This window comes from Lactuca serriola, chromosome 7 (assembly GCF_051521515.1).
Source record: "Lactuca serriola cultivar US96UC23 chromosome 7, Lser_US96UC23_V15, whole genome shotgun sequence".
Taxonomy (NCBI): domain Eukaryota; kingdom Viridiplantae; phylum Streptophyta; class Magnoliopsida; order Asterales; family Asteraceae; genus Lactuca; species Lactuca serriola.
The window spans coordinates 184,851,916-184,924,004 of NC_136414.1; the positions used below are offsets into that span (position 1 = coordinate 184,851,916).

A 72,089-nucleotide genomic window follows, 5' to 3' on the forward strand; every position below is an offset into this window, starting at 1 on the left:
GTTGCAGTCGTTTGGTCCACCTCTTCTGCCGCAAAGGTTTGTAGATGTGGTCTGCAGACTTCGCGTTTTTGCTTCGAAAAAACAAACAACACCTTAGGCACGAAACTAGAAAAATAAATTGCAATTACTCAATAACACATACGACAATAATATTTGAAGTAAATCTAGGCAAAATAAACAAAAATTACATTAATCTTACCGGAGCAGTTGACACAAATCGATGGATGAAGTTGAAACCGCACATAGAGACGATCCCACAATTTCAGTTACATAATGGCGATGCTAGGTTGAACTGATTCTAGATTTATGAAATCTGATTTTAGGAAAAAAAACTTGATGAATCTCCAATGACGTCGACTCATTAATTCAGAAGTTGACTCATTAATTCCAGACAATGATGCTTGATTTTGGGGAAACCATCAACGGTGTTGAATTTTGGAGAACAATATTTGACTAAAAGAGAGATAGTCCGCTGTTGACTAATCGTACCTTCTTCACGATGATTCGCTTCAATGAAGCCTTGATCGTTCGAATATTAGGAAGCGGATCGTCAGAGATGGGATGGGAGAGAGAGAGAGAGAGAGAGAGAGAGAGAGAGAGAGATATGTGATGATGGGTATGACAGATTGAATTGAATTTGATATTTTGATTTAGGGCTATAAATTATGTTATCCCAAAATGACCCTGGTTCATTTTAATTTGATACCCCGTGTCATCTTTTTTCTAAGTATTTATAAAATTGTCATAAATCATCTTGACATTCTCTTATTTTGATCTAATGGCTCGTATTTGGTTCTTGGGTTTTCGGGAAACTATGAGTTCTCAAATAATCCTTCCTCTCTTTCTTTCTCTCTCTCTCTCTCTCTCTCTCTCTCTCTCTCTATATATATATATATATATATATATATATATATATATATATATATATATATAGGAAGGATCATTTGAGAACTCATAGTTTCCTGAGAACCCGAGAACTAAATTTGGAACATTAGATCAAAAAAAAAAAAGGATCGAAATGTAAGGTGGCGTTTTTGTAAATAAATAGAAAGAAATAAATAAGTAGAAAGAAAAGAAAGGATGGATATCTTAATTAATTTGACGAGGGTATTATAGGAAACACAATTTTAATTAAATTCTATCTCTTAAACTCACGATCTGTCCTCATCCTCACAATCACATTCTTCTTCGATGATTCCCCTCATCAGTTTCTTCTCCAACACCGGATCATCTACTGTTTCGATTATCTCAACCTCCATCGCCAATGATTCGCTCATCAAGCTTGTCTGTTTCCCCTAAAATCAGCGCCACATCATCCAAATCTGGAGTTATTGTTCCTCGTCGATCTCTCATCTCCGACCGATTTTAAAGGCACCGACTCCGATCCTATACAATTCCATCGAGATATAGAATTAATCATCTTACTTGAGCCACTGCTGGCCATTCAGAAGTTTAGATTTGTATCAATCCGCACTCATGAAGTTTAGATCTCCTAGGGTTCCGTTTACCTCAGTCGGAGAAAAAGCAATGCTATAAGGACTCCATGGAGGAATCTCTGTCTAATTCGTCAGAGGAGGAGTAGGTCAATGACCGGGAGGAAGAAGATGAGGAGGAACTGGAAGCCGTTGCATGACTTGTTGATTCTGATGAAGATGAAAACGCCACACCTGCGGTTGACGCCACTGGTGAGGAGCAAGACGATGAGGAAGAAGACGAGGTTTGTTTTTTTTTTTTTTTTTTTTTTTATTTTTATATATTGTGCTTTTAGACTGATTTTTTGCCGCTTTGGTTACGTTTGATTATGCATGTTTGGGATATGAAGCATTTCGTGGTGTTTCATGATACATTTTGGTGCGATTTGTCTGCCTTAGGGTTTTGTGCTACGGGATTTGTTTGCTTTTAGTATGATCCTCTGGTGTGTTAGGGAGTGTAGTTTTTAGGGGTTTGGTTCGTTTTTTTATGTTAGCTGCAGCTTATTCATGCATTTCCTTCGAAAAAGAGAGCATACTGATTCGTCTTCCAGATGCCGTATTCCAATAATGTTTTCAGTATGCTTAGCCTCTCTCATCGTATATGTTGATTTTTTTTTTGTTATTAGCGTTTTTGTTTAAAATGATGTTTTTTTTTTATATGTGGAGCTTGACATTTGTTGATAACTACTTGCCATTTGAATGCTGGTGACATTGAACTGAAAAACAGCAGGCTGGACTGGAAGATGATTGGAAATAAAAATTGCAACTTGCAAGAGAATGCAACTTGAAATATATAAAAAACTATATTAATATCCACAACAACTATAAAGATTAATTTGCAGGGGATACAATGAATCATAAAGTCTCAACTTTGGCTAAATCACAATAAACAAACTTAAGCATTATAAACTTTTTAGGAAGCTGTACTAGCGATTTGGTTTGATTCTATTCCTTTAATATGTTTGGTGGAATCAAGTTATACATAATGGTAGCCAGGATTTGTATGTAGAATTCATCCAGCCTTACCGTATTCATGCAATTGTTATGATTCTAAGTAGTGCTTTTCAAAGGATGTATGGAACTGAAGGTTTAATGTGATGAATCAGTGTTGTTTCTTTGAGTCATCTTCGAAATTTAGTTTTAATTTTTTGATGTTTTAGAATTGAATCAGGTTATTAGGGAACTTGGCGTGGGCTCACTTGCAGCAATAGAAGTATAAATTAGTTGAAGAGATATATAGGTATGAAAGAAGAAAAAATCCATATGCAATCGTTCAAAAAACATCTAATTTTGTTGAAAAGTTCAGATTTGGATTTGAATGTTGCAAAAAACAACCATCATATTGCAAAGGCTTATATTTTTACATGAAGAAAAAAAAGACTATGTTACTACAACTTATGACATGTTTTCAAAATATTCGACAACAAAATTTGCCACAGTTACCTCTCATTATTATTGCAATACATGTAAATAATAAGTGAATCACATATGAATTACATGTGATTCACATGCGAATTACAAATAAATTACATGTGAATTACATGTGATTCACATGTAAATCACAAGTGAAACACATATGAATTACATGTGAATTACATGTGAATTACATGTGATGCATATGCAAATCACATAATGAATTACATGTGATTCACATGTAAATCATATATGAATTACATGCGATTCACATGTAAATCACATATAATTCACATATGAATTACATATAATTCACATATGAATTACATGTGATTCACATGTAAATCACATGTAATTCATATGTGATTTACATGTAATTCATATGTGAATTACATGTGATTTACATGTGAAACGCATGTAATTCATATATGATTTATATGTGAATCACATGTAATTCATATGTGATTTACATGTGAATTACATGTGATTCACCTTTAAATTTAAATCACATATGTAATTTATATGTGAATTACATGTAATTCATATGTGAATTACATGTGATTCACCTTTAAATCACATGTAAATCACATATAATTCACATGTAATTCATATATGAATTACATGAGATTCACATGTAATTCAAATATGAATTAAATGAGATTCACATTAAATCACGTATAATTCACATATACATCATATGTAATTCATACGTGAATTGCATGTGATTCATATCTTAATCACATAAGTATTTTCGTAAGTGTTTTTGTATCAATCAATTTTTTTTTTTTAATTTTCTTGTAGATTTGGAAGAAATTGTGGTGAATATTGAAGATGTGAAGATGATAAGTTGATGAAAAATATGGAAATATTGACACAAAAACATAAAAACGCTTTTTTTTTGTATCGAATAAAATACTTATTCTATTGTGTTTATAGATTAATAAACAAAATGAGTTTTTTATAATGTACTTACGAATATTATAGTATAAAAAATATGAATATATGCATTTGAAAAAATATGCATATATGCACCTAAATTTTTTTTTTTTAAATTGCAGTTTTTTTATATGCAGTTTTTTTTTTGAAAAAACATAACTTTATTTAAAAAACTTGCAGTTTTTTTTATTAAAAAAATGCAGTTTTTCTTAAAAAAAATTGCAGTTTTTTTTTTAAATGCAGTTCTTTAAAAAAATTGCAGTATTTTTGAAAAAAAAAATGCAGTTTTTTTAATAAATTGCAATTTTTTTAAAAAAAATATTGTTTTCAATTTTTTTTTCAAAAATACATGTTTTATATAAAAAAATTAAAAAATCTGCATTTAAAAAAAAAAGAAAATTACTACTTTAAAAAAAATCTGAAATTTGATTTATGATGTAAATTTTTAGACATTTATATTAATATATTGAATAACACAAAAAAATTAAACATTAAATGAGATTGGTAAGATGACGATCATGTCCTTAACGAATTGCTTTTGATCAAACGCTCCACTTTTAGTTCTCGGATTCTCGGAAAACTTTAAGTTCTCAACCGATCTCAACCATATATATATATATATATATATATATATATATATATATATATATATATATATATATATATATTAGGTGTAAAACCCGTGGGACCCACGGTTGATTGATTTAAATAGAATCATAATTTTGATTACATAATATACGAAGATACCATAGTTAAGAAAAAAAAAAGATAAATACATAATAATAGTATATTTATTTTATTAAGATTGGCATTTGTAAGTATTTAAAATTTATAAATTTTAAGCAATAATGAATTTTTAATTATAAAAATTTATTTAAAGTAATGTAATTAACATGCATAAAGGAAAAACAATGAAATATTATAAGTTACTTAACATGAATAAATCAAATAGAATATATTAATATAATTTTATCAAGTTATATAATTTAATTAATTAATACTAAAAATAAATAAAAGATGATACAAAATAATTGATTATAAATTACCAAAAACTTCTTTATAAACAACATTGGAAGTTTTATTGGTTAGGTTACCATCCTTATCTAAAATTAACAATTTTAATCCTACTCTGCTTTGAACTCTAGATAAGTCAACATATAATTATCCATGTGAAAAAACAGGATCTTTGAGGTACAAGCCAACCTTGGATAACGATTGTCCTTGACTCTTATTAATAGTCATAGCAAAACATACAGCCAATGGAAACTGTCTTCTTTTGAATTTGAATGGATTTTTTTTTTCTGATGGCGTTAAAGACATTCTTGGAATAAAAGTCCGATTTCCAATATTAGTTCCAGATAAGATACGTGCCTCGATAACACGTTTGCCCAATTATATCACTTGGAGTCTTGTTCCATTACATAAGCCATTTTTTAATCAATATTTCTTAGTAACATAACCGGAACACCGATTTTTAAAACTAACTTATGATTTGGTAGACCCGAAACTTTGAGACCATTTAAAACATCAGGTGAGTATAAATCTGCATCAAACTGATCATGGACAAATTCAGATTGGCATATACTATCTGAACTTAAATATTCAACCTCATCTCCTGGAAACTTCAATAGCAAACGATCATTTATCTCCTGAACCACTTCATTCTTTGGAGCTAGTATTGCTCTTTCTTGAAAATAACTTGTATTGTTGTAATTATCCAAAATCGAAGGATATACAAACTCAATTAACGAACCTATAGGATCCTTTGGATCACTAATGAGAATATCATCTGGAATATCAATAACCGTTTCGCCGTCATTCTGACCACCAAGTTTTCCTTCTCCTATATCCAATAGCCATTCTGCAAAATCTTTTATTTTTTCTACAGCAGACTGATCCCTTCCAACCGTTAGCCTCATGTTTTTTGTTAACTTATGGATTTTGCAATGTTGCCATAAATATGAAGAACTTAAAGAAGCGTTAACAATGTTTTGTCTGCTACCACCCGGAATAACAGGCAAAATTTGTCTGAAATCTCCTCCAAAAACAATAACTTTCCCTCCAAATGGAATATTCAACTCGGTAGAATTTTCAGACCTCAATACATCTTCTAAACTTCGATCTAAAGCTTTAAATGCATGCTTATGGACCATAGGTGCTTCATCCCAAATTATCAAAGATGTTTTTCTCAATAAGCTAGCGAGCTCACTACTTCGATTTATTTTACATACAGAATCCTCAGTAAGTTCAAATGGAATTATAAATCGAGAGTGAGATGTTCTACCTCCAGGCAATAATAACGAAGCAATTCCACTTGAAGCAACATTTAAAACGATATGACCATCACATCTAATTGCTGCAGATATTGTCTTCCATAAAAAAGTTTTACCTGTTCCACCATAACCATAAACAAAGAAGACACCTCCTTTATTTTTTTTAACTGCACCCATGATATCAAGGAAAATGTCACGTTGATCATTTGTTAATGCAAGAAACATATGGTCAAACTCAGTCTTTACAATGGAAATGTCATAATCTAGCTCCTCGGTGATAAGTCGATTGTTTGAAGAAGAAACAGAATCAACATCCGGGTAAGGCATGTTTTTATAATTTTTGAGAGTGTTGTTGTTACGAAGTAAAATCTGTTCTATCTCGTACAGAGTTAAGTTCATAAGCCGATCTTCACTAAGAGTTAAGCCTGGAGGACAAAATATCAAATTAATTACATATATTATTACCAATATTTACTTATAATTAAAAATTTATCAAATGTATGTTAGAAAATAAATATTTTAATTTTTAAATAAATAATAATAATAAAATTTTAATACCTGATAACTTTAATCTCTGTCGTTGATTATAAAGAATTCCATCCGCCAAATATTCCCATGTATTTTCCCAAACAACTTCTGGTTTAGACATACTGTTACACATCAACAATGTGGCAAATAAGAATAGTAGATAAAAACCAGTTCCAGAATGACTTGCTTTTTTAATTGCATCGATGTATTCTTTGTCATCATCCAAAAGCCCAAGAGCATAACAAGCATCTCTAAAAGACAAATATTCTTCACCATTTACTGTGCGAATCTCTTCAAATGATCTCGGACCTTTCACCTTATTTAAAAGAATCCTTAAGAAATAAGCTTCCTCTAGATTAGGTGAAACCGAATGAATTCTACCAATGCACTTTCCTACTTCCCTAGGCTTCCAAAACCTATTCTTACGATTCCAAACAAACTTTGTAGGAAACTCAACATACGTAAGTTTTCGTGCATCACTTGAAATTACATTACACTCCATCCAAGCTGTGAACATTGAAGCAACAACAGAAGGTTTGTCCAAAACATCATCAATATCATCGTCTTCCCCATATACAATCTGCTGTTGACCAGGAAGATGAAAAGGTAGTCTAACCACAGAAGGATATCTGTAATGAACATCATATGTAAAAATTCTCCATGATGCTTCACATGCAGATAAATATCTACAATCGTAATATTCATTTATTTCATCGACAGCATCATGATTATCACAATCATTGTTGCTTCGTACAACGACAATTGTAGCTCTATCTGGTCCTTTGTTTATGTATTTGAATAAATACTTTATAGATGATCCCTGATTGCACCATTCAACATTAATATGTGTCTGATATCTTTTCAATAGATATTTGTTGTAGGGGACAACATTTCTATTATCCAACTTGACACCTGATTTTTCAACAAAATGACCATTGTTTCTTCTCCTATATAAGGGAAAACCATCCTGATCAACAGATGTATGATTGCAGAATTGCTTTGGAAAGTTTTTAGAGCACTTTTTGTCCACCATGCATGGGCAATTGATATTTTTGATGGGTTTTGGTCATAAGACATCCTATGTGCTCATACAAACCCTAATGCTTGGATCTAGGTTTCTCTATTGTACATGCTTTGAATCCAAGACTATAAACCCTAATTCTAGCATACAAGTAATCATATTAGATATTAGAATAAGTTTATAATGTTACCTTGATTGTTATGTAGCAATAACAATCCCAATTCCTCCTTGAATTGACTTTGGAAGGCTTAGAGTCACAAGTGTCACTCCTCTAATGGTTCACAAACACCATAAGTAAGAGGATGAAGAGGAGAGAGGATGGAGGCTGCCCAAAATGTGTGAAAACCCTAGAAGGTTGCTAGTCCACGTTTTTGAGCCTTAAGGGTTCTATATATAGTGAGGCAATTAGGGTTATCTAACAAGGAAACCCTAATTTGGATGCTTAAGCCCCAAGCAACCCATAGACTCCTTTAATTAAGGCCTTGGACGATTTTCTTATGGGCTTCCCCATAGAATTCGTCCACTCCTTAATTTAAGACAATCCATAGCCCACATTGCAATTATCTTATAATTACAATTTCAGTCCCTTAAGTTTAATTAATCTCTTTTAGTCACAAAACTAATTACCAATTAATTCTTGACTAATATTAATTAAACAATATGATTTCTCCTTTAATATATTATTCCCATAATATATTAATAAATCATATTTAATCCTTTCTCTCCATAATTCATCCTATCAAGTTGCTTTGGTGAAGGCAACCCAAAAGGACCATGCACCATCAGGTCAAGTACATACCAAAATAGTTATGGACTTAGACATTAATCCAACAGTCTCCCACTTGGATAAGTCTAATAACTATTATGCGTATGACTTCAGATCCTGATCTGCAATCGTAGCTTTCCAAAGCCGCTGTCAACTCTGATCCTATCAGATACACGTGTCCTTAGATAAGGGATCATATATTCCTCCATTCTAGATATCATATGAGATATGATTTCAAATCATTCTCTTTGTACTACTTCTCGATTTCTGATTTATGACGACAGACTAATTGAACAAATCAAATTAGCCCTAGCTCGGCCGAGCATTTACGTTTGTCATCACTAAACCATCGAGGGGCCCAAAGATATCGCTTTTATTCTACTTTGAATAAAAGGAACAGATAAACTTTGATACAATGCTTGCTTGCACTCACCCACCGAATTACACACAACAATATGTTTTATAACACCAAGTTACTGGTGCGTTTACATATTATCAATGTGCAACCGATTTGCAAGATACAACTCACACATCTCGGTTTCAAGAATATAGGATGTTATCGTCTCACTAATCACTCGTGATACAATGTCATGGAGTGATCCAAGTGAGCGTGGGTTTAATCCAATGCTCAAATCATATTCATAAGCACTCATGAACGTTGCAGCAAACATTTGCTTATGTCTAACGCTCTTTAGACAATCCACACACCAATTCACGACAGTCTTCATTCATATCTACTTCCAACATATGAACGACTGCGGCCTGTTCGAATAATTCGATTATTCTTAATAAACTCAATTATTCTGGAAGTCAAAACATGCAAAGTGAAACACAAGAATAATACTAATCCCATATGGCCTCAAACCTTTGAGTATAAATAAAACACCTTTAATTTATCACCATATCGATTACTCATTATTTGTCGTTTCGGTTAATCAACTTCTTACTTGAATTCCAACACTTGTTCCATGCTCCTAGCATGCACACAATGTTTACCTATGGTTCTTACTTTGTGAAATAGATCACATTGAACACATTTCCAATCCTTCTCATTTAATATCAAATTCTTGCTACTTATAGAATATGCTAGATTCTAACATTCTATGCAACTATCCTTTCGTAATGTCACTGCACCAAAGTCACAAAGACTATTGCCAATGATATTACAAAGTCCTCTATCGGAGATTGTTACAAGACAATTCCATAGACGTGATGTCTCTCACTCAAAGTACATTCTTTGAACATCCTTTTGCATAGAAGTTTCTAATCTAGTCATAGATTTCTCAATATTCAATTCCCAATATGGACACACTTCCATATGTTCCATATGACAAATCATTCTTAATAGAATCTTATCTATTCGTAATGATGTCGATACGGTCCATCCAATATGGAAACATTTCCATATTTTCCAATACTATACTTCCAACTACTCACAAGCGACCAATCCTCGTCGAACTTTGGGTTGTCCTTTGATAGTTGTTTAATTGTTTTAGTCAAAACCAATTCTAGTCCCTTTTCCCTCTAAATGCGCTCGACATTTGGAAAATTTTAAAATGGTCAAACATTAAAGCATTTGCAATCGATCCTATACCCGAAGCGTATGGGACACGACGTATAATGTTTTATTTTCTATGTTCTCAAAATTCGAATTGTGAAGAGGGATGCCTTAATCATAATCGAAATTTTAAGAACACACTATGTACCTTTGACTAAATTTATTAACATTTCTCAACCTAATCCTTTAGATTTGAAATGAAGCATAATATTCTCTCCCTTAATTATAGCAAAACAACCTTTCAACTCTTACAACTTTGCAAAGTATGACTTTTGTTTTCTATAATTAATATTGCTAACCTTGCAATACTTTCCTTAATAATCATACAATCATAACATTTATGCTCCCACTATCATGATGATTATTATAAAACATAACACTTATGCTCCCACTAGCTTCAACATGTATTCATAAACATCTTAACTTTCAGAAAACAATACTTATTGAATTTCTTAAGTTCATGTTTCTAATACTTAGTGCTTTGATAATCCTTTATCAATGCTTCTTGAACTTATACACCTTTGCCTTCGATAGTTCATATGTGTGTCTAAACAATTAAGACTAATTGTCAAACCTCACAATTCAAATTATGGAAAGGGATGTCGTAACCATGATTGAATTTGAGAATGCAATTTTACAATCACTATCTTCTTAAAATCTCTCTTAGTGAAAGCATTTCTTCACAATCATTTTCATGAAGGAGGAAATCTTATGACACTTAGATTTGAGCGGTGTATGTGTTCTTATCCATGTGAATTTGTTAAAACTAAAGTTTATGACAAATTCAAACTCATATGGACCGAACTTTCTTAGTCTTGATTTCTTGCCTTTATGGTAGCACAGTTGCCCACCATGTCTTCCAAGTAGTTAAGCATCTCACCCTTTCCTATCAATGTACCTTTCATTGATTAAGGTGCTTTGCCTTTTATGCGTTCAAAATGAGAACTCATAGAACTCACATGCATAATTAACTTAATTGGAACAGCACATAATCAAAATATTGTCAACACGATAGGTTGTAAACCTTAACTCGTGTGCTAGTGATGATCGATAAGGTTTATTTGATTTGTTCTTGAGACCTTTCAAGACCATTAAGACTCCCACTGACTCCTTGACATATAAGGTTCTCTTGTCAATAACCATTTCTTGACAAACAAATATTCAAGAGTTAGTGTAGTTTTTATCAAAACTCCTCATAAATTGGTCCTAGTTGATCTTTGTCTTATCTAAGACATCACAACTTACCACATTTAATGAATGTTTTAAACCTTCTTAATACTTTTCACTCATTGTCACAATCTTAACTCTAAGACTTGTTTTGGAACGAAGTATGATTGACTTCTTGATTTGACCATTTCTTCAATCTTTGATTCCTCTTCTTGGACATACAATTGTACCAAGACTCACTTAGAGGATCAATTGAGATATGGTTCTTAATCATTAAGACCTATCATAAAGCATAAAAGGTACTCTCCCTTCTTCTTAGAATGGAGAAACTTTTATCTCTTTGCCTACTTGATTCTTGTTATTCGTTCTACTATTGATTTAAACCTTTTCAATCAATTCATAATTACACTTAATCTTATAAGTATAATCATATTTACTAAACCTTTAGTAAATCATAACGAATATCTCGTTACTCTTATGGTGGACTTTGATCACACAACTTTGTGTATTCGATCTCCTAGTCCTTCACTTGACACTTTGTCAATGAATTAGTCTAATTTCCAAATACGAAATTTCTCATTCATCGTGCATCCACGTTGCATGATTCCAAGTTTCTGTCCGATTGAAACTTGGGCGATGAGAAACTCTCCCTATTTGGTAAATTCTCGACTTTCCATAAATAACATAATAAGAACCAAATCCATTATTGCTAATAATAGAACCATTTTAACATCAATTTTTCATACACGCCATTGTAAGGATAAATAAATAAAATTTAAAATCAAAATTTATTTTATTGCGGAAAAAATTTGTCCTTACAATGCAACTCATTTGAAAAACTATGCTAGTACATATTTCTTAGCAATCTAATTCTAACTCTAAGTAGTAGCTCAAGAATCTAATCTTCAAGTAATGCGATCGAAATCCATTCCTTCTCGGTTAGATTCTGCTCACTTCTTCCCTTAAGCGTCCTTTTCTTTTCGTCGATCCTACAAAACATCAATTGTAATCTTATCACATTATGTATTAAGAATCTAGAATAGAAGCTCAAAAGAGTTAGTCAATGGATGTTACCTATATTAGAGCCATACGTTTCGACTCTCCCATCTCTTAGATCTCTTAGGTAAATGGGGCAGCTTCGTCTCCAATGCCCCTTCTCTTGGCAATAAAAGCAAATCGACTCTTTTGGAACAGGACATGGAACTACTTCAGATATCGCCTTTCTCTTATGATCAAACTTTCCGATCATAGCATGTCTTTCGTTGCCATTGTCTATATCCATAGAGGTCTCGAAGGCAGATTCACCAATCAACTTTGCTTTTCTATTGCGCCAAATCATTACAGATTCAGCAGCAATAAGCATATAGGTGAGATCTATAAGGGTCACGTCGTAGTTCATCATATAGTACTCTCTTACGAACTCACTATATGAGTTGGGAAGTGACTGAAGAACGCAATCAACAGCCATTTCCTCACAGACAACGGATCCCAACATTCTTAACTTATCAATGTGTGACTTCATCCCTAGGACGTGTGCACACACAGACTTTCCTTCTTTATGTTTACTTGCCAAAAGGGCTTGAGTGATCTTGAACTTTTCAAGCCTTTGAACTTGTGGGTTAGGGAGAATAATTGGAGGAGGAGGAGGAAGTGAAGCATGATCTCTTGTTCCTCGATCGAATCGTGGAATATCATCTTCATGTGGAATGCTTGTTCCACGGGATTTGAGAAGACCATAGTTGTCGAACTTTGACATCTACAAAACGGGAGAAAAATGAATTCAAGTTAGTAGATAGATTGAGTCCTTGGTAGATCACCCAAATGAAATTCCAAGGCTAGGACCCAACACAATACGCTACAACCTAGAAAAGGGATGCCGTAATCTAGTTGCAGAATATTTGAAGGTAAGTGAATGACGATTCACTAATTTCCACCATGAAAAACGAAAAAGAAATTTAAGTTTTAAATTTATGAAAACTCCTAGATCCTTTGAGATTCATTGAACTTTCAATGGCATGTTTAAATCTCGATATGCCCCTCTTGTTTGTGACTGGGATGTCGAGGATCACAAAGCGGGTGTGAATAACCATGCAAACTTACATGGTGCCCTCACATGTTACAGTCACCTATTCGATGTGCCGGTAAACCACACACGCTCCACCGAACTATGACAAACATTGAGTCACCTTTTGCTACCTTTGCTTAGACCATTTAGTGTGCCGGTAAACCACACACGCTCCACTAACGTCTTTGCAAGGGCACAAAGTGTAATTTCATGGAATTGCATCAATTCACTTTTGCCTAAGTAACTAAGATTGGGAATTTTATGAAAACATTTAGTTACTTTAATAATTCATTATACTTATAATGGAAGGTTTCGTCCTATCCTACCCTTTCGGCTAACGACCCTCCACTAGTCAAGAGTGCGGTGGGTAAGAGTGGATACCCATTCAATCGCCATTTTATAGGCAATTTCCTTAAACACCCCTTATAGACTAGCTTCGTGAATGAGGCCTACTAACGGTAAGACTGACTTTTACTCATACATATATAATGTTAGACTTTTAATGTTATATATATAGTATAGGGTGTATTTTACACTTTTAAAATACTAGGTGGTTTAATTTAACAATTATACTTTTAATTCAATTAAATTGTTAACCTAAACTTTTATGGATTTATTAAACCTCTTTTAATTATACATCTTAATTAATTAATAAAACCATAAGGGAGTGATTTGAACTTTTCAAAACATTACTAGGGTTTTAGAATTTAACATTCCTAATTAAACTTTTAATCAACTTTTAAATTCCAAAACTTGAGGGCAAGTTTTGAAACATTTCAAAACATTAGGGTTTAGAATTTAAATATACATCAAAATTAAACTATTAATTCAAAATTTAAATTCCAAAACTTGAGGGCAAGTCTTGAAACCTTTTTCAAAACATTAGGGTTTTAACTATTTAAATTTCAAAACAACAAAACTTTTGGGTTCAAATTTAAAATATAAAACCTAAAGGGATTAATTTGAAACTATTCCAAACTTTGTCAAGAATATTCTAGATCACATAATTCAAATAAGGCAATTAACTATAATTGGTGGTTATCTAATTAGATCCAGTTCAAATTCTTGCAAGATAATGATCAAATAATTTCCATAACTTAATATATATCAAATAAGGTAAGAATTATCTAATTAGATGACCAAAATCTTTTATTTTGACAAGGATAATCATAAGGGATTAACAAAATTCGAATTTTATTAAGTTTAAAAAATTATGGCAATTATCCTAAGTCATAATAGGTAAAAATCCCGAAAATCCGCCTATCTGACGAGTTGACTCGTCGAGTCTGCATGGACTCGGCGAGTTCAGCCATGGACTTGGCGAGTCCAGCCTCTAGAATCCAAAAAATCGAATTTTCCAATTATATCAAGCATCAATACAATAGAAACCAATCTAGTCTCTGATACCACTGATGGGTTTTGGTCATAAGACATCCTATGTGCTCATACAAACCCTAATGCTTGGATCTAGGTTTCTCTATTGTACATGCTTTGAATCCAAGACCATAAACCCTAATTCTAGCATACAAGTAATCATATTAGATATTAGAATAAGTTTATAATGTTACCTTGATTGTTATGTAGCAATAACAATCCCAATTCCTCCTTGAATTGACTTTGGAAGGCTTAGAGTCACAAGTGTCACTCCTCTAATGGTTCACAAACACCATAAGCAAGAGGATGAAGAAGAGAGAGGATGGAGGCTGCCCAAAACGTGTGAAAACCCTAGAAGGTTGCTAGTCCACGTTTTTGAGCCTTAAGGGTTCTATATATAGTGAGGCAATTAGGGTTATCTAACAAGGAAACCCTAATTTGGATGCTTAAGCCCCAAGCAACCCATAGACTCCTTTAATTAAGGCCTTGGACGATTTCCTTATGGGCTTCCCCATAGAATTCGTCCACTCCTTAATTTTAGACAATCCATAGCCCAAATTGCAATTATCTTATAATTACAATTTCAGTCCCTTAAGTTTAATTAATCTCTTTTAGTCACAAAACTAATTACCAATTAATTCTTGACTAATATTAATTAAACAATATGATTTCTCCTTTAATATATTATTCCCATAATATATTAATAAATCATATTTAATCTTTTCTCTCCATAATTCATCCTATCAAGTTGCTTTGGTGAAGGCAACCGAAAAGGACCATGCACCATCGGGTCAAGTACATACTAAAATAGTTATGGACTTAGACACTAATCCAACAATTTTCAGCTCCACATGGACCATGAATCATGAACTCATTCACAAGTGAATACAATTCAGGATCTTCATCTTTGTTTGGTATTTCGGCGGATATTATGGGATCGATTAATTCAACAGTGGGTAGCTTGTAGTCAGAATGCATGAATAGACATATATGACTATGTGGCAAACCTCTTTTTTGAAATTCAATTGTATAAACAACTGCAAAATATTTTGCACAAAAAAATATGGTTAGACCATAAGCAAAATGTTAAAAATATGAAATAAAAAGCTTTTAATCTCATGAATTATGAAATAAGTTAATTTTAAATACCTGCTTGAACTATGCCGAAGATATGATTCTTCCTTAAGTCTTTAATAAATGCATCAAGCTTGATCTTGAACAACCTACATAGTATATCAGGTCTGTCTTCTGGTTGAAGTGAAGTATCCTTAAGAAACCTTTTCACCTCTGGCCATTTGGGATTACACGTAAAGGTTATGAAGAAATCAGGATATCCATACCATTTACATAACGACATGGCATCCAAATAGTTTTGAAGCATATAGCGTGCACCACCAGTAAATGATGAAGGTAATATCACACGTTGTCCGACGTTGGAGATACTTGTAGCTCCTTGAGCTTTTTGCTTACGTAAATTCTCATAAGACTCGTATCTAAGAACATGTTGTTGTCTGCGTATGTAATGCAATCTCTCACTTTCAATCATAGTTTACGCATCTACCAGAAATTGTTGAAACAACCTTTTTGAATTAAGAATCAGTGAGAACGAATGATCCCTGTCTTGAATTCTAAAAGCAAAAAATTCTCTCATTGTACATGTCGCCCGCTTGCTGTTGGTTGTATCTGTAATTCCTCTATGAAGAATGTCAACACTATAACCATCATCCCCATATGGAAATAGTAGTGGATATTGGAGAGGAAGGTAAGAAGGATGCAATTCACTGATACGTTGTAGAAAACCCGATTTTGTTTGAACAACGATATCTCTATTTTCAATCGAATCTGAAATGTCACCTACCATTAAATCTACAACCTCAGAAGCAGTTGGTAGGTTATATGTTCTTCCATCACGATTCCTTTTCCCGATAATTCTTAACTTCATATCAACGTGAGGATTTTTCTGAAAAGCATCTCTTACCATTCTATAAGAGCTAACCAAGACATTATTTGAATCTAGCATGACCTTCAATTCTTCAATAATTTCATTATCAAATGATGTAGATTGTTGGTTTTCCCCACTATATGAAAGGAAAATATAAATAACATCAGCAATATATATATATATATATATATTAAAATAGAGTATGAATAAGAAAAATGAAAATTTACCGAAAACATCTCTGCCTATTTGAATTTTCATTATCAGTATCATAAATGTATAACTGAGAGAATTTTGGTTGCGATCCTTTTGCTGGTAAAAGACTTCCAATACGATGATAATTTTGGCCACCAAGTCTGAAAATGTATGGAGCATTTCCTTTATTGATTGAAGAATCAATCTTACCACCCATCGATGTAAAAGAAAACATTGAATTGTAACGTCGTATATTTTTCCTGAAGTTTTTGCTTTTACAATCGTTTGATTGAAACATTCTTTCATAAGTTGGTGGTGCCTTTTTTAAATCTGGTAATTGAACCTTGCCATAACCACAACATAACAAAAAATTTGTGCTCTTTTTTTGTTTGCCTCTAATGGATTCATTTGTCCATAACTTTGCACGACATGTTTGGCATACAACAATCTGATCACCATGATCCAAATATTCTGTAAAAAAATTAAGTGTTATTAATATAATACTAACTTTATAAATATATACCATATAGGAATTGATTTGTAAAAAATAATAAAAATGGATATATTTTTGTTTACCTTTGGAAATACCAACGATTAAGTTTTCAGATACGATCTCATGTATATTTTCTACATCTGCTGTCAGGTCAATTAATGGAATAGGAGATAAATGTTTCGATTTCTTTTTTAATTTATGACATCCTGGATTTAACATGATCGATGATGAAGATTGACATATTGTAGATGCAGTTCTGGATGTCATATCTTTTGAAAGCACAGAGTAGTTACTTTTATTTGCTAACGTTGAAGTTGGGTAGTTATTGAAACCAATGTTAGCTGAAACAAATAATAGTATATTAAAAAAAAAGATTATAAATTTATTAGAGAATGCATCATAGTAAATTTAAAAAGAAAATTATTACCATGTGTAATGTTAGATAACGGAGTTCTAACATTTATGTATGAAGGAGAAAATTGTAAGGGCGTATTTTCATTTCCTCGAGATCTATATGAATGAACATTTTCATTTTGAAGACCAACGCTCTTAAATTGATCTGCAAAAAAATATATTATAAAAAATTGAAGACATGACGTAAAAAACAAAATAAGAAGGTAAAATTATATAAGATTATAGGTAAGAAGGTAAAATTATATAAGATTATAGGGTAATAACATAAAAAGATGAGAATTTATGTATTGTATTTTTCAGTTAAAAGAAGTGTAAAACGTGGTTGATTTTAATAAGAAAATTACAGCTATCCATGTTTTTTAAGACATGTGGAGTTGATGGATTTAGAATGCTGAATCTTATATTTGTTGTCTTCAATCGCTTATTATCCAAATATAATTTTCTCCGTCTTCTATTCTCTTTTGCTTGCAAGTAGTAGATATGGTTGTTTTTTTTCTGCATAAGAAATATAAGCATATGATATAAAGTTAACAATAGGTAGATAATTGTATTGATATAGAATATTAATAATAGTGAAGAAATAAATGTACCTTTGTAACCTTTGTTAAAAAATATTCCAGATGATGAAGATTCAACGTACAACGAAGCAGATAACATATTTGTTTTTTCTTGTCATGTTAATACGGGTTGGTGTTATAATAGTACATATTTTTATGTTATTAAAAAATATACAAAGAACTTAAAAAATATGTAAAAATAAAATTAAAAAATGGTAAATGATAAACATACCGTTGTTAATTGAAGAAAGAACATTAGTAGCGGTTGAAGATTGTTGGATTGATGTAGCAGACAAATTAACGTGTTGTCTATTTTCTAAGTAAAAAGTATTCAATTTTCTAGTCTTTTTAGAATTAACCGACTTCATGATTTGCTTGCGTTCTGAACAATTAACACAATTCAGTTAAAAAAATAAATGCTATGCACATAATTAATAAAACAACACAACCGAATTTATTATTTAAAATTAGACGAAAGTCATTGAAAAAATAAATAAAGTAAATATAATATAAGTGGGACCATAGTTGTAATGTAGTTACAATCTAATATTTTTATGTCAATAAAACCTAAATATAAAATAATGACAATACCACTAAATCATTTGTCTTAAAAATGATTTGTACATCAATATTATATACATCAATACCACTATTTTTTTTTTTAAATTATAAATTGTAATATAGAATTGCAGTTTAGTATTGTCATTATAGTCATAGATTTATTATAGGTTAATAATTTTTTTACTTTATACACTTTGAAATGTATAATTTATCATTAATATCCCCTATTTTCAAAAATTGGCAGCCACGTATGCAACATCCCTAACCTCCCAAACCTAACATACGAATCTACATTTCTCCATTTCTAGGTATTCGAAAAAGAAAGAAATGACGAATGGATGGGTACAATTAAACGTAGCCCTAAACATATCTATCCAATTGACTACAAATCTCGTTTGTGGCGTACAAAAAATGAAATGGAGCTATCATTCAGAATGTGTATGTAGGTCAGAACCTTGACGATTAAACAACATAGAACGATTTGTGTCGATATTCTCGAAAATCAGGAAATGAGAAGGATGCGATTAGTTACATATTATCGGGTGTTTTGAAATGGAATGTGGAACGATTCGGAAGAGGATATCATCATAGAGACTTACATCAATTAATAGTCGATGAAGGAAGTGACGAAGGTAAGAGATGTGGAAGAGAAACTTACAACCAAAGTCGATGTCGAACTTAGAGACTTACATCAATAAATAGTCGATGTCGAACTCAGAGATTGAAGAAACGAAAAATTGGGGGTTGAAGACAGCAAGATTGAAGGTAAGAGATGGTCAATTGTTTGTGAATCTTAGGTTTTATTAACAGAACATACATTATTGGGAAGAAATTTACCTGGTTTTGTTTTTGCAGAACTCTTGTTTATAAAGATATTAGCGAAAACTGAAGAACTTCAAAAGAATACCTCAAAATCGATTAAGAATGGAAACACAATCAGGTATTTTTCAATTTGCTAAAAGTTTTGAATTTCATATTGTGTGAGTATTATTTTAAAATTTTGAAATTTGAATTTGCTAAACATTAGGCTTAATTTTGTGCAAAATTATTCACTGATTTATATTAATACGAGTAAATAAAAAAAATACCTTGAAGTTTCATTTTTTGTGATATTTGTTAATATTATTTAATTTAGATTGTATTTTAAAATTTTATTTGTACAAAAATAATTTCATATTAAAAAAAACCACCGTGTGTTGAAAACAATATATATTTAGTATTATGCATAATTCTTGTATTTGGAAACTAAAACTTATTAATTTGTTTATTGTACCTTACATTTTTCTTATTTAGTCAAAACAAAAGAAACTAAAAAACTATTTATTATGTTATCATATTTGATTAAAAAGTAGATACAGATATCTGAAAAGTAATTATATGATTGATAAAGATTACAAACCATTGACCTGGTGTTTCTCTTAGATGGATTGTTTTGCCCTTTTGGTTTTGCTATAAGTTGGAATGTTTTTCCCTTTTGTGTTGGGTGGCTTCATTTATGTTGTTTACTATTTCAATTTTTTGTCTTTTTCTTGCTAGACCCTGGTATACTTGGTTTGGGATGTCTGCTGATTCTTGCTTCCTTCATATGAGGTTTATTGGCCTTTTTTCCCTTGTTGATGCTCCTGGTATGTTTTATGTCGCTTTATAGTTGATTGCCTTTTTTTGGTTCATTCCTATTAGTCCGTTGCCCTTTATGTGGCTTTATATGAGAAGTAGGCCGCTATATTATGAAATAAGTTATTTGGTAAAACGGTCCATATATAAGGGCAGAATTGTCGTTTTCTATTAAAAATAAATAATGATAGTTTTTTAGTATACGACATAAACAGAAAAACAAACAATGATAGGAACAGGGCAAGATTAATAGGAAAGGGTATAATTACACTTTTCTATTAAATACAAAGAATAACAGATTATTATTTTTATTTTTATATTTTATACGAATTTGAAGTTTTTGCCATTTGGCTAAAAAACTGCAATAATGAAAAGTAAATAGCTATGGAATAGGAAAATTGTTTTAATCATGAATTTTTCCAAATTATGATCAAATACCAGAAAGGGAGATCCAAAACTCTTAGCAAGTTCCTTCTTTCTGGACATGGTCACCTGATGCAAATTGCAATAAATAACAATGTTCTTACAAAAATATAATTACCATTTTAAGTCATTTTCCCATATTTAAAATATTTATTTACCTCAAAAAATATTTGTATTCATATAATAGTTTTGTTAGTTTGTCATATAATATTTTCTTTAAAAAACACTTGATAAAAGAAAAAAAATGTTAAGCGCTTATTTTAGAAAAAATGACAAGTTTTTGTTTGTTTGATATATCTTCAAGCTGCATACCCAATAAATGGATGGACCGGAGTTGCTGCATTATCTCATGTACAGTGTGAGGTACTAATACACCTTCCAAAGCTGCTTAACTTGAAGAACCTTGCCAAAACTATGTTATAGCTACCAATATAAACCCTACCCTTCATGAAGTAAGAAAAAATTGAATGTGAGTATAATTAAGTTTATCTTCTTAACATATGCTAATTTTATTTTGTCTAACTATAGGCTTATTATAACTGGGATATGACCATATGTTATACAACAAAACTATATGGTGGCACAAAGGAAGTTGAGGAAATATAGAAATTAGCAACATATAATGCTTTTTTCTTCAAAAAAGTTTCACACATTTTGGTTTTGCTTGTGTAAAATACTATCTTATTGTTACGTCTATTTTCTTTTTTATTTTTTCTTAATTAAGCATTATACTACTATTGCTATCGGTAGTCTATCCAAATTTTTAGAAGTCTTTGATTAGTGATTACAATATTTAATTATCAATATCTTATTCTTACCCGTGGTTTCCACAAATAATAACAAATTTTTATTTTTATTTTTATATTGTATACGAATTTGAAGTTTTTGCCATTTGGCTAAAAAACTGCAATAATGATGTTTCTGTTAGATGGACTGTTTTGCCCTTTTGGTTCATTCCTATAAGTTGGAATGTTTTTCCCTTTTGTGTTGGATGGCTTCATTTATGTTGTTTACTACTTGATTTTGTTGTCTTTTTCTTGCTAGAACCTGGTATACTTGGTTTCGGATGAATCTTGCTTCCTTCATATGAGGTTTATTGGCCTTTTTGCCCTTGTTGATGCTCCTGGTATGTTTTATGTCGCCTTATAGTTGATTGCCTTTTTTTTGGTTCATTCCTATTAGTCCATTGCCCTTTATGTCGCTTTTTATGAAAAGTAGGGCGCTATATTATGAAATAAGTTATTTGGTAAAACGGTCCATATATAAGGGCAAAATTGTCCTTTTCTATTAAAAAGAAATAATGATAGTTTTTTTAGTATACCACATAAACAGAAAAACAAACAATTGCAATGTAAAAACTATTCGTTATGCCCTTGTACACAAGTACATTGCTTGTTGTGAATTTAAATTTAACTGTTTTTAAACATATTATTTTCCAAGATTAATTTTAGTGTAATTGTGATACAAACAAATTTTAAAGTGAAAGTGTCAAATAAGTAAAAATATACTGTTAAACCACTTCAAATAAACAAAACAAACGTATAAAAACAAACGAAAGTCCCCAAAATACTTGAACGAAACAACGAAATAGTCTTTAAAACAAAACCAAACTTAATAATTGTTTTTAAAAATCATAATCAACTCAGTTCTCCACTTTTGGCACCCAAACTGGAGTATCTTCACCAAAAGATTCTGTATTTGATTTTATAGAATTTGCATCACCATCATCTTCTAGATCATAAACGTCATCACCATAACAACTCACTTTTCCACTTTTGGAACTAAAAGTGGGTTTACCTCTCCCATTGATTTTCTTTTAGATTTTATTGAACTCAAATCACCTCCACCATCAACATCATAAATGTCATGGAGGTTGCGCTTCAAATCACCTGATATTTTCAATGGACTTGTTGCGGATGATTTATCAATTGTTGAGGGAGTAAAATTCTCATCCGTTTGTGATATGACATCCTAAATTAAAAAAACATAAGTTGACAAGCGATCTAATTAAATATAAATAAAAGTTAATATGAGAATATAACATACCTTTTGAACATTTTGAACGACCTCATCTGATTCCAGGGGTACTTCATTTAAGGACACTGATTGAACACTCTAGAAAATAATATGGAAATATGTAAAACGTTATGTATGTAAATAAAAAATAAATATAAATATTGAACATTAAAACATTATTTACCATAAGTTCTAGTTTACTTTCCAATTCTAAAACAACGGACTCATCTTCTGTAAGTTTGACAACGGTGTAGATATTGTTATAGTTGGTGACATTGTAGGATGTAACATCTACAAGAAACGCAAATTTGCGGTTTTTCAAGACGTTCATATGATTTGGATATAGTTCCAAACTGTCACCAGCCTGTAAGAAGATTGTTTAATATATTAAAACAAATAAAATGTTATTTGATAGAAAAATATGAATAAAAAACTATACCTCTTCATGTATTTTTTTCAACTTGAATGCACTTATATCCAACAATCTTTTTGCTTCCCTATAAAAAAGAGTGAATCCGACGGTGCCAGTATGATCTTGTACGTTGATTGGAATTATATACCTAAAAAATATTAGATTAGTTTATTATTTTTGTTGAATGATTGAAATGATCAATATAAATGGAGGTATGTGTATACTTTATAACAGTATGAAAATTCGAATCGTTGCAAGCTGCATTTTTACACTTAATTACAACACTATCTTCCATCTTGCCGGGGACGGTTGTCACACCCTGAAAACCGAAGGCGGAAACATTTTCGGGGTTGACTCCATGTTGAGTATCAAATCCAATGCACAAAGTAAGTAAAGTAGAACAACCATTACATTACATATAGAAAAGTTTTACAATTGTTTCAAAAGTAAAGTGTACAGTTGTGATACATAGTATATATATATATATATATATATATATATATATATATATATATATGAACAAAATGAAACGGGTCTTCTGAGCACTGCGTCTTCGAGCAAAAAGGATCTTTGGTACCTATTCTAACGTTGACCTGAGAACACAAGCGGTTTGAAAATCAGCATAACGCTGGTGAGTTCATAAGCGGTTTTTGTTTTGTGAAAATGTTCGTAATCCTTTCTGTTTCTGAAAATGTTACGCACACCAAGAAAATCCCATATTTTCTTAAAATAGTTGATTGTTGTTTCATAATATGTAAAGTAAAGTTGTACACTGAAAACATGTTTACCCTTGTGAAAATGTACATTTATGTTATCTGTTTTCTTATACTGTTCTGGTTATGTACCAATGGATTCCCAGGAAAGTCCCATACTTTCCTGTTTGTAAATTACCAATTGTAAAAGATGTAAGGTTAACCCGTTTGTTACACTTTTCTAGTTATGTATATGTTCCCCAGGAAAGCCCCATGCTTTCCTGAATGTTGGTTACCATTGTAAAAGATGTATACTGAAATCTGGTTATCTTGTGAAGTGTATAAAGCTGTTCATTATTACTATAAGTAAATCTCTATTATCCTAATTGCGAGTTCCATAACCATACGATAGACTAAACCTGTGGCAATAAGTAGTCCACATCCTTATGACTTTCGTCACCCTTGAACCATTTCGGTTCGGCTGTAGCTAGCAGCCAGGTGTGGGGTAGTCAGCCCCGTATAGATCTATACACTCAAGTCACGCTCTCTAAATCCTAGAGATTCTGGTTACGGGTGTAGTCCTCCACTCGCGTATCTCTGTGGAGTGTTCGCCGAGGACGTGTCTCCAATCATACAGGAATAACAAATTTACTAGTAATAATATTATAATCCTCCACTCGCGTATCTGTGTGGAGTGTTACCGAGGATAAGACAGTGTACAAGTTTTATATTCATATGTTCTAATGTCATGCTTTTAACTGATAAAATGTGGAAAACCATTTGTGAAATATATCAAACGTAATAGTTTATAAACCCATTTCACAAATAATATGTTTACGTGAGCTGCATGTTCAAACGGTTATCAGTTGTACCAATCAGTGTTAAAAGCATATAATATGTACAACACACATATGAAAACGGGTTTTGGAGTACAAGTAATCGCTTGTAATTTGCTTGTGTTCCCCCCTGAAAACAGTGAAAAAGGGTAGGGGTATGAACTCACCAGACTCGGGAATGCGACGGTTTCGGACACTAGACGTTGGTTCGGGGCATGATTACTCGCGATGTCCCTATGTAAAATGTAATAATGTCCATATATAACTAATTAGATTTACAATCACTAATCTTATGGAACATTACACTCCAACGAGGTTAAACACCTCAAAACGAGTGTTTGGAGTGACCCGGGTGACATCTACGGACGTGTATTAGTACTAGGGACTTAGGATTTGAGTTTACTCCCCAAGAGTAAACATTTAAGGGATTTTACAGCCACAAAACACACACATACATGAGTTTACGGCCGTAAACTCATGTTGGTGTGTTTTAGAGTGTTTAATGGTTTATTTGGACATGGGGATTGTTGGAATGGATTTCTAAAATGCCTTGGAATTGATTAAATGAACTTATACCATTTAAAAGGGAGTTTACGACCCTAAACTTGGATTTTACAGCCATAAACTCTACTATGGTCAAGAATAATTCATTTGAGGTACAAAGAACAATCACATGTGATTCTAGTTAATTTTCCAAGCCTTGTTATGAATTTAGGGCACTATTCAACATATTTTTAGGAGTTTACGGCCCATAAGTGTTCTATAGCCGTAAACTCTCATATGTAGGGTATTTGATGTGTTTAAGGTCCCCAAACTATTTTTAGATGGTCCTAGGATTTACCACAAGGCTATTGGTTAAGTTTCAAGGCATTCTAACATGTAAAAATGAGTTTATCCCCCATGTTTGAGGAGTTTACGGCCCAAGCACATGTCTTGGCCGTAAACTCTTGTTTGTCCCTCAAAATGTATGTTTAGGGTGTTCCAAGTCCAGGTTTGTAAGCCTCAAAGTCATATCTAAGTCCCAACAATGATTTGGAAGGGTTAAATGGCTCAAAAACCCCATGATTGTGTGTTTACGGCCCAAGCTTATTCCTTGGCCATAAACACATGTTCCAGGTCCTAATTCTCATTTTAATTCCGGATTTGAAGGCCTAAGAGGTTGAATAACAAGCTAGGAAGGTTACCTCTATGATTTGGAGCCTTAAATCTTTGATTTTGGACCTTAATTTAGAGTGAGGAGAGAGGTTAGAGAGAGAGTAGTGAGATGAAGCCAAAAGCTTCAAATGAAGGCTTAGAACACATTATATAGTGTCTAAGTTTTGGACACGGAGGAATTCTACCCGATACCGGCATTAGGCGAGGCTTTTGGTCGTACCCGATTGAGTTGCCGTAACCCGATGTGATTGATTCTAGAAGTATTCCGATTACTAATATGGGGTGTTGAAATGATTCTTAATTGTATTAAGACACCCATTAAGTCATTTTAGATACGTACAAGTTAATGACTTAATTAAATAAGAAAATCGGAATCGAATTTGAAAACGACGATTGGTTGCTTGAATTGAACTACGAAAGAGTTACAAGAAGTGGTACGGAAATTTCAGGTTGTTACATTATCCCCCCGTTAGGGGGAATTTCGTCCCGAAATTCAAGACAAGATACAAGCCAAATACAAATCATGGATCTAGAAAGAGTTGTGGATACTTCTGTCTCATCGAATCTTCCCTCTCCCAAGTGAACTCCAGTCCCCGCTTGGCATTCCAGCGAACCTTCACTAACAGGATGCGACTTTGTTTTGTATGTTTAACTTCTCGATCCATGATTTCAATCGGTTCCTCCACAAAGTTGAGCTTTTCATCGATCTCGATCTCGTCTAACGGAATCACTAGGGTTTCATCGGATAGGCACTTCTTGAGATTTGAAACATGGAAGACGGGATGGATGTTACTGAGCTCGTGAGGTAAACGAAGTTTATAGGCTACCGGACCAATCCTGGCGAGGATCTCGAAAGGTCTAATGTACCTCGGATTAAGTTTCCCATGCTTACCAAAGCGTACAGTGCCTTTCCAGGGCGAGACCTTCAACAGGACATGGTCTCCAACCTGGAATTCCAGTGGTTTCCGACGGTTATCAGCGTAACTCTTCTAGCGATCGCGTGAGGCTTTCAGTCGTTCCCGGATTTGGATGATCTTCTTGGTGGTTTCACGGATGATCTCAGGACCAGTGAGAGCACTGTCGGGGACTCGAATCTTGGCTAGCTGTGTATCCCCCACCTCGGCCCAGCACAGAGGGGATCTGCACTTGCGACCGTATAGGGCTTCAAACGGGGCATCCCTAATGCTGGTGTGATAACTGTTGTTGTACGAGAATTCGATCAAGGATAGATGTGCGTCCCACGACTTTCCAAAGTCAATGAAACATGCCCTAAGTTTGTCCTCCAGAGTTTGGATTGTTCTCTCACTTTGTCCATCTGTCTGAGGATGATATGCCGTGCTCATATCTAGTTTGGTTCCAAGAGCTTTCTGAAGAGATTGCCAAAATCGGGAGGTAAACCTGCTATCTCGATAAGAGATAATGGATGCAGGTACACCGTGCAGTCGGACTACCTCTTGGATATAAATCCGCGCGAGTCTTTCCATCTTGTATGTTTCTTGGATTGGAACGAAGTGAGCTGACTTTGTCAAACGATCGACAATCACCCAAATAGTATCGTACCCACTCGAGCACTTGGGTAGTTTGGTGATGAAATCCATGGTAATCATCTCCCATTTCCATTCGGGTATCTCGAGTTGCTGGAGCAGACCCGAGGGTTTCTGGTGTTCAACTTTTACCTTGGCACAAGTCAGACATTTGCCCACAAACGTAGCTATTTCAGCCTTCATGTTTGGCCACCAATATTGTTTCTTGAGATCTAAGTACATCTTGTCAGAGCCCGGGTGAACAGAGTATCTGGTTCTGTGCGCTTCCTCCATAACTATCTCTTTGAATCCTCCGAACTTGGGAATCCAGATTCGATCCATGAAACAGTGGACTCCGTCACCTCTGATCTCAAGTTTCTTTTCTATTCCTCTTAAGGCTTCAATTGACATGTTCTCGGGTTTGAGGGCTTCTAGCTGGGCTTCTCGGATTTGTATGGGTAGTTTGGAATGAATGGTCGTCGTCTGGTTCTTCACTTTACGGCCTGCATTCTCCTTTCGGCTAAGGGCATCTGCTACTACATTGGCCTTGCCAGGATGGTAACGGATTTCACACTCATAATCACTAAGTAGTTCTACCCATCGCTGTTGTCTCATGTTCAAGTCTTTCTGATCAAAGATGTGTTGCAGGCTCTTGTGATCAGTGAAGATCGTGCACTTGGTTCCGTAGAGGTAGTGTCTCCAAATCTTCAATGCAAAGACTACGGCTCTTAGTTCCAAGTTGTGTGTGGTATAGTTGACCTCGTGTGCTTTCAACTATCTAGAAGCATAAGCAATTACTTTACCCCTTTGCATAAGCACACAACCTAAGCCTTGATTAGACGCATCGCAGTAGACAACGAGGTCCTCTGTCCCTTCGGGTAGGGACAGAACAGGCGCGCTGCACAAGGCTTTCTTCAGCGTCTGGAATGCAGTTTCTTGTTTATCACTCCAACAAAAGGGTACACCTTTCTGTGTTAGAGTGGTTAAAGGTTTGGCGATTCTGGAAAAGTTCTGGATGAATCTTCGATAATAGCCAGCGAGACCCAAGAATTGTCGGATTTCTGTGGGTGTCTTCGGTGCTGACCAATTCTCTATTGCCTTTATCTTGGAAGGATCTACATGAATACCTTCCTCGCTTACCACGTGACCGAGGAAAGTTACCTTCCGAATCCAGAACTCGCATTTGGAAAATTTTGCGTACAACTTCTCGGATCGAAGGGTTTCCAACACTAGTCTCAAGTATTGTTTGTGATCTTCTTCGCTTCTGGAGTAGACAAGTATGTCGTCAATGAACACAATGACGAACTTGTCCAGATAAGGACGACACACCCGGTTCATCAGGTCCATGAACACCGTCGGTGCGTTGGTTAGGCCAAAGGGCATCACTACGAACTCGTAGTGTCCATATCGAGTCCTGAAAGCTATTTTGGATACATCACTTTCATGAACTCGTAACTGATGGTACCCTGACCGAAGGTCTATCTTGGAGAAATAACTGGCTCCTTGAAGTTGATCAAAGAGGTCATCTATTCGCGGAAGAGGATATCGGTTTTTGACAGTCAACTTGTTCAGCTCGCGATAATCGATACACATTCGAAAGGATCCATCTTTCTTCTTGACAAACAGAATCGGAGCTCCCCAGGGCGAGAAACCCGGTCTAATGAATCCTTTACTGAGCAACTCATTGAGTTGACTGGATAACTCCTGCATCTCTGCTGGAGCTAAGCGATACGGAAACTTCGCTACGGGAGTAGCTCCAGGAATTAGGTGAATACGGAACTCGACCTGACGCTCGGGAGGGATTCCTGGAAGCTCTTCGGGAAACCCATCAGGAAAGTTACAGACTTCAGGGATGCTCGTGAGGTCTTTAACTTCCTGTTTCTCGTTGATTACATGGGCCAAGAATGCAATGCACTCCTTTCGCAGGAGTTTCTGAGCTTTGATGCAGGAAATGATATGAAGGTTGGAACTAAGTTTGTCGCCATAGATTACAAGAGTTTGACTCGAAGGAAGGTTGAGACGGATGGCTTTTTCAAAACAAAGGATATCCGCATGATTGGGACTCAACCAATCCATGCCAATGATGACATCAAAGCTCTTTATGGATACCGGCATGAGATCGATAAGAAACGAATGGTCGTTAAGGGTAAGAGTACAACCTACGAACACCTCGTTAGCGCTTTCCTTCTCACCGTTAGCCATCTCGATGGTAAACGTTTCAGTTAAAGGTTGGGAATTATGTTTTAGGTTATGTTTGAATGCATGAATAATAAAGCTCCTCTCAGCACCCGAATCGAAAAGAATATGAGCATATGAGTTGTCGAGAAGGAACGTACCCAAGACAACAGTGGGATCGGCGACCGCTTCCTCCCGTCCCATGGCGAGGACCCTTCCGGTGTTCTCAGCAGTAGACTTTTTGGGGCAGTTCCTTTTAAAGTGCCCAGCTTCACCACAGTTGTAGCAGGCTTGACCAATGCCCGCTCCCGAAGATTGATTGGCCGATTGAGTTGGAGCCTTACAAAATCGGACCGTGTGCCCCTTCTTACCACAATTGGTAAAAGAAAGTTCTCGACAGGGGCCAGGGTTGTGGTGATACTTGCACTTATCACAGAGGGGAAGATTACCAGCATACCGGCTGGTAGGAGTTGGAGTTGTGGATCCTGCGACAGAAGCAGCAGCAACGGGGGTAGTAGCAGCATGGACTGATACTGTTTGTTTTCTTTTGGAGGAGCCTTGGGAAGATTAACCCTTCTTCTTCTTCCAAAATTTTCTTTTCTCACCACTGCTTTTAGTCGACTCAGGAGTAGTGGTGGTTTCCTCGACATCATTACTGTGGTCAATTATGGCTTGGGCTAAAGTCTTAGCACTATCATATGTATCCGGGCGAGCAGCTAAGACATGACCCTTTGTTGGATTGGTTAGCCCCCATATAAACCTCTCGATATTTTTGCTTTCAGGAGTGACCAAACCAGGACAAAGAAGGGCAAGATCATCGAATCGGGAAGTGTATGCAGCAATGTCGGAACCTTTCATCTTCAGGTTCCAAAGCTCATGCTCTAGCTTCTGGATTTCATCACGGGGACAGTATTCGGCAAGGAGGATTTCTTTCATGGCGTCCCAGCCCATGGCATTGGCTACAGGGAGGGTCAAAGATTTGACTCGGCCATTCCACCAAGTCAAGTCTTTATCACTGAAGGTACAGGCTGCAAATTTGACCTTATCGGACTCAGCATAGGCACAGATTTCGAAGATGGATTCGATTTTCTCGAACCATCGGGATAGGGAAATGACACCTCCAGTGCCATAAAAGGATGTTGGTTTTGCATTCCTGAAATCCTTATAGGAACCCTCCTTTCGGTGTCCTTAATTGTTTTCTTGATCTTGAGTACCACCTCCTGAACCACCGTAACCACCGGTGTTCAATTGAGACATAGCAGTTGCCACCGCGGCGGTAACAGCTGCCTGAAATACCACGGGGTCAATTTCAGGAGGAGGTGGTGGCGGAGGGTTGTTGGTTTTTGAGCTGCGTCTCTTTCTGGGAGGCATCTTGATCTAATAAGATCAAGAATAAGAGGATGATAAGTCCTCTGAATTGAATCGAGAGATATGACAAATATATATTCCGAATAAGCGATAAGGCAGGAAAAGTTATTAAAGCAGGTAAACTATCGCTAACAGAATGATCGAGGATCTATACATGAACGAGAATTTCTACAAAGGATTGGTTCGAGAAATACTCCCATAGTATTTCATGATTCGCTACTACACTGGCTCGATGTTTGTGGTATTAGGGTAAGTTTTAGGCATGTCACATACCACAGTTACTCCCAAACACATGTTGGCCATGTCTCGAATGAATATAGTTGGCCAGGCTATATTGATCCTAGACACGATTACATAACTGCCAAGGTTTAACCGCAGTACACAACACCCATTTACTTATGTTTTGTTCTACTTGAAGTTACGAATTTCGACGGTTCGGTATACTTGTATACTTTTGAAAATACTTATAGTTTGAAAATACTTTTATTTCAGAGCACTTAGGCCCTTTAGTGTTTATTGTTTTATACCATGTAAGGTTTGGCATATTTTATTCACTACAAAAAAGGGCTCTGATACCAACCTGTCACACCCCGAAAACCGAAGGCGGAAACATTTCCGGGGTTGACTCCACGTTGAGTATCAAATCCAATGCACATAGTAACTAAAGTAGAACAACCATTACATTACATATAGAAAAGTTTTACAATTGTTTCAAAAGTAAAGTGTATAGTTGTGATACATAGTATATATATATATGAACAAAATGAAACGGGTCTTCTGAGCACTCCGTCTTCGAGCAGAAAGGATCTTCGGTACCTGTTCTAACGTTGACCTGAGAACACAAGCGGTTTGAAAATCAGCATAACGCTGGTGAGTTCATAAGCGGGTTTTGTTTTGTGAAAATATTCGTAATCCTTTCTGTTTCTGAAAATGTTACGCACACCAAGAAAATCCCATATTTTCTTAAAATAGTTGATTGTTGTTTCATAATATGTAAAGTAAAGTTGTACACTGAAAACATGTTTACCCTTGTGAAAATGTACATTTATGTTATCTGTTTTCTTATACTGTTCTGGTTATGTACCAATGGATTCCCAGGAAAGTCCCATACTTTCCTGTATGTAAATTACCAATTGTAAAAGATGTAAGGTTAACCCGTTTGTTACACTTTTCTAGTTATGTATATGTTCCCCAGGAAAGCCCCATGCTTTCCTGAATGTTGGTTACCATTGTAAAAGATGTATACTGAATTCTGGTTATCTTGTGAAGTGTATAAAGCTGTTCATTATTACTATAAGTAAATCTCTATTATCCTAATTGCGAGTTCCATAACCATACGATAGACTAAACCTGTGGCAATAAGTAGTCCACATCCTTATGACTTTCGTCACCCTTGAACCATTTCGGTTCGGCTGTAGCTAGCAGCCAGGTGTGGGGTAGTCAGCCCCGTATAGATCTATACACTCAAGTCACGCTCTCTAAATCCCAGAGATTCTGGTTACGGGTGTAGTCCTCCACTCGCGTATCTCTGTGGAGTGTTCGCCGAGGACGTGTCTCCAATCATACAGGAATAACAAATTTACTAGTAATAATATTATAATCCTCCACTCGCATATCTGTGTGGAGTGTTACCGAGGATAAGACAGTGTACAAGTTTTATATTCATATGTTCTAATGTCATGCTTTTAACTAATAAAATGTGGAAAACCATTTGTGAAATATATCAAACATAATAGTTTATAAACCCATTTCACAAATAATATGTTTACGTGAGCTGCATGTTCAAACGGTTATCAATTGTACCAATCAGTGTTAAAAGCATATAATATGTACAACACACATATGAAAACGAGTTTTGGAGTACAAGTAATCGCTTGTAATTTGCTTGTGTTCCCCCTAAAAACAGTGAAAAAGGGTAGGGGTATGAACTCACCAGACTCGGGAATGCGACGGTTTCGGACACTAGACGTTGGTTCGGGGCATGATTACTCGCGATGTCCCTATGTAAAATGTAATAATGTCCATATATAACTAATTAGATTTACAATCACTAATCTTATGGAACATTACACTCCAACGAGGTTAAACACCTCAAAACGAGTGTGTGGAGTGACCCGGGTGACATGTACGGACGTGTATTGGTACTAGGGACTTAGGATTTGAGTTTACTCCCCAAGAGTAAACATTTAAGGGAGTTTACAGCCACAAAACACACACATACATGAGTTTACGGCCGTAAACTCATGTTGGTGTGATTTTGAGTGTTTAATGGTTTATTTGGACATGGGGATTGTTGGAATGGATTTCTAAAATGCCTTGGAATTGATTAAAAGAACTTATACCATTTAAAAGGGAGTTTACGGCCCTAAACTTGGAGTTTACGGCCGTAAACTCTACTATGGTCAAGAATAATTCATTTGAGGTACAAAGAACAATCACATGTGATTCTAGTTAATTTTCCAAGCGTTGTTATGAATTTAGGGCACCATTCAACATATTTTTAGGAGTTTACGGCCCATAAGTGTTCTATGGCCGTAAACTCTCATATGTAGGGTATTTTATGTGTTTAAGGTCCCCAAACTATTTTTAGATGGTCCTAGGATTTACCACAAGGCTATTGGTTAAGTTTCAAGGCATTCTAACATGTAAAAATGAGTTTATCCCCCATGTTTGAGGAGTTTACGGCCCAAGCACATGTCTTGGCCGTAAACTCTTGTTTGTCCCTCAAAATGTATGTTTAGGGTGTTCCAAGTCCAGGTTTGTAAGCCTTAAAGTCATATCTAAGTCCCAACAATGATTTGGAAGGGTTAAATGGCTCAAAAACCCCATTATTGTGTGTTTACGGCCCAAGCTTATTCCTTGGCTGTAAACACATGTTCCAGGTCCTAATTCTCATTTTAATTCCGGATTTGAAGGCCTAAGAGGTTGAATAACAAGCTAGGAAGGTTACCTCTATGATTTGGAGCCTTAAATCTTTGATTTTGGACCTTAATTTAGAGTGAGGAGAGAGGTTAGAGAGAGAGAGTAGTGAGATGAAGCCAAAAGCTTCAAATGAAGGCTTAGAACACATTATATAGTGTCTAAGTTTTTGACACGGAGGAATTCTACCCGATACCGGCGTTAGGCGAGGCTTTTGGTCGTACCCGATTGAGTTGTCGTAACCCGATGTGATTGATTCTAGAAATATTCCGATTACTAATATGGGGTGTTAAAATGATTCTTAATTGTATTAAGACACCCATTAAGTCATTTTAGATACGTACAAGTTAATGACTTAATTAAATAAGAAAATCGGAATCGAATTTGAAAATGACGATTGGTTGCTTGAATTGAAATACAAAAGAGTTACAAGAAGTGGTACGAAAATTTCAGGTTGTTACAGCAGTATAGGAAAGATTGGTTTTGGGCACATTGTTTATCCTTCTTCCACATTTGTAGCACGCATCGTAATACCAAGGTAGATTCTGTCTTATATTGACGATGGAACCAACTAATAGAAATTTCATTTCCTATATCAAATAAAATGTAAAATTAAAAAAAAAATACAATGTTCAAATAAAATTAAAGGATATAAAGTAAAGAACATATTCCTTAAGTGGTTCTGTGATCTCACAAACAGTTTTTAAAGGGAAATCGCCTTTAAAATCATCTATATAAGAGGTAGAGTAGCTTGGGAGTGTAGTAATGCTTTTTTCAGACATACCTCATTTGTTATTAGCCTTCAATCTGCAATGTTTAAAATTAATTTATTAAATATAAGAAATTGTATTCATCTAAATAAATATAATAACATAAATAAGTTTAAATAAAAATTAAAAAACTAACTCTTTCTTAAACTCATTAATTTCAACAATATCTGAATTAATGAACATTTTGGTTACATCAAAATGACTTTGGGCTTGACCAATTCCTGTGAAAATAGATTAGTCAATAAAAGTAGATTGGAAAACAAATTAAGTAATAAAATACAAACCATTCCAAACGTTAAGTTTCACGAACTGCATCACTATAACAAAACAAGTAATCGTGGTGTTAGTTTTCAGGTAATGTGACATCTCATGTGCCTGACTTCCAAATATAGTGACATTGAGGTGTACAGACCTAAATAAAAAATTAATTTAATTAGTATGAAAAAATATGACTAAAAATAATAAATAAATGAAATAAATATCATCTCACTCTAAGTTGCTAATAGTCATCTTCATGTAATGTTTTGATGGATTAGGATTGGTTGTCTCAAGTGGCCTAAATGAGACAATTAGCCCAATAACATCTACACAATTTTAAAATAAAAAAATATAAGAATCAGTGAAATACTAACATTTATAATTTATTTCTTTTAGTTATAAAAGTGAATGGAATAAAATTAAACAACTAACCAAATAATGTGTCTCTTGGGCATTTCTGTTCGATGATAGAGTTGAAATCAGCAAACACAAAACCATTAACGGGACCCGAAAAATCATCAGATTTTTTTACGATACTTTTCCAATCCAAAGTTAATGTTTGTTTCTGACCGGTAACACTAAAACCATTTTTAACACTCGCCAAGTTTGGTTTTAAAATGATATAACTTTCACCTTCCTTTAAAAGGTCACGAAATCTTGAAAAATTTTGGTGGAAAACACGAGATTGGTATTTTGTACCCTGTTAAAACAAAAACAAAAAAATTATTCTTTGAAACATATGTAATATTTAGTAGGTTTAAAAAAGTTAACTAACCTCCTCGTCCATGACGATCATTTTAATCGATAAAACGTGGTTATTTTTTATAAAATTCCAAATCTTTAACACGCGTAGTTTGAGATGTGAATCATCAGCAATATGTTCAATGTCTTTTAGATATAGTTTATTGCCGATATTCATTATCTGCGAACAATTGATAGCATATTGAAATTATTATCAATTTTGCGCTTTACATTATAAATTGAAAGCGTATTATTAAACAGTTAATATTAAATGCAAACAATTATAAACATATTACATCATATATTACAGCACAAATATAGATTGAAAACATTATTGTTTCAAATGCTGTTAAAAATACATTCACTTTGTCTAAAATATATACATTCACAAAGTTGACATGGGTAGAAATAGGACCTAACATAATTTTGTAAACATTTAACAAGTTAGAAATAGAGCAAAAACAGTAAATATATGTTTCTTGAATACTTGGATTTGGAGTGTAACAGATGCACAGAAAAAAAATGACAAACATCACTAATAAATCCAAATTGTAATTGTAATGACTAATAGTGTAACCGGTTAAATATGTATTTAGACAATAATATTTCAGTATTTTACCTTACATCCAACACTGTATCATTTTTTAGGCAAATTTATAGAACAATTATCAAATGCTATACAATGGATTTTTGTTTTTTAAAAAAAAAAAACAATCACCATGTGCAAATCATGATCATCAAATAATTCCATACATGGGCAATGTTGTTTCACTACACGTGCAAATGATGATATTTTCACTAACTAATATGATTTAAATAAACAATTTTAGTAAATTTTCACAACTAAAAACAACTATTCACATACTTGGAAGGTTTATTAGTTAAATAAAAAAATAAATAAAATTAAACAACAACAACAATAATGCTAAACATAGGTACGATCATTAAAAAATGATTTTTTCTGATTCTATTAATTTTTTTTACAAATAAAATCAATAACACAACCTTAATTATTAGCTCATGAAACCCAACACAAAAAGTAAGAAGAAAAGGAGTGAATTGACTCACTTAAATAAGCAGATGAATATGTTAACTTAAAAAAAAAACAAAGGGTTAAATTGAGGAAATAGTAACATACTTTTTTTTATTATTATTATATTATCCTGATTCATCATAAAAGTACATTGTTAAATTTTGAACGTGTTTACAATTTCTTTTTGTCTGTTATTTTATTATTATTTTCTGGAAAGTACTTTGTGTATATACAGAATAAAAAAACAGTTTAGCATCACATTATGCTAATTGCTATATTATTTGCAGCAAAAATTATAATTTCCAGCAAAGTATTATGCTATTTGCTATATTATTTCCAAAAAAGAAGGATGAATTGAATGTTTAATGCTAATTGCATTGATCCTTTATAGTAGAATAAAAACAGAAAAGAAAAACGGTTTAGAATCCCACTACAATATTAGATATATTATATCCAGCAAAATATGATGATTCAGGAATACTGAGATGCGATAAAGAAACCATGAAGAAGATGAAAGAGAAGGAAATAAATGCAGAAATAAATCACGATAGAATAAAAACTAACCTTATGCGTTGAAGTTTGATGAAGCAGAATTTCAAAGATGCAGTCGATACAGGAAGAATATGAAGCAGAATATCATATATCCAAGTAACCGGTGGATATATACTTCAAAAACTGAAAGAACGGTGATGTTTACGATATTTAAGGTAAGATGTTCTGTTATCTTTTAATTGAAAATTCTTCCTGATTTTATGTGATTTTTAATGCAGGTTTATTGGAATAGGAATAGTTGAAATTTAAAATCCGAAAAATTAAGGTAAGATGTTTCATTATCTTTTAGGTGATTACATTTTGAGTGCTAAATTTGTATATATTATTATTTCCGAAAACTGATATTGATTTTATTTTATGTAAAGATATATACGAAAAATATTTGTAAAAATTTTCCTGCTTTTACGTGATTTTTAAATATGAATTCCGTAAATTAAGTATTTAAGTATTGAAGAATAGTTATTTTTAACAAAGGGCAAATAAGGAATTTAACTTTCATTTTTGAGCGGGAAAAATTGCGGGGGGGGGGGGGGGGGTGGAGCTTATTGATTGCCACGTGGCGATTTGGTATCGTTTTATTAGATTAGGATATATATATATATATATATATATATATATATATATATATATATATATATATATATATATATATATATATATATTCAATTAAACGATAAAAACCACTTGGTCTAGTTCGTTGAATCCAGTAATTGGTTTATAGTTGACACGGATTCGAATGCACTGTGTTACAAGCATTTTTTTTACCTTCTCATATGAGTTTCTACTTATTTATATACTTATACTCCAAATTACACTCTACCACTCTCATTTATCATTCATACATTACAATCCACCCAATCTTCTGATTTCTTTTCTTAAATCAATTTTTTTCCAATTATAAATTTAATCCCTCAATTTTCATAAATTTGCATCATAAATAAATAACTTACTGCTATTTAGTTAAATAGACTAATAGACAATACTTCAAGTTAAACTTTTATCCCCACATGTATGCTTGGTGCTTTAAAATTTACCTGCTCATTTAATTGTGAATTAAATCATTTTTCAGAATAAAATATTTAACACCTCTAGCTTTTATAAAATTGTATTTATCATTTTTTATAAATTAAATTACCTTTTAGTTTCTCATTATGACAATTCATCCCTTCGATATATATATATATATATATATATATATATATATATATATATATATATATATATATATATATATATATATATATATATATATATATATATATATATTAAAACTTACTAAAAATATGGTCCAAAAATTTTGTTTTGAAACTTATAATAAAACCATAAGTCATCCATAATCATAAAGAAAATCATGTATCATTTATCTCAAAACATCGTGTCAAATACTATATATATATATATATATATATATATATATATATATATATATATATATATATATATATATATATATATATATATATATACTTTCTAAAAATATGGTCCAAAAATTTTGTTTTGAAACTTATAATAAAACCATAAGTCATCCATAATCATAAAGAAAATCATGTATCATTTATCTCAAAACATCGTGTCAAATACTATATATATATATATATATATATATATATATATATATATATATATATATATATATATATATATATATATATATATATATATATATTCAATTAAACGATCATGCCCTTAGCGAATTACGTTTGATCAAACGCTCCACTTTTAGTTCTCGGATTCTCTGAAAACTTTCAGTTCTCAACCGATCTAAACCCGATATATATATATATATATATATATATATATATATATATATATATATATATATATATATATATATATTAAATTAAACGATAAAAACCACTTGGTTTAGTTGGTTGAATCCCGTAATTGTTTTATAGTTGACACGCAGTCGAATGCATGTATTTCAAGCATTTTTTTTACCTTCTCATATGAGTTTCTACTTATTTATATACTTATACTCCAAATTATACTCTTCTATTCTCATTTATCATTCATACATTACAATCCACCCAATCTTCCAATTTCTTTTCTTAAATCAATATTTTTTTTTCAAATTATAAATTTAATCCCTCAATTTTCATAAATTTGCATCATAAATAAATAACTTACTGCTATTTAGTTAAATAGAGTAATAGACAATACTTCAAGAAACTTTTATCCCCACATGTATGCTTGGTGCTTTAAAATTTACTCGCTCATTTAATTTTGTTAATTAAATCAGTTTTCAGAATTAAATATTTAACACCTCTAGCTTTTATAAATTTGTATTTATCCTTTTTTTTATAAATTAAATTACTTTTTAGTTTCTCATTATGACAATTCATCCCTTCGATATATATATATATATATATATATATATATATATATATATATATATATATATATATATATATATATATATATATATATATTAAAACTTCCTAAAAATACGGTCCAAAAATTTTGTTTTGAAACTTATAATAAAACCATAAGTCATCCATAATGATAAAGAAAATCATGTATCATTTATCTCAAAACATCGTGTCAAATACTGTATCAAAATCATGTGAGAAAAATATCAGAGTCTAAACATCTCAGGCTAAAACTATGGTGTGTGCAATGCGATCATCCCGAGCCCTTCTGTTGCTAGTGGAAGTACCTGAAACCAAAACTGAAAATTGTAAACACGAAGCTTAGTGAACTCCCCAAACTAGCACATACCATACACATATCATGCAACTAGGAGATACAGGCCCCGCCCACACTCAAGGAGATACTGGCCCCGCCCAGACTCCGTTGCTAGGAGATACGAGCCTCTTCCACACTTTGCTGCTACGAGATACGGGTCCCAAACTACCACATACCATACACATATCATGAAACTAGGAGATACGGGCCCCACCCACACTCCGCTGCTATGAGATACATGCCCCGCCCACACTCAACTACTGTGAGATACGGGCCCCGCCTACACTCAGCTACTATGTGATACGGGCCCGCCCACACTCAGCTACTATGCGATACGGGCCTCGCCTACACTAAGCTACTAACATGCATACAAGTATCACACAGACAACACGTATATCTACAACTATCAATCAATCATATATCAATACTCAAATGATACTATGAGATACGGGCCCCGCCCTCACTCGACTAACTAGGAGATACGGGCCCCGTCCACACTCAGCTACTGATCATACATATAACATGTATGGGCCGACCTTGGTGCCGTAGACCCGTCCTACTAGAGGAAACTCACCTCTCAAACTGGATGTTGAACTTGTGTGTGAGGAATCTCTGCTGGCTGCCCCCACGATTCTCCCGACTGTCACTATATAATAATACTTAGTGAAAAATCTGACAATATTGCATAGGGGAAAATGACCATTTTACTCCTGGTCAAAGTCAACGATCTGGTTAAAGTAAACATTTTGGTTGACTCAACTCGCCGAGTAAGCCTATCGACTCGCCGAGTCCTAGGCCTTAATAATCCTAATTTCGCGAGCCAGCTCGCCGAGTCAACCCCCTGACTCGCTGAGTTCCCGGCTTCTACTCATCACGATTTAGCGAATCAACTCGTCGAGTTCTAACATAACCAGAAACGGGACAATACGTCTCAACTCGTCGAGTTCCTCTATGGACTCGACGAGTTCCTTTGTTTGTTTGGTCCATCTTAATAGATTAAGCCTAGGGTAAAGTTTCCAACTTTACCCATTTATAATCAATCTTAAGGAATTTTAATCCAAACCCTAATTCCTTAAGTTGTGAATCTTTGTCCAAAAGCCTTATCACTCCAAACCAAAACATGGGAACAGAGATCAAGGTCCTAAACACCATATTAACAGGTAATGTAACGACCTGATTTTTCAAAGAAATTTTTCATTTTTGATTAGTCAAATATATTTCCATATTTTAAGAAATCCAATCATAATTGTTTTCAAAACACATGTCAAATAGAAAATTTATTCCAAACATCAGAGTGTCTATAAAACGCCTAGGAGAGAGTGCACGTCGCGGCATTACGCCTGACCCTTTCCCTTGGGATCTGAAGTACCTAAACAAATCCAAAACCTGTAAGCTAAATGATTAGTGAGTTTCCTAGAGCATACCTCACACACAATGCACATATCGCAAATCATGTTAGCTATAGAAGCTACCTATAACACATAAGCCATGCATACATAAACCTATAAGGATTCCATGGGCTCCCCTAGGGTCTTACACCTTCGTGCCATGGGCTACCCCACATGGTCTTTACCTAGGAATGCCATGGGCTACCCCATATGGTCTTACATCCAATTGCCATGGGCTCCCCCTGGGGTCTTCCGTGCAATAACACACAATCACATAGCATATCAAATCACAGAAATGACTAACACATATACCATAATCACATAGTGGGTCGACCTTGGTGCCTTAGAGCCATTGGTATGGTGAGAATACTCATCTCTGTTCGAAGAATCCAAAACTGCTCTCCTAATTGTTTGTAACCTCCCGTGCTGAATAATAATATTAACCCATATTATGAAATCACATAATCAAAGGGAATCCAAACCCCAAGTCCTTCCATGAAGGCCTAAATATCCTTTTTTTGTTAAAGAACCCAAAGTCCATGACCAAAAATCATGAATGGGCCTCTTGGCCCAATAAGACCCTACCATAACACCAATAGCCCAATACAGATAAAATGACCCACTATTCTCAGAATGCAACCAAGTCCAATAACCAAATCAGGCCCAACAGATCAAAGGCCCAAAACAGATCCAAGCCCATCTAATGTGTACACTTAGCGTACCACCCTGGTACGTGTAGTGTATTGGGACTTTGGGACTTACGCGTAGTGTACACCGGGTTATGCCCAGCATGCTAACAGATTAAGCACTTTTTCCATTAAGTGCTTAATACTCGATTCTTTTACGTCCGAAAGTCAGATCTACGTTTATTAAGATGACCTACGGCATAAAGTTGGCAACTGTATGCCTTTGCATGCCTCATATGTTCCCAAAACCCCCATTAAGACCTTTCTAAGGTTCTTAACCCATGCATGAGGTCAAAACACCCACAAAGACTTCATTTTTATGTTGCAAAAGGACCAAGGGACCACATATGTGTCATTTTCAGCCTCTGGAGTTGCTTAACTCACAAGTGGAGGTCCAAAATCAAACAAAGGGACAAAACTAGAAAACCCTATCTAAATCAAATGAATAAGATGGCAAGGTCATAGCTTTATACCTCCAAAAGCTTTGCAAAGTGACCTAGATACAGATTCTTGAAGCACGAAACCACCCCAAGCTTGCTTAGCAATTCCCTCTTCTTGAATAAACTCTAAAATGGCCACAAAAACCCATTCCTTAAGCTCAAAACCCTCTCACACAATATATCAGCTGTAGGTGGACGAAATGAGGCTAAAGAGGCTGATAGGGTTTGGTCCAGGAGGCTATAAGGTGTTTAAATAGGGGGTCAACTCCAAGATTGAGGGTTTTGGCTCTCCATTGCATACGCCCGATGTACCCTTTCGTACGCCCCACGTACCATAGTATGCTAAGCGTACCCTTAGGTACGACCAACGTACGGGAGGGACCTTTTTTTTGCCAATTAATTCATTTTCAAGGTTTTAAAGGTGTAGTTGATTTGGAGTGTTACAACTCTCCCCCACTTGAACTAGACTTCATCGTCGAAGTCCGTAGCTGTGAATAGATCTGGATAATGCTCCCACATCTCCTACTTCGGCTCTCATGTCCATTCGGAGCCTCTTCGGTGCTGCAATTGCACCTTTACCAGCTTCACCTCCTTGTTCCGAAGACCCTTCGTCTTCCTATCTAAGATGGCCACTAGCCTCTCAATGTAGTTCAGGCCTTCATCCACCTGAATATCATCTAGTGAAATGATTGCGGACTCATCCGTGACACACTTCTGAAGCTGAGACACGTGGAAGGTGTTGTGATTCTGGCTAAGTTCCTTTGGCAGATCCAAGCGATATGCCACCTTGCCCACCCATGTTGTGATCCTGAACGGGCGTATGAACCGAGGCCCCAACTTGCCCCTCTTTCGGAACCTGATAATCCCCTTCTAGGGCGACACCTTTAGCAACACAAAATCCCCCACCTGAAACTCGAGATCTGATCGTCGTCGGTCATCATAACTTTTCTGACGGCTTTGCGCGACCCGTAGTCGGTCACGCAGCTGCTGAATCAGTCTGGTATTCTTAAGAACTACCTCAGTGCTCCCCATGACCCGATGCCCAACCTCGTCCCAACACACTGGGGTCCGGCACCTCCGACCATCTAACGTCACGAATGGAGCTCGGTCAATACTGACATGATCACTGTTATTGTATGAAAACTTTTCAAGTCGAAGCTATGTGTCCCAACTACCGCCAAAATCCAATACACATGCTTGAAGCATGTCCTGCAGTGTCTGAATCGTCCTCTCGCTCTGGCCATCAGTCTGGGGGTGATACGCCATACTAAAATGTAGTTGAGTACCCAGTTCCTTGTGGAACTTCTTCCAGAACCTGGATGTAAACCGGACATCCCTGTCAAAGACTACCGACACTGGCACCTCGTGCCTAGCCACCACCTCTCATACATAAATGTCCGCCAACTTCTCTGCGGATATACTCTCGGAAATCGGAATGAAGTGGGCACTCTTCGTCAGTCTGTCTACGATCACCCATATGGCGTCCACACCCCTCCCAGACCTTGGTAAGTTCGTGATAAAGTCCATAGTGATCTCTTCCCATTTCCACATGGGAATGGGTAGCGGATGAACCTTGCCATGAGGCCGCTGATGCTCGGCCTTGACCTTCCGGCAAGTCAAACACCGCTCCACGAACCCGACAATCTCCCGCTTCATGCAGGGACACCAATTGCTCAGTCTCAAGTCTCCATACATTTTCGTAGCCCCTGGATGTATCGAGAACTTGGACTTGTGTGCCTCCTCTAATATCCTCTGTCTCACTCCTCCAGTCACCGGTACCCACACTTGGCCACACAGAGTCAAAAAGTCGTGGCTATCCTTTACAAACAAAGGATATTGTCCCCGAGTACAAATGTTCCCAATCGGGGACCCCGCTGTCTTGTGGTACAACACATCGGCCACCACGTTGGCCTTCCCTAGATGGTATAGGATCTCACAAGCATAATCCTTCAACACATCCAGCCACCTCCTCCGTCGCATATTGAGGTTCTGTTGATCCATCAAATACTTCAAACTCTTGTGATCGGTATAAATGGTGCACCACACTCCATACAAATAGTTCCTCCAAATCTTGAGGGAAAACACTATTGCCCCAGTTCCAGGTCGTGAGTGGGGTAATTCGCCTCATGAGGCTTCAACTGTCTCGAGGCGTAAGCTATGACGTGCCCATTCTGCATCAGCACCGCACCCAACCTTGAAATTGATGCGTCACAATACACCACCAAATCATCTAACCCCATGGGTAGTACATGGATCGAAGCCTCGCATAACCTCCGTCTCAGGGTCTCAAAAGTCGTCTGCTGATCCGTGCCCCACCGAAAGGTCACGTTCTTCTTGGTTAAGAGGGTTAACGACACAACAATCTTGGAGAAATCCTGTATAAATCTTCAATAATAGCCCGCTAAAACCAAGAAGCTATGAATCTTTGGTGCGTTCTTCGGTACTTCCCACCTCATCACAACATCGACCTTGGCTGGATCGACCGAAATGCCCTCCTGATTGTAGATATGTCACTAAAACTGTACCTCCTGCATCCAGAAATCACACTTGGAGAACTTTGCATTAAGCTTCTCCGCTCTCAAGGTCCCCAGTACCTCCCTCAAATACTATTCATGCTGCTCCCTAGTCTTAGAATAGACCAGGATATCATCAATAAAAACGATCACCGACCGATCCAACATCAGTCTACATACCCTGTTCATGAGATCCATGAATGTTGATGGGGCATCGGTGAGCCAAAACGGCATCACCACAAACTCAAAATGCCCATATTGAGTCCTGAAGCTATCTTCTATATATCCTCTTCCCGAATCCTCATTTGATGGTATCCCGATCGAAGATCAATCTTGGAAAACCAAGACGCACCTTGCAGCTGGTCAAACAAATCATCGATCATTAGCAACGGATAACAAAGGATCGGTGCTCCCCACGGGGAACTGCTCGGACGTATGAACCCTCGGTCTAGAAGCTCCTGAAGCTGCATAGATAACTCCTGCATCTCGGGCGGTGGCAACCAGTATGGTGCCTTTGCTATCGGGGCGACACCCGACACCAAACCGAAGCAAAACTCCACCTGTCTCCCCGGAGGCACTCCTGGTAACTCTTCGGGAAAGACATCCCGAAATTCCTGTACTACCGGTACACCGCCCACATCCATCGTGGTCTCTACCCTTGTATCCGAGATATAAGCCAAAAACCTTGTACAACCCTGTTGCAGAAACCTCCTAGCCCTCACAGCCGAACAGAGAGTTGGCCCCTGCGAGGCTCTTTCACCATGATTAACCAATTATCCCCCACTTGGGGTTCGAACCCTCACCAGCTGGCGCTCGCAATCAATCATGGCCCCATTGGCCCCCAACCAGTCCATCCCGACAATCACCTTCAGCCCTCGCAATGGTATCGGGACCAGATCCATGCGAAACCTCTCGTCTAACACATTTAGGATGCAATCCGAATACACCCTCGCAACACTCACAGTGCGGTTGTCTGCAATCTCTACTTCGAGCGGGGAATCCAAAGTTCCCAACGCGTCCCGATACTTCTTGCTAAGCGCAAGTGACACAAACGATCGGGTAGCACCTGAATCAAACAAGACATGAGCAGACGTACCATTGACCAAAAAGGTCCCTATACAAGCATAAAGTACACATAAGTCATACAAATGATAAGAACAGGGAGTAAAAGACACGTACCAGCCACAACGTCTGGCGCTTCCCGAGTCTCCTCAGTAGTCAGCTGAAATATGCCACTCTTCACCACCGAGGCCTTTTTATAGCCAATCTGGTTGCAGTCGAAACATATCAATCCCTTCTTGGGGCAATCCCTGGTGACCACAAAAGTAACATCCTGATATACCGGCTGTCTGACAAGCCCCACTGTGAAATCTCCCACACTTGGCACATCGGCCCCGACCTTGCTGGCCCCTGCTGGAAGTGTCTGAAGTCTTAGGCTTCTTAGCCTAACCCACTACTGTCCGTGCCTGCTCCGGCTTCCGCTTGGTGCAGAAGTCTAACTCCTTCCCCCGTTCCTAGGTCTTCTCCACCATCTCATTCAGGGTTTTGCACCCTCTCAAGCTCACAAACTCCCGGATATCATCCCTCAGTATGGAATGATATCTCTTCATACGCATATCCTCGTCAGTATCATACTGGGGAATCAACAAAGCTTGCTCACGAAACTTGGTGGTGATCTCCACCACAGTCTCGGTGGTCTGCTGGAGTTCCTGGAACTCCCTCACCATCCTTTGTACCTCAATGGCTGGTGCAAACTCCAAATCTAACTATCGGACAAACTCAGCCCACTTCATCTCAGCCACCCCAGCTGCTCCTACTTGGCTAGTAACCTTGACCCACCAATCCCGGGCCCTGTCTGTCAGCATGCAAGAAACAAATCCAACCTTTGCCACGTCCAGACAAGAACTCATGCGTTGGGCATTTTCGATATCCGCCACCCAGCGTCGGCTAACAATGGGGTCCCTAACCCCGAAAAACTCTGGCACCCCACACACCTTGAACTCTCTGAATGAGGGAGTTCAGGACCTAACCTGAACCTCAACAATCTCAGCCCTAAATGCCCTGAGTCTCTCCTCCATAATCTCCATCATACCTACCTTCACCGTCCCAAAGATGAATGGGGTAGCATCAAGGATGCCCCTGGTAACCTCGACTGTGATAAACTCACACAGCCTCTCATCTATGACATCGGTAGTGTCGTCTCATCTAGCCCTGGATCCAGATCCCGATCCCGATCCTGATCCCTCTGCTCCAAATCGTGTCATCACCATGCTGAATTGAAATGCCATAAATCACAACGATCAGGATTTCCATATAAAGGATCTTCCTACACAGGTCCTCCTTGAAGTCATTAGATCTAACATTGGTTTGGGTATAGGTCCTGTGCTTTCAGTAGTACGGGCCCAATACTACTTTCCACACCTGCCTATACCTTTCCCTAATGCTCTACCTTATAACTCCAATTCGTCCCAAAACTAAATCGTATTCCACAACTCCCATATACATCAATCTCAGGCTGTCCTAAGATTTAATATATTCATATCAATCAAACCAATCATGATAGGTTGCCTTTATGCATGCAAATTATACACAAAAAAGGATCAAATAGACTTTCAAATAAAAGATTCTACCCTAGGACCACAACCAGACAAGGAACAGGAAATAAGGCCCAATCAATTATTCTAAAGCTATAAGCTCCTAACTGTATACAATTTTAAAAGCATACATATAGCAAGTTCCATGTAATCAACAAAGCTCAAATATCAGAATAAAATAGCTAACATATTGGGAAACTACTTACTTGGCTCGGCTGATCACGGGCGTTGCACTCTCATCTTTTCATTTCTTTTAAAACCCTTTTATGTTATTTTGAAAAGAAATTTACCATTTCCTTAGTTTGAGGTCTGACACATCCGAGGGTGTGCCCGGATCCCTCAAACCAAGGCTCTGATACCAACTTGTAACGACCCAATTTTTCAAAGAAAATTTTCATTTTTGATTAGTCAAATACGTTTCCGTATTTTAAGAAATCCAATCATAATTGTTTTCAAAACACATGTCAAATACAAATTTTATTCCAAACATCAGAGTGTCCATAAAACGGCTGGGAGAGAGTGCATGCCGCGCCATCATGCCTTGCCCTTGCCGTTGGGATCTGAATTACCTGAAACAAATCCACAACTTGTAAGCTAAATACTTAGTGAGCTTCCAGAGCATACCGCACACACAATACACATATCACAAATCCTGTTATCTATAAAAGCTACCTATAACACATAAGCCATGGAAGCCATGGGCTCCCCCAGGGTCTTACACCTTCGTGCCATGGGTTACCCCATATGGTCTTTACCTAGGAATGTCATGAGCTACCCCATATGGTCTTACATCCAACGTACCATGGGCTACCCCACATGGTCTTTACCTAGGAATGTCATGGGTTACCCCACATGGTCTTACATCCAATTGCCACGGGCTCCCCCCGGGGTCTTCCATGCAATAACACACAATCACATAGCATATCAAATCACAGAAATGACTAACACATATACCATAATCTCATAATGGGCCGGCCTTGGTGCCTTAGACCCATGGGTATGGTGAGAAGACTCATCTCTGTCTGAAGAATCCAAAACTGCTCTCCTAACTGTGTGTAACCTCCCGTGTTGAATAATAATATTAACCCATGTTAGGAATGAATTGTTTTGAGCATCCTAACCATCGTATGGTGTGCATGGAACCCTAGAAACCTTGGATCTATGTTTTCACTATTATACATGGAAATTTGATTTTCCAAGGTTTCACATATTGACTAGCATATCATTAGGTACTTGTAATGTAAAACTAGTTAGAAATACATACCTTTCTCTTGTAGTGAATTGCTTGGAGTTTGAGAGTCTAGCACTAATAGTGTGGATGCCTCAAGTGGTGTCACAAATCACGAAAACAACTTTGGAATGTTGAGATAATAAGAACACTTATAGAAATTGGCCAATCTTTCTTTAGCTCACACACTAGTGCCATTTCAAGTGCCAAAGACCTCTTTATATACTATGGACTATTAGGGTTACACCCATGTAAACCCTAATACACATGACTTTTCATTTACATAGGATCCATGGGTTAAATGCTCCGTGGACTATCCATGGACTTCCATACACTCTTAGCCCATCCTAAATAAATCTTGACCCACTCCATATATATATATATATATATATATATATATATATATATATATATATATATATATATATGTAAGAGTCCATATTTAATTAGCCTCCTTTGATCTTTAAATTAATTCCAAATTAATTATTCATTAATACTAATTAAATAATATGATTTCACATTAATATAGTATAACTTATAGTATATTAATAAATCATAAATATCTTATTCTCAAAAATATATCCATACAAACTGTTAAGGTGAAGTGCAACCCAAATGGACCATGCCGGGTCGGGTCAAGTACATACCAAGTATAGTTATGGACTTAGACACCTTATCCAATAGTCTCCCACTTGGATAAGTCTGATAACTATAGTTGCAAGTATGACTTCAGGAACTAAACGACAATCGTAGCTCTTAAAACTCTATTGAACTATGAAGCGCCATTTTAGATAAGTGATAATATAATCCTCTGTTCTCAAGATATCAGCCGGACAAACACATGGAACATTGTCGTACTTATTGTCCAGCAATTTGTTTCCCGATTTTTGATTTGTTTGACATACAAATTAATTGAACACATCAACTTAGTGAAGAGTTAAAACTCTTTAGATCGATTAGATCTTTAACAGGTAAATAAATAAGAACAATAAACACAAGAACAATCAATGAATCAATCCGTATGTCGAATGATTAAAATATAGTCACACCTTAGAAGAGATCGATTAAGAACTTCCTTTGTAGAGGTGCGCTAGGGTTTATAGAACAATCAATGAGATAATTAAGAAAAACGTTAATGATAAGGATGCATGCATGCACCTTATATACTAAACCCTAGAAAGAAAAACACGGTTGGACAGGACCAAACCATGAATACAAAATATACTAAATAACATTGGCCCAATAATGCAACACAATATCTTCAACAATCTCCCCCTTTGCTTTAAGTGAAACCATGGCCATGTTAATTCAAGATTCACTTCTGCACTTCATAGACTTTAGGAATAAAACTCAGCAGCAACTTACGAACATGAATATACCAAGTGATCACATCAGTGAAGCACTTCACATCATCTTTTTTGTTGCCCTTATACTTCACAACAAGTTCCAGAATGAACTCCAAACAAGAAGTAGCAAACAGGTGCTTGTTGTCAACATGAAAGTATAACTTGCGTCGATCTGCACTTGGACGATCTCTCGCAGTGTAAATAATAAACCATCCTTCCTTGTAAATCTTTCCGAGCTTGAGCTTCTGGAAGTCTTTCGGATCTTCTTTTGGAACAACACTTGGTTTTTGTCTTAGAACCGTAGCATTTTTTTCGGGGGGATAATGTAACAAACCGTTATTTCAAACTTATGTAATAGTGTAGGTCAAATTGTACTTTTTTTTAATTAAATAAAGAGAAATTTTGGCATACTATGTATATTTACATAATTGACCCTCAAAAATAAATTATTAAATAATCTCAATTGGGTTGAACCAAGTGATAGAGATTGTAACAAGTTTTCCAAAAATATAAAGAACACTAAAATCCGAGTTATAACGAAGAAGTTATGACCAATCGAAAATCCGCGACAAAACCGGCAAAACACTGTTTAGTGTAAAAACTGAATTTTTTGATAAAACGCTTTCTAGCCTTAACAATCTAAATGAAAGCTATAGTTTATGTTAAACCGAGAACTTTCATAAAAAGAACGCCAAAATCTGACTTCGTATGAGGAAGGTATGAGTTTTCTAAGTTTCAGTATAACAGTGTACAACTAAAAACTCGAAATAAAGATCGAGTGGTTTTTAGTCGACACAACCTAAACAAGAATTGAAGATCTCGTAATTAGTAGTACAACGGTAAAAAGACAGACAAAAATGGATGTCGTATGAAGAAGTTATGAATTTATAACGAATTCACGTCCCGGTCTGTTTAAAATAATAATATTAAAAATAAAGTGAAAATTAGCCGACGAAGTCTAAACGAAAGTCGTAGAGTATAATTTTACCTACGCGTGCATATAAAGAACGTCAAAAACGGAGTTCGTATGCAAAAAGTTATGAATTTTACAAGTTTTGGCAAAAAAAAATAAAGAAAAATACCAAAAACCGAGAATATTCGCATGAACAGTAACTGCCACGTCACCCTCGCATGCGAGGCCTCCACGTGTCGGCTGCTGAGTGGACCGATGTCTCGCGTGTCACCTCCTGATTCGACCAAGTCCGAGGTCCAGTAAGAACCGGACAGCCTCGCATGAGACACACCGGACCTCACCCTCGCACGCTCCTCGCACACCCCTCGCACGCCTCGGACCAGCCCCCTTCGCACGTGTCGTCTTTCCATTGGACCGAGGGTTAGTCCAATCCGAGCCAGCCAGCAGCGAGCCTCCGGTCCGAAGAACTGCCCTCGCCTCGCCATCTTTCAAACGCATGTCACCCTCGCATAGCTTCAGGTCCGAGCCTTCGGGCTATATATAGCATGCGAGGGCTTCCGAATAATTTCACTTTTTTTACCCTAAATTTCACCATCTTTCACATTTTCCACTACCTTAAGCTCATATACAACCCCTAAAGCCCCGGTATCAAGACTCGAGCCCGAAGTAAGCCGTGAAGCCCCGAAATTCTCGAGAATTCATCCTCTCTCCTGTCAAAACTCTGCTCGATTTGAGCCGGTTTCTCGACAAATAAACTCCTTTTCGTGAAACGAAACTCTGTCCGAATTACCACCTATCAAGTGAATTCATACCCCCGTATTTTCACAATTTCTACTGTTTTAAGGGGGAAAATACAAGTATAACACAATAACTTTGTGTTATAAATAAATGATTTCAAATCACGATAAAATGATTTTAAAAGCATCAAAAATACTTCAAATATTGAACTCTTTTATAAACTTATATTTTTCCCAAATATACATATTTGTATATATAATTTAATATAAATAAGATTTAAAAGGCTTAGGACTAATAATTCATTCTAGGTCCTTTTCCTTGTTTGGATGTGGACTTATAGTACCAGTTATTTGTCCGAAAGTCGTTTAAATTTTACCTAAATATAAAATTGTATATGTATATCTTAGTATGGTTACTATAACTCATTAAAAAGATATTAACAACACGTTAGTTTATAAACAATTAAACGTAAGTATATCTTCAAAGTAACAGTTTACAAAATGCAAAGTACAATGGTATACTATAGTTTTCAATAACAGCTGGTGAAGCCAGGCACACTCTCAAATACAAGTTTTACAAATACATTGGTTTACAAATAAGACGGTTTTATAGGAATAAAACTTCTTTTCACATACCACAGAAAATATGGGATTTTCTGGAAGTGTTTTCATATTCAAAATATAAAGACACCCATTCAAACATAAAGACTTATGTACTCACTCAACTTATGTTGATACTCTCTTTTCAAATTATTTGTATTATCAGGGAAATAATAACAGGTACTCCCCGAGCTTTTTGAGAAGATGGAGCCATTAGGAGTCTTATCTTCTTCTTTTGTACAACTATTTTGGTTTCAATATACAATGATTGAACACATGTAAATATTATACTTTTAAATACAATGGTTGTTTGTGCTTTGATTACTATGATACATGTGTTGTGATACTACAAATGAAGTCCTACGGCCCCGGACATTTCCGCCGTCTGGTTTGGGGGTGTGACAAATTGGTATTAGAGCATTGTTTATAGTGAACTCAGTATATCAATCCATAAAAGATATACAAACTATAAATACATTGGGGCTGAGAGCTCTGACTACAAGTATACTTTTAAGAATTCTAAGTATTTTTACAAGAAGTATACTAACCCTCATACCTACAAGTACATAGTCATAAGAACTTAAAAGTATTTGGATGTTGAACATTACAGTTAACCCGGGCAGTTATGTAATCATATCTAGAATTAATATAGCCTGAATAACTATATTGATTTCAGACATGACCAACATGTGTTTGGGAGTAATAGTAGTGTTGTGACATGTCTAAAACTTACCAACTGCCGAAGAAACTCTAAGAACAGAACATAAAATACTATAAGAATATTATAAACATCGATATGCTTTAGTTTTCTTTTCAGGCATTTCTCATAACCTTATTCTCGTACAGACACAATGGCAGGACATCATCTACCAGGGGACCCTTATTTTCCAAATCATGGCAATCAAGGATGGATAGTGGAAGATCCGGAGGAGGATGCAGAAGAAGACTCAGATGAAGAACCATTTGAGGACAACGAATCAAGCGGTACAGATATAGAGCCACAAGTCTGCAACCCGGGGATACGTCCCCCGAGACAAGAGGAAGAAATACCCATACCCGAGTGGGGCCAATACATAAACCATTGGAGTCGACAAGACGACCAACGCCCTCCCTACGGAATGGCACGGGGTTTCTATAACGTCTCAAAAGGAGGAACAGCCGACAGATCTCTTCCAGTTATAGTGAACCGAATTGCCCGACAATTCGATCAATCAAGGATGTGAATCAATTGCATCCTAGAAGTGAATGCGGCTGTGCAGGCTAACACTGTTGATATCCTTCGTCTTGACGAGATGCAAGATGATACCCAACACCATACTGAAGCCCTTCAAAGGCAACTTAATGCTACCCAATCAGAGATCAGAGGACTGAGGGAGCATCAAGCTGCCCAAGAAAGGCGCTGGAAATCGCAAGACGAAGCGGAACCCAGTAACCGTCGTAGCAACCGCCGCAAGTAGTGTTACACTACTTTCTAGTTTAATATACTGAATGTATAGACTACTTTCAGGAGATGTATAAATCAAGTATCAATAAAATAATAAGCACTTTACTTCAACAAGAGTTATTACAAGTTACATAAACATTCCATTCCAAAGTTTTGGGATTTTGGATATGTTCCAGTGTTATTTTTTCATACTTTTCAAATACGACCGCGAAAATTTTTATTTTCGGTAGGCCGGTTTGATGTCGATACTTTTGCAATATTGTGGTTTATTAAAGACCTACTTTAGGGTTAAGTATCCAAATTACATATACTTAATATACCAATACAATCGACATGTACTTTCATACTCTTTGAAAAATAACCACTTCATTTTAATCTATCCAGTTGCAAGTTGTACTTGCAATGGACATCCATTTTAAATTCTTTACAAGATTCTTGTTGAATTAAGTGTTTAAATTCAGAGATATCAAATTCATATTCATTCTTGATATCTCACTATCTTTTTATCTATTGACTTTTATAGAAAAAGATGCCTCCTCGTAGGAATCCAAGACGTAACAATGAAACGGAAGCACCGACGCCACCTCCACCACCACCCCCTCAATTCGATGCTGCCATGTTCCAAGCGGTAGTCACGGCAGCTGTTGCGGCTGCCTTATCTCATATCAATACTCCTGGTGCTAATGGGTCGGGAGCTGGTCCACGTCCTTCTAACCTTACCGAGGGTCATGAGCACTTGAGAGAGTGCACTTATAAAGACTTCTCGAATGCCAAACCCAGGACCTTTAATGGAACTGGAGGAGTGATGGTTTTAAGGCAGTGGATTGAGAAGATAGAAGCAGTCTTTGAAATATGCTCTTGTCCAGAGGGTAGTAAAGTTAAATTTACTGCCTTTACTTTCTTAGATAGGGCCCTAACATGGTGGAATGGCCATGTTAAGTCACTAACTTTGGTAGTGGCTAATACTATAAGCTAGGAGAACCTAAAAACCATGTTGATGCGGGAATACTGCCCACGAGGGGAAATTCTGAAATTGGAACAAGAACTCTGGGGTATTACTATGGCCGGTGCTGACATAACGACTTACACGAATCGATTCTGTGACTTGGCGATTCTGTGTCCGGAGATGGTTGCTCCAGAGACCAAAAAGATTGAAAGGTATATTTGGGGACTGTCGCCCTAGATACAAGCAAGTGTCATTGCATCTAAACCTGTCACTTTTGACAGTGCCAAGGAACTGGCACAGTCACTTATTGACCACGGAAACCATCAAAACTTTGTGGTTACTGCCCCAGAACAACCTAGGGAGAACAACAATAATAGAAAGAAGAAGGGTTGGAACAAAAGGAAGGGAAAATATCCTCTAGAACCTTCAAAGAAGCAACAAATAGTGGCAGTCCATGATACTACTGTGCCTGCTACCATACCTACTACTGCACCTGCTGTTGCCCCTAACTACTCAGCACCAACTAAGCCCTATGCTGCTAGCCTCCCTAAATGCAACAAGTGCAATTTTCACCACACCGGAAATTGCCCTGAAATGCAGTGCCGTAACTGCAACAGGAAAGGGCATACTGCCCGATTCTGTAGAACACCACCTCAACCCCTTAACCAAGTACCTGCTGCTGGAGTAAGTCGAGCATGCTACCAATGCGGTGATGTGGGGCATTTCAAGAAAGATTGTCCAAAAGCTGGAAATGACGGTGGGGTTGGGAGAATTCTAGCACTAGGTCACGGTGTGACAGGTTTAGATGCAATAGGTAAATAAATAAGAACAATAAACACAAGAACAATCAATGAATCAATCCGTATGTCGAATGATTAAAATATAGTCACACCTTAGAAGAGATCGATTAAGAACTTCCTTTGTAGAGGTGCACTAGGGTTTATAGAACAATCAATGAGATAATTAAGAAAAACGTTAATGATAAGGATGCATGCATGCACCGTATATACTAAACCCTAAAAAGAAAAACACGGTTGGACAGGCCGAAACCATGAATACAAAATATACTAAATAACATTGGCCCAATAATGCAACACAATATCTTCAACAATCTCCCCCTTTGCTTTAAGTGAAACCATGGCCATGTTAATTCAAGATTCACTTCTACACTTTATAGACTTTAGGAATAAAACTCAGCAGCAACTTACGAACATGAATATACCAAGTGATCACATCAGTGAAGCACTTCACATCATCTTTGTTGTTGCCCTTATACTTCGCAACAAGTTCCAGAACGAACTCCAAACAAGAAGTAGCAAACAGGTGCTTGTCATCAACATGAAAGTATAACTTGCGTCGATCTGCACTTGGACGATCTCTCGCAGTGTAAATAACAAACCATCCTTCCTTGTAAATCTTTCCGAGCTTGAGCTTCTGGAAGTCTTTCGGAGCTTCTTTTGGAACAACACTTGGTTTTTGTCTTAGAACCGTAGCATTTTTTTCGAGGGGATAATGTAACAAACCGTTATTTCAAACTTATGTAATAGTGTTGGTCAAATTGTACTTTTTTTTAATTAAATAAAGAGAAATTTTGGCATACTATGTATATTTACATAATTGACCCTCAAAAATAAATTATTAAATAATCTCAATTGGGTTGAACCAAGTGATAGAGATTGTAACAAGTTTTCCAAAAATATAAAGAACACTAAAATCCGAGTTATAACGAAGAAGTTATGACCAATCGAAAATCCGCGACAAAACCGGCAAAACACTGTTTAGTGTAAAAACTGAATTTTTTGATAAAACGCTTTCTAGCCTTAACAATCTAAATGAAAGTTATAGTTTATGTTAAACCGAGAACTTTCATAAAAAGAACGCCAAAATCTGACTTCGTATGAGGAAGTTATGATTTTTCTAAGTTTCAGTATAACAGTGTACAACTAAAAACTCGAAATAAAGATCGAGTGGTTTTTAGCCGACACAACCTAAACGATAATTGAAGATCTCATCATTAGTAGTACAATGGTAAAAAGACTGATAAAAACGGACGTCGTATGAAGAAGTTATGTATTTATAATGGATTCACGTCCCGGTCTGTTTAAAATAATAATATTAAAAATAAATTCAAAATTAGATAACGAAGTCTAAACAAAAGTTGTAGAGTATAATTTTACCTACGCGTGCATATAAAGAATGTCAAAAACGGAGTTCGTATGCAATAGTTATGAATTTTACAAGTTTTGGCAAAAAAATAAAGAAAAATACCAAAAACCGAGAATATTCGCATGAACAGTAACTACCACGTCACCCTCGCATGCGAGGCCTCCACGTGTCGGCTGCTGAGTGGACCGATGTCTAGCGTGTCACCTCCTGATTCGACCAAGTCCGAGGTCCAGTAAGAACCGGACAGCCTCGCATGAGACACACCGGACCTCACCCTCGCACGCTCCTCGCACACCCCTCGCACGCCTCGGACCAGCCCCCTTCGCACGTGTCGTCTTTCCATTGGACCGAGGGTTAGTCCAATCCGAGCCAGCCAGCAGCGAGCCTCCGGTCCGAAGAACTGCCCTCGCCTCGCCATCTGTCAAACGCGTGTCACCCTCGCATAGCTTCAGGTCCGATCCTTCGGGTTATATATAGCATGCGAGGGCTTCCGAATAATTTCACCTTTTTACCCTAAATTTCACCCTATTTCACATTTTCCACTCCCTTAAGCTCATATACAGCTCCTAAAGCCCCGATATCAAGATTCGAGCCCGAAGTAAGCAGTGAAGCCCCGAAATTCTCGAGAATTCATCATTTCTCCTGTCAAAATTCTGCCCGATTTGAGCCGGTTTCTTGACAAATAAACTCCTTTTCGTGAAACGAAACTCTGTCCGAATTACCACCTATCAAGTGAGTTCATACCCCCGTATTTTCATAATTTCTACTGTTTTAAGGGGGGAAATACAAGTATAACACAACAACTTTGTGTTAGAAATAAATGATTTCAAATCACGATAAAATGATTTTAAAAGCATCAAAAATACTTCAAATATTGAACTCTTTTATAAACTTATATTTTTCCCAAATATACATACTTGTATATATAATTTAATATAAATAAGATTTAAAAGGCTTAGGACTAATAATTCATTCTAGGTCCTTTTCCTTGTTTGGATGTGGACTTATAGTACCGGTTATTTATCCGAAGGTCGTTTAAATTTTACCTAAATATAAAATTGTATATGTATATAAATATAAAAGTTATTTCATCAGTTTAATTAGCCTTTGTAATATGTTGAGCAAAGGATTACATGCAAAAATAGTTATTTACCATTTCCTAAAGTACGTATAAATTATAATAGGTATAATTTATGATACATAGAGCAATAATTCATATGAATACACTGTTTTACATGCAACAAGGGTTTTAATTCAAAACAAATCAAGGGTTTACACTTATCAAATACATGTTCGAGATACTAAGTCAAGAACATACTGTCAATCATTTATTTCAGAATGATTGGGTTTTCATAACTAATATACATGTAACGTTTATATGCTTTTTATGAGACATTCAATTCAGGTTGTTTAATTCATTTTAGACAACCAAAGTAAAGCCCTGACATTATAACCAGAATCTCCAGTCTGGGGATCGAAACAAGTTGTGTGTAGATCTATATCGGGATTGACAACCCCGCACTCAGGCTGCTAGCTACAATCAAGCATACACGCCAATGAGTGGCTATTGTTATCAACAGTTTAAGCGCTCATCAGGCGTTTGTTTCAGGCGTTCATGTCTTAGTATGGTTATAATTACTCATTAAAAATATATTAACAACACGTTAGTGTATAAACAATTAAACGTATGTATATCTTCAAAGTACCAGTTTACAAAATGCAAAGTACAATGGTATACTATAGTTTTCAATAACAGCTCGTGAAGCCAGGCACACTCTCAAATACAAGTTTTACAAATACATTGGTTTCCAAATAAGACGGTTTTATAGGAATAAAACTACTTTTCACATACCACCAAAAATATGGGATTCTCTAGAAGTGTTTTCAAATTCAAAATACAAAGACACCCATTCAAACATAAAGACTTATGTACTCACTCAACTTATTGTTGATACTCTCTTTTCAAATTATTTGTATTATCAGGGAAATAATAACAGGTACTCCCTGAGCTTTTTGAGAAGATGGAGCCATTAGGAGTCTTATCTTCTTCTTTTTTACAACTATTTTGGTTTCAATATACAATGAGTGAACACATGTAAATATTATACTTTTAAATACAATGGTTGTTTGTGCTTTGATTACTATGATACATGTGTTGTGATACTACAAATGAAGTCCTCCACCCCTGGACGTTTCCGCCGTCTGGTTTGGGGGTGTGACAATTTCCACATCCATGGTCCCAACTTCTTGAATGTAGGACTTGATCATAATCTGAAGATCCCAACTTCATGAATGTAGGACTTGATCATAATCAAGCATGGCAAATCTGCGAGAGTAAATTTGCAAGCTTGACGTGCAGATCCTCTCGCAACTTTAAACTTTGCATTAGGGAAGCTTTCAGTCTCGATCGGCCCAGTAACCTTCACAACTACAATTTTGCTCGCACTCCAGGTCTCGAACTGAGGCTTCATATGTTTCAAGTAGAAGTTAAACAACGTTTGATCACCGGTGCTATCCGAGAAAGGAATACTGGAAACCTTGATGAAGGCATGAAACCTGAACGCCTTCAGAGTGATGGGAAGGTCAAACTACGAATCCTGTGAGTTCTGAACATCAAAGGAAGCAATGTGATCCAACCAATATTGACTTGGCATATCCACAGCTTGGTTCTGCATGCGCTTCAGGGTCTACTTTGGAAATAACAACATTTTACTCTTAAGAGTGGCATGAGCTTCCTTTTCAGCTCTTTCCTTTTCCTTAGCCTCTTGCGAGCATGTTCGTGAATCTCTGCCTCACGAGCCTTATGCCTTTTAAGCTCAGCTTCATCAGGCTCTTCGTCTTCACTGTCATCAATGATAGGTTCATTGCTAAATAACGGATCCTTGTCCTTTGGATCTTACTTGATGATAGGAGGTTTAACTGATACTTTGGGTTTGACATCCTCCATATGAACTTTTGAGCTCCCTTCTCCCCCTTGTTTCGGAAACGACATCGGCGTCGAAACACCCACCAAACGATGCATCATTGCGAACTCCGGTCTCAGCTTTTCAAGCAGATGCTTTCGGACGGTGATAGAAGTCATAGGATCATGGGTCTCAATGATATCAGATAGCAGTCCATTAACATCAGAAATGCAACTATGCGTGAATGCTTTTTCTGCTTGCAAATCATGGACCTGCTTTTGAGTGTAGTGAAGTTTGGTTTCCAACACTTTACACTTTTCCTCTTTTAGTGTGAGTGCATCCATGATCTTGCTCTCCATTGCCAAGTCTGCCTGAAGCTTTGTGAGTCTCGCATCGACAGAGGCTTGGAATGCTTCATGATCACATTTGAACTCGGTATGAAGTTCAAAAAAGGTCTCCTTTTCTGCTTTGAACATGGCACCAACATTTTGAATAGGTTTATTTGTTATGGACGTGTTGTTGTTGTAGGTAACCTGGTATTCGTAGATGAATACCCTTGTATTAGTAATTAGTTTATCGACTTTTTCGTTCGTTTCTTTGCAAATGGCAGCAGAGTTAAAAATTGCCTTGGAGACGGAAGAAATATTGGCAATATGATCCTTCGCGACTCGCTCAAGGATACCTTCAACAACAACTTTCGATTAAGCTTCAGAAGTAGAAGTGTTGGATGCGAGAAGCAGCTAATCAAGCTTCTCATGAATAGACTTGAACTCTGCTTTAAAAGTAGAGACATCATCTTCGTTATCAACCCTTATTTAAAAAGGATTGAAAGAGAAAGATTCTAAATCATCAACGTCATCGTCTCCGAAAAGCATTTCTGGATCATCAGTATGAATAGGAGAAATAGGTGGGGAAACATGGGTTGAAAAACCTGAAGTATTAGCCCCCATATCAGATATGTTAACTGAACATTCAGGTGCAAAAGAGGGTTGGGGTGGAATCGTGGAATCTGTGAAAATGGGTATGGACACTGAAATCGTTATGGGTGGTTGGGATGATACAATTGGGAGCGGAGAAATGGTTATTGGTAGAGAAGTAGTTGTTTTTGGTGAGGGAGGAGGAAAAGGAACAAAATCATTAATTGATGGAGTTACCTCACGCTCAGTGCGAACTTGTTCCTGTTCTTCAGTGCAAATAGGTTCAGCATCCTCATTGTGAACAGGTGGATCCTCCTCAATGCGAATCTCTGACTCAGTCTCAGAATCTGAGTTTTCGTCGTCACTCTGAGAAGGACATGGAGTGGGAGACTTTCGCCTTCTTGCGGGTTTCTACCTTCGCTTGGGTGCAGTAGTAGAAGTATTGGGAGCCTTTTGCTTATGAGATGGAGGTTTCGTAGCTGCAGAGGGTCCTTCTTTCGTAGAATCAGTCTTCACAGGTTTCTTAGACCCTTTGCCCCCTTTCTTGGGTTTATCAGCCTCAGCCAAAATGGCTTGAAATTCGTTTGTGAGAGGACGAGGTCCTGAAGGAGTGAGAGTACGATGTCTTTTAAGAATCTTACTTGATGTAGGAATATCACGAAGCCTTGCCTCCGGAATCGAACCAATAAAATCAAATTTAGACCTGTCTGCCATGATAATCCCTTTTGTGTGGAATGTCGCAAAAGAAGCCATCAGTGCATCGGTCATCACTGTAATGTTGAGCTGCTTAATAGCCATGTTGACAACCATAGTCCAAAATCTCACACATGAGATCTCACTATGACGAGTGATAGGGTGAGTGCTCTAAATGAGTTTAGCCCAAAGAATTGAACCGTAGTCGATGTTTTCACCAGTGTAGAGTTCGTACTTCAGCCCCATAAAGCGTTTGCTTGCACAGTCACTGCCTGTAACCTTTTCGGAAAAGGATATGAATAAAATGGTGAAAAGAGCATTCCAAATTGGTGGGAGATTAGGTTTCTTGAACTTGGATACAACTGTAAGTGGCTCCTTATATCCCATTTGATAGAACATTTCCAAGATAGCTGCGTTGGAGATGGTTTCTGGATTGATCAGATTCTCAGATTGTGGAAGCCCTAGCAGATTGGAGAAACGAGACTTGGAGATTGAAGTGGTGTGATTGTGGATGTCGAAATAAATCCTTTACTCGTCCTTGACATAGTTGGCGGTGGTATAACCTTTTGAGAGAATCGAGAGAGGGACATTCTCGACTTGAGTCATTGCAATGGTAAGAGGTGATTACTTCAGACACTCGATCAAAGGTAGGAGAAAAGCATCATACTTAACCGGGTTCAAGTCGATGATTAGATTCTGATGTTGAAGATGATGAATTTGGTGGTGTTGAAGTCTGGTCTACTGACTCAGAGGATGAAGAAGTGAGAAAGCCTACACATGGCAGGGCTTTCGTGGCGAAAGAGGATGTGTATGCTGCTGAAGGAAAGTGTTTGATGGTGACAGCTGGAGTGTCACATATGAGGGGTTATACCACTGATGGGGTTCAAGATGAAGCAAAAGAACGAGAAGACAGGTGCTTCGCTGCCAAGCCTGTTGGTGAGCAGATCAATAAATGCGACCAGTTGATCAAGAAGGTACAATCTATTCTCGAATCATTAAAAACCCCTATCACAAACTATGAAAAAGAATTGAACGGATTAAAATCTAAATTTTCTAGTTTAAGTGGTAGTTTAACCCAAAATCGTATCACAAATTCTAACATAACTGATCAACTCAGCAGGGTGTCTTTGAAGAGTGAGGAGAGGCGAATGTGGATTGAGCAAAAGGAGAAAGAGTTAATTAGAATTAAGGATGAGACAATTTATTTCCAAAGGGATAATTTGAAGCTTTTAGAACAGAGAAATGTTTTTTGTTTAATTGCTAAACGTTTATATTCCAATATCACTCAGTTACATCTGGATTGTGAAATAGGCAGGAAAATTCACAGTATGATTCTTCCCTTCCTTGAATTAAAGGAGGACGAAATTGATGCTGATGTTTATGATTGTGAAGTTGTTGTCTCGTCTGATGAAGTTCCTCCTGGCTATAAAATTGGTCTTGAAAAAATTGAATCTTTTATCTAGTCCAAAGACCACAAGGACATGCTTAAGAATTTATTGGACGAAAATGATAAATTGAAAATGAAAACCAAAACTATGAAGAAATTTGACTCGTTGAATGCCAAGTTGAGTTCAGAAAGAAAAATTAATGTTGAAAATACTTCTGAATTTGATGAGGATGATGATATGATTGAAATATCTGTAGAAGATGTGGTAGACTGCTCTGAATTTGTCAAGAGCAAACCCGAACCGACCAAAAATATCATTTCTGATAACTCGGTTGAATTCGCTCATTTGTCCCAAAATAATCCAAAGTTATGAAAGAAAAGGTTGTGGTGTATCAGAAGGTCCAAACTACTCCAAATCAGGTTTATGCAGTTACCAACGTTACACAGAAGAAAATAGCCGAACTCACAGCATTAGTGAACGAAGATAATGCTGACGGCTATGAGGAACATTTCTGGTCAGCTCCAATCGATAATGCTGATGAAACAGTTGGTCTGTCTAAGAGAACATCATGGAGAGTCAAAGGCATATATGTGGCAGAACCGCTTAACAAGCCTACGCATTTCTATGTGCCAAGCACAAGTGGTACCAAAAAGGTTTCAAGAAAGCCAGTCAAAGGCTACAAGCAAAACCTCCTCGCTAAAGAGCAAAACTCATGATGAATGATCGAAACCGAAGGTCAACATCCATAAAACTCCCAAACAGGTGTCTGAAAAGAAACATCAACGTAACAGGCGATACAAGAAGAATCTCGCTTAAAGGAAACAGTTTGGCAGTCCTAAAACCAAAATTATGTTCGATCAAACAAGAGTTCAACCGCTAAGGATAAATGAGTGTCAAAGAATCAATCTACTTCTTTTACATAATGCTATTCATGTAGCCAAGCAAACCGAAAGGGAAGTTTCAGTCCCCAAAATAGAAGCGAAAGAAACTGAAAGAGTGGTTTCGGTTCTCAACTCAACAACCAAAGGGGCAGTTTCGGTTCCTCATCCACAAGCGAAAGGACCCGAAGGCAAGGTTTCACTTCTAAAACACATTCCTCTCACTCAATGCACAATCCGAAAGAAGTTCTAAAGGGAAAAGGGAAGATCGTCTTAGGAGACGAAAAGAAGATGAATAGTAACCTAAGGAAACAAAACCAAGGGTTTGAAAACAATAAATATCCAATTCCTAAACCTAAGGTTAAAGCATCAAAAGATAACAAAATCAAAGTTTTCACAATCAAAAGAAAAGATGAGACCACCTTAATAAAACGAACCTTTTTTGTTGATTCCTCTCTTACTATTCCCTGTTTTATAAAAGGCTCACAAGGACCCAAGAACCTTTGGGTTCCTAAATCTGCTTAATTTTTTCAGGTTATTCATGACGAGCAGTTCGATGATGTATGGTATATCGATAGTGGCTGCTCACGTCACATGACAGGGAGAAGGGAAGAGCTTCGGGAGTTTCGTGCTCTGAAGGATGGTGGATGTGTCAAGTATGGTAACAATTCTTTTGGCACAATAAAAGGCTATAGGATTATCAAAAATGGAGATTTCTCAATCAGAAAGGTGGCATACATAGAAGGCTTGGAACACAATCTAATCAATGTTTCGCAACTAGTGGTAAGAACTGGGCTGAAGGTTTCGTTTGATGATGAAGGGTTAGAAATAATAGAAAAGAAGACCAAGACTATTTTGCTGAAATCTCAATGAAAAGGGGAAATGTATCCACTGAACCTCAATCTAATATGAGGGAAGCCTATATGTCTACTAACGAAAGTGCATCCTAACGAAAGTTGGCTGTGGCACCGAAGGCTCTCACACCTCAACTTCAAAGACATCAACAAGCTAGTTCTGGGTGATCATGTGCGAGGACTTCCACTTCTAAAGTTTGACAAGGAACATTTATGTGCCGCCTGTGAGATGGTAAAGAAAAGTAGAAAAAGTCATCCAACGATCGTGAACACGAAAGTTATAGAACCTTTGGAACTTCTACACATCGACGTTTGCGGTCCTTCTGCTATTGAAAGCCTTGGTGGTAGTAAGTATATACTAGTAATTGTTGATGACTTTTCTCATTTCACTGGGTGTTCTTTCTTAGACAGAAATCAGATGCAACTCCAAAGCTCAAAGATTTTATCAAACAGATTGAAGTTCAACTGTGAAAGCTGTTTCGCAACGTTCGCAGTGACAATGGGCTTAAATTCAAAAACCAAGCGTTTGACGAATTTCTTGCTGAAAACGGAGTATCACACAATTTCTCCGCTCCTTATACTCCACAACAAAATGGAGTTGTTGAAAGGCAAAATCGCTCATTGTGTGAAGCAACCCGAACCATGCCTAGTTTCGCATCGTTACCCTTGTATTTATGGGCTGATGCTATTGCCACTGCTTGCTACACCCAGAACCGGTCTTTACTCAATAAGCGTTTTGCAATAACTCCTTATGAGATTTGAAACAACCGCAAGCCTAACATCAAGTTTTTCCATGTGTTTGGTTCAAGATGCTTCATCTTCAATTCTAAAGAAAACTAAAACAAGTTTGATGTGAAGGCAGATGAAGGAATCTTTCTTGGGTATTCGCTAACTTCAAAAGCCTTCAGGGTTCTAAACAAACGCTCCAAGAAAATCGAAGAAACGTATTATGTGTCGTTTGATGATAACTATGTGAAGAAACTCACGTCCAGCAAAGAACCAATGAACGAAATCTTTCCTCAAACTGGTTAAGTCACGATTCCTATCTCCAACTTATTTGAAGAATATGTGACGCTCTTTGATGAACCAGAGTCTGCTATTCTCTCTGAAGCGAAAGCTGCTGACAACAAAGTAGACAATCTGAAGAAGGTTATTGACGAAGCTGCTAAAGTCATGGAAAGCGAACCTTCAAGTGAAGGTGGACATCAAGTATCTGCCATCTCTCAAAATCCAAGTGAATTTTCCCATTCTGCTTTCCAGTGGGAGAATTTATTAACCACCATACCCAATGAACGTCCAATCGAGGGGGAGAATTCTGAGCCTGAAGCATAAACTGTTTCATCATTCGAGGGGGAGAATGTTAATTCAAATGATGAAGATGATGATACACAGTCAGAATTCAAAGAAGAAGTAAATGCTAAACTAGATCCCTCCTATGATCCAAATTACCCTCCCCTTATCAAATGGACGAAAGATCATCCAAAAACCCAAATCATTGGTGAATCATCAGAAAGAGTTCTCACACGTTCTCAACTGAAAGCGAAACAAACTGCTTTATTCTCTCAAGTGGAATTTTGCATGTTTAATGCGTTTATCTCCAAATTTGAACCAAATGTTAAAACTACACTCGATCACTCAGATTGGGTACAAGCAATGCAATATGAACTCAATGAATTTGAGCGAATCAAAGTATGGAGACTGATTCCTACACAAAAGGATGCATCTGTGTTTGGATTAAAGTGGGTGTTCAGAAATAAGATGGACAAAGAAGGGAACGTAATCCGAAACAAAGCTAGACTGGTAGTCAAAGTTTATTGCCAGGAAGAAGGGATTGACTACGAAGAGACTTTCGCACCCGTAGCTAGATTGGAATCTGTTCGCATCTTCTTGGCATATGCAGCACACAAAATTTTTGAAGTTTTTCAAATGGATGTGAAGTGTGCATTCTTAAATGGCGAATTGGAAGAGACAGTTTATGTGGAGCACCCGCCTGGGTTCATAAATGAAAAATATCCCAATCACTGTTAAATTCTTGACAAAGCGGTTTACAGTTTAAAGCAAGCTCCAAGAGCCTGGTATGAAACTCTTACTCGTTTTCTTAAAATGTCCAAATTTAAGAAAGGTTCGGTTGACCAAACCTTCGTTTGCAAGAAAGAGGGTGACCATTTGATGATCGTACAAATTTATATTGATGACATCATCTTCGGATCTACAAATCCCGACCTAACAGCTGAGTTCCAAAAGTTGATGGAAACTAAATTTGAGACGAGCTCAATGGGTCCAATTAATTTTTTTCTTAGATTAAACATTAGACATGGACCGGAAGGAACTTTCATTAATCAGGAGGCATACAAGAAAACCCTGCTCGATAAGTTTGGAATGATGGGAGAGTCAAAAGTGAAGGTTCCCATGGTGTTTGGCATGAAGTTAACACCTTCTCTGGAAAAACCGGCTGCTGACATGACCCTCTATCGCTAAATGATAGGGTCTTTGATGTATTTAACAACTAGTCGACCAGACATTATGTTTTCTGTTTGTTATTGTGCAAGGTTTCAAGCTAATCCATGCGAACCTCACATGATGAATTTAAAGAATATTTTTCGATATCTGAAGCGAACCTCATCTCTTGGTTTATGGTACCCTTCAAAATCAGGATTCTTCGTACAAGCATTTTCAGATGCTGATTTGGAGGATTGCGGTTTAGATCGAAAAAGCACAACTGGCGGATGTCAATTTCTCGATGGCAAGCTGGTGAGTTGGAAATCAAAGAAACAAACATGCATTTCGTTGTCAACAACTGAGGCTGAATACATTGTTGCAGCTTCGTGCACATCTCAAGTCATTTGGATTCAAAGCCAACTTTGCGACTATGGCTTGAAAATGAAAGGAATTCCACTCTATTGTGACTCCAAAAGTGCTATTCGCATATGTCACAACCTAGTGCAACACTCAAAAATGAAACACATAGCACTGAGGTATCACTTTATCAAGGATCATGTGGAAGATGGCAACGTTGAGATTCATTTCGTAAGATCTGCTGATCAATTGGCTGATATATGAGGGGTTTTAAGCACTACATCATTCCTATGGTGTACATGCAAACCCTAAAGCTTTGGATCTTGTTTGTCTAATGAACATGCAATAATCATCCAAAGCCATAAACCCTAGATCTATCATACTATGAACCGAATTAAGGGTTTAGAAATTACCTTTGATTGTTATGTAGTAATAACAATCTATTCCTCCTTGTAATTGGCTTCTGAAAGCTTAGTGTCACAAATGTCACACTTCTAATGGCTCGCAAACACCAAGAGAAAGAGGATGAAGAAAGAGAAGAGGAGAGGCACTCAAAAACGTCTAGAAACCCTAAGGAATCAGTTAGCCACGTTTTTGGTGCCCTAGGGGTCCTTAAATATGTGAGGCCATTATGGTTATCTAACAAGGAAACCCTAATTTGACTGCTTAGGCCCTAAGCAGCCCATGGACTTACTCTTTAGAGGCCTTGGATGATTTCTAATGGGTTTCTCCATAGAATTCGTGCACTCCTCTAATATGGAGTCCATTAGCCCAATATTCAACTATCACACAATTGATAGTTCTAGCCCCTAAGTTTAATTAATCTCTTTTAGCCACAAAATTAATTCTTAATTAATTGTTGACTAATATTAACTAAACAATATGATTTCTCCTTTAATATATTATTCTCATAATATATATCAATAAATCATATAAATCTCATCTCCATAAATCATCTTATCAAGTTGATTTGGTGAAGGCAACCCAAAAGGACCATGCACCATTAGGTCAAGTAAATACCAAAATAGTTATGGAATTAAACACTAATCCAACAATATATTCACCAAGGCCCTACCAGAAGCAACATTTAATAGAATCCTTCAAGCACTGGGAATGATAGAAGCTGATTCTGTACCAAATCCACTATCTCATTCACAAAACCATCACTGCGAATCGGTGCGAACGTTCGCAGGGTTTCGCAGTCCACTGTTCATTGTCAGTCAGTTTTATCAATGCGAACGATCACAGTAGTTCGCAGTGATCCGTTCATTCGTGGTTTGGTATTTCAAATATCCTTTTGTATATTTTGTGTATCTTTACTTATCTCTTTGATTGATTTGTTTATCTTATCTCCGTTTTCAAAATTGTTCAGTACTGCGAATTGGTGCGAACGTTCGCAGCCTTTCACAGTCAACTGTTCATTACTTGTCTTTTCACTGCAAATCGGTGCGAACGTTCGCAACCTTTCGCAATTCACTGTTCACTATCAGTTTGCTTTTTCCCTTATTTTCATAAACACTTCAAAAACCAAAATTAATTTATTTTCTTTATTTTATTGCTTTTCAAAACAACAATATCACAAAATACTTTTATCTTTTGTTCATTTTCCTTTGCATACCAATATCATAAACGAAGACGTTCATATTTTCTATCTACTTGTGTGATGGGGCGGGTATAACTCCTTTTACTTATGAATTAGCTAAGTGTCCCTAGAAGCATGTTGCTGTATGTTGACCTAAGCCTCGACGACTCTACTGGGAAGCCTTAATGAAATTGATTTCACCAATCAATTCTTCCCAATCAGGCTGCAAATTCACATCAGTGATGACCTACCTTACTCTTCTCACATTGAGTTAAGAGTTATTTGCATGGTCACATTCGCATTGCAAAGGTACTTTCTCTTTCTTGTATCGATCTACTCTCTTCTCCATCGCTTTTGCATTCATCAATATAACCCTTGAGACTCTCAGCGATTACCACTGAGGTTTATGGTTATGCAAAATTCTATGTTAATGATCTTAGTTTCATTCTACCATGAACTGAGTGAAACCTAAAATTCAATACCCACAATGAATTGGCGGTGAACAATCACATGTTCTACCTTTCACCCAAGAATTAACGAAACCACTTTCGTGGGAAGTACCGTGAAATCTCTTTTGTTTTTTTTTTGCGTGATCTTTATGAAATTGTCTTTTACCAAGACATTTCTACTTAAAAGATCCAGTTTCTTTTTTTGAGATTTCAATATTATTCCAAGTCAATTACAATAAATTCCTAACCTACTTGTTCAACTGACTACGCTGGTCACACGAGTACCTTTTCTAACTTTCACACTTATGTCATGTTTGTAGTTTGGTCAATTGATAAACAACCTTTACCAACCTTATATAAAAGATGCCTTTTAGTGGTTCTCATCAAACAGCTGATCGTATTCAACAGGAAACCAAACAGACATTTTTTTAGTCTCTCTTGACTATGAAGGAAGAGATCTTTGCCTGGGATCAACAGTTTTATGTCATCTATATGGCATCACAATATCCTACAAATAAACCTTGTTTTATTTCTTTTTCTTTTACACTCTTGCACGAAGATCCTTGTGATTTTCAAAAGTCTTGTTCGTGTTTCTATTTAAATTTCAGGTTCGTAGTCGTATGCATTGAACATTTCTTTACTGCGAAAGAAGATAGGCTGACGCGGCAATTCTAAAAGGATCAAAATTCAAACAGGCGCGTGAAAAGTTGAACCGCCCGCTATTCTTATGCCGCGTGACACATGCCTCTGACTTGTGATTGCTGTCAAATCGCGCTTTTTCAGGCGACAATTCAGTTCTCGATACTATCCCTCCGAATTTCTCTCACCAAATCAAATCGTATAAAGGGATTTTAACGGTTCATCATTTCCTTACCACTCTTAAAATTCTCTCAAAGATTTTTGGTGATTCAAAGGCTTTCTCTTGTTCATATTCTTCCTAGCTTCATCTGTGGCGCCCTCCTCTGAAAATCAGTCTATGCAAGATCAAACTATTCATTCCACTCTTCTTACAGTGAAGCAACATTTTCCTGCACAATAAGAACATTCATAGTGTTATTTGCAGCAACTTTCTTCTTTTTAATCTCTTCTAGCTTTCGCAGGTAGTATCCTTCATCGTCTTCACTCTCATTCTTCTCTGTTATCTTCCTCAACATACAGTCCTTGGCAAAGTGGGTTTTTCCTCCACAAAAGTGACAATTAAATCCTGAGTCACTTGACATCTTTCTCTCCTTCTTTGGTTCTTCTTGCTTGGGAGTGATCTTCAGTTCCTCCTTTGCCTTTTTGGAATTGTAGTTTCCTTGGCAGTTTCCGCGAATGAACTTCTTTGGGTTTGAAACCATCAAAGCATATTCTTCATTGGTCAGATCATATTCAGAAAGATCTAAATCGTCTTCTTCTTCAACTGCATTTGTTCCTTTGGAAATTTGGGCCAAAGAACCCATGCTAGAAACCACACTCATTTCTTTAGTCACTGCACCTTCATGTGACCTTCTGCTCAATAACTTTCCTCTCTATGCCATGCTTTATCATTTTGCTAAGAAGATGATTAAAGAGATCAAAGGCTTGGATAAGCTTCACTTCAGGTTTCTGCTTGAAGTCTCCAAACTATGAAAGCAATAGAGTCTGGATAGAATGCTCAAGATCCTCATCAGTAGAATACAGCTCTATCAACCAGTCCCAAACCTCTTTCGCTGTCGTGCATGAGCTAACCAATCGAAAGGTGTCAGACTGTAGGGCAAATCTGATCATTCTAAGCGCTTTAATATTGCAGAACAACTTATCCTTTTCATCTTGAGGAACATCTTTAACATCAACCACAAGTTTGTTGTACTCCTTTTGAGTCTTTATGATTCGGTTTGTCTCAGAGTGAGCGAACAGACCTACAATGATTGCTTCCCAAATTAAATACCCATTGTCTTCAGAACCGATCACATAATATTCAAAGTGATGCGTCCATACTTCATAATCCTCAGTATATAGAATGGGAATCCTAGTTGTGGATCCAATGCTGTTGGAGATATTGATAGGGTTTGTGTTGGACTCATCGTGTGACATGATAATATTGCAAAAAACCTGTTCAAGATCAGAATTGTAAACAAAGTTAGGGTAAAATAGAAATCCAAGAACTACGACAACAACAAGATGACGGATTCTAACCGAGATCAATATTAGCGTAAAACCCTGAAACCTTCTTCGATAAAAGAGATGCATATGGATTACACAGTCTCCTGCTATGATACCAATTGAAGAGTTAAAAACTCTTTAGATCGATTAGATCTTTAACAGGTTAATAAATAAGAACAATAAACACAAGAACAATCAATGAATCGATCCGAATGTCAAATGATTAGAATATAGTCACACCTCATAAGAGCTCGATTAAGAACTTCCTCTGTAGAGGTGCGCTAGGGTTTACAGAACAATCAGTGAGATAATTAAGAAAGCGTTAATGATAAGGATGCATGCATGCACCTTATATACTAAACCCTAGAAAGACAAACACGGATGGATAGGCCCAAACCGTGAATACAAAATATACTAAATAACATTGGCCCAATAATGCAACTCAATATCTTTAACAATTAGTTCAGACCGGGCCCGACACATAAGTGAAAGCAAATCATCAACAGGCCCATATATCACTTCTAAAGATTAGAAGGAACAAATAAAATTCGACTCATATATTTGTACTAACTACTTGTTGAATCATACACAAAGGCACGT

At 36.3% G+C, this 72,089-nt stretch overlaps 3 protein-coding genes and 1 long non-coding RNA gene across 10 annotated transcripts; 3 read left to right on the forward strand and 1 right to left on the reverse strand.

Annotated features, from left to right (window-relative positions):
* The first annotated feature begins 1,149 nt into the window (after positions 1-1,149).
* On the forward strand, positions 1,150-3,849 carry LOC145064345 (uncharacterized). Its single transcript, XR_013688058.1, has 3 exons — positions 1,150-1,717; positions 2,633-2,712; positions 3,687-3,849. It is a non-coding gene; the product is annotated as an uncharacterized LOC145064345 (long non-coding RNA).
* A 1,405-nt stretch (positions 3,850-5,254) lies between these two features.
* On the reverse strand, positions 5,255-7,655 carry LOC145064629 (uncharacterized). Its single transcript, XM_079012041.1, has 2 exons — positions 6,653-7,655; positions 5,255-6,519 (listed from the first exon to the last, which is right to left on the reverse strand). Exons 1-2 carry the CDS (start codon positions 7,653-7,655, stop codon positions 5,255-5,257), a joined length of 2,268 nt encoding a protein of 755 aa, XP_078868167.1.
* Positions 7,656-18,999: 11,344 nt separating this feature from the next.
* Positions 19,000-37,639, forward strand: LOC145061611 (uncharacterized). Of its 7 annotated transcripts, none has more exons than XR_013687264.1 (7): positions 19,000-19,497; positions 19,588-19,672; positions 20,269-20,357; positions 21,074-21,132; positions 21,814-21,895; positions 37,246-37,374; positions 37,438-37,639. XR_013687264.1 is itself a non-coding variant. In XM_079009144.1 (6 exons), exons 3-6 carry the CDS (start codon positions 20,291-20,293, stop codon positions 37,241-37,243), a joined length of 309 nt encoding a protein of 102 aa, XP_078865270.1. In that variant the 5' UTR covers positions 19,001-19,497; positions 19,588-19,672; positions 20,269-20,290; the 3' UTR covers positions 37,244-37,259. The 7 variants fall into 7 exon arrangements, 1 of the variants encoding a protein (XP_078865270.1); XR_013687263.1 differs by having other exon boundaries at positions 19,002-19,497; positions 21,074-21,238; XM_079009144.1 differs by lacking the exon at positions 37,438-37,639 and having other exon boundaries at positions 19,001-19,497; positions 37,143-37,259.
* A 27,128-nt stretch (positions 37,640-64,767) lies between these two features.
* Positions 64,768-67,416, forward strand: LOC145064630 (uncharacterized). The gene is made up of 7 exons (XM_079012042.1): positions 64,768-65,146; positions 65,401-65,565; positions 65,629-65,747; positions 65,931-66,063; positions 66,178-66,413; positions 67,152-67,289; positions 67,360-67,416. The coding sequence occupies exons 1-7, from the start codon at positions 64,768-64,770 to the stop codon at positions 67,414-67,416; spliced, it is 1,227 nt and encodes a 408-aa protein (XP_078868168.1).
* Positions 67,417-72,089: the final 4,673 nt, after the last annotated feature.

What these genes read in the sequence shown, in the direction of transcription:
- LOC145064629 (XM_079012041.1), bottom strand. Translation starts at nt 7,655, where the DNA reads ATGGTGGACAAAAAGTGCTCTAAAAACTTTCCAAAGCAATTCTGCAAT. An exon ending in ACAGAGATTAAAGTTATCAG is followed by an intron (nt 6,520 to 6,652) that starts GTATTAAAATTT and finishes TTTGTCCTCCAG; the next exon opens with GCTTAACTCTTAGTGAAGAT.
- LOC145061611 (XM_079009144.1), top strand. Translation starts at nt 20,291, where the DNA reads ATGTCTGCTGATTCTTGCTTCCTTCATATGAGGTTTATTGGCCTTTTT. An exon ending in TATCTCATGTACAGTGTGAG is followed by an intron (nt 21,133 to 21,813) that starts GTACTAATACAC and finishes TTTTCTTGCTAG; the next exon opens with AACCTGGTATACTTGGTTTC. An exon ending in TGCCCTTGTTGATGCTCCTG is followed by an intron (nt 21,896 to 37,142) that starts GTATGTTTTATG and finishes ATGATGATTCAG; the next exon opens with GAATACTGAGATGCGATAAA.
- LOC145064630 (XM_079012042.1), top strand. Translation starts at nt 64,768, where the DNA reads ATGGTAAAGAAAAGTAGAAAAAGTCATCCAACGATCGTGAACACGAAA. An exon ending in CAAAATGGAGTTGTTGAAAG is followed by an intron (nt 65,147 to 65,400) that starts GCAAAATCGCTC and finishes ATGTGAAGGCAG; the next exon opens with ATGAAGGAATCTTTCTTGGG. An exon ending in CCGTAGCTAGATTGGAATCT is followed by an intron (nt 66,414 to 67,151) that starts GTTCGCATCTTC and finishes CGATATCTGAAG; the next exon opens with CGAACCTCATCTCTTGGTTT.